Source organism: Vitis vinifera, chromosome 13 (genome assembly GCF_030704535.1).
Source record: "Vitis vinifera cultivar Pinot Noir 40024 chromosome 13, ASM3070453v1".
Lineage (NCBI taxonomy): Eukaryota > Viridiplantae > Streptophyta > Magnoliopsida > Vitales > Vitaceae > Vitis > Vitis vinifera.
In genome coordinates, this window is record NC_081817.1 from 26,157,249 (window position 1) to 26,227,871 (window position 70,623).

General features: G+C 32.9%; 8 protein-coding genes across 14 annotated transcripts in view; 4 read left to right on the plus strand and 4 right to left on the minus strand.

Moving 5' to 3' along the window:
• Positions 1-688, plus strand: part of LOC100267095 (protein EARLY RESPONSIVE TO DEHYDRATION 15) — a 3,890-nt gene extending 3,202 nt beyond the window's left edge. For 2 of the 4 annotated variants that reach the window (XM_002267997.4, XM_059741772.1), the window contains exon 3: positions 221-688. In XM_002267997.4, the coding sequence (XP_002268033.1) occupies positions 221-384 (164 nt within the window). In that variant the 3' untranslated portion in view covers positions 385-688. Of the gene's footprint in view, positions 1-211 lie in introns of all 4 variants that reach the window. The other 2 variants (XM_010647394.2, XM_010647395.2) reach the window with 1 other exon arrangement.
• Positions 689-3,791: 3,103 nt separating this feature from the next.
• Positions 3,792-5,731, plus strand: LOC100267171 (protein JINGUBANG). The gene has a single exon (XM_002268891.4). It carries the CDS (start codon positions 3,915-3,917, stop codon positions 5,166-5,168), a length of 1,254 nt encoding a protein of 417 aa, XP_002268927.2. The 5' UTR covers positions 3,792-3,914; the 3' UTR covers positions 5,169-5,731.
• A 3,141-nt stretch (positions 5,732-8,872) lies between these two features.
• Positions 8,873-15,547, minus strand: LOC100261998 (ubiquitin carboxyl-terminal hydrolase 24). Of its 2 annotated transcripts, none has more exons than XM_002268938.5 (7): positions 15,205-15,547; positions 13,558-14,244; positions 13,182-13,369; positions 12,329-12,576; positions 10,827-10,972; positions 10,118-10,297; positions 8,873-9,421 (listed from the first exon to the last, which is right to left on the minus strand). In XM_002268938.5, the coding sequence occupies exons 1-7, from the start codon at positions 15,226-15,228 to the stop codon at positions 9,233-9,235; spliced, it is 1,662 nt and encodes a 553-aa protein (XP_002268974.1). In that variant the 5' UTR covers positions 15,229-15,547; the 3' UTR covers positions 8,873-9,232. The 2 variants fall into 2 exon arrangements, with proteins under 2 accessions (XP_002268974.1, XP_010645698.1); XM_010647396.3 differs by having other exon boundaries at positions 13,558-14,247.
• Positions 15,548-27,671: 12,124 nt separating this feature from the next.
• Positions 27,672-35,792, plus strand: LOC100261913 (glycosyltransferase-like KOBITO 1). Its single transcript, XM_002268330.4, has 11 exons — positions 27,672-28,228; positions 30,421-30,570; positions 30,730-30,782; positions 31,352-31,460; positions 31,569-31,703; positions 31,900-31,944; positions 33,739-33,926; positions 34,171-34,312; positions 34,728-34,774; positions 34,959-35,046; positions 35,136-35,792. The coding sequence occupies exons 1-11, from the start codon at positions 27,905-27,907 to the stop codon at positions 35,418-35,420; spliced, it is 1,566 nt and encodes a 521-aa protein (XP_002268366.1). The 5' UTR covers positions 27,672-27,904; the 3' UTR covers positions 35,421-35,792.
• Positions 35,793-36,644: 852 nt separating this feature from the next.
• On the plus strand, positions 36,645-38,302 carry LOC100256905 (uncharacterized). The gene is made up of 2 exons (XM_002268485.4): positions 36,645-37,020; positions 37,919-38,302. The coding sequence occupies exons 1-2, from the start codon at positions 36,736-36,738 to the stop codon at positions 38,033-38,035; spliced, it is 402 nt and encodes a 133-aa protein (XP_002268521.1). The 5' UTR covers positions 36,645-36,735; the 3' UTR covers positions 38,036-38,302.
• On the minus strand, positions 38,139-53,286 carry LOC100251773 (pentatricopeptide repeat-containing protein At4g20740). The gene is made up of 6 exons (XM_059741468.1): positions 53,048-53,286; positions 45,101-46,698; positions 44,773-44,979; positions 39,478-42,580; positions 38,670-38,784; positions 38,139-38,579 (listed from the first exon to the last, which is right to left on the minus strand). The coding sequence occupies exons 4-5, from the start codon at positions 41,654-41,656 to the stop codon at positions 38,774-38,776; spliced, it is 2,190 nt and encodes a 729-aa protein (XP_059597451.1). The 5' UTR covers positions 41,657-42,580; positions 44,773-44,979; positions 45,101-46,698; positions 53,048-53,286; the 3' UTR covers positions 38,139-38,579; positions 38,670-38,773.
• Positions 53,287-56,025: 2,739 nt separating this feature from the next.
• LOC100256816 (protein IQ-DOMAIN 11) lies at positions 56,026-58,688 on the minus strand. Of its 2 annotated transcripts, none has more exons than XM_010647400.3 (6): positions 58,284-58,688; positions 57,833-58,034; positions 57,395-57,763; positions 57,097-57,306; positions 56,853-56,984; positions 56,026-56,773 (listed from the first exon to the last, which is right to left on the minus strand). In XM_010647400.3, the coding sequence occupies exons 2-6, from the start codon at positions 57,905-57,907 to the stop codon at positions 56,159-56,161; spliced, it is 1,401 nt and encodes a 466-aa protein (XP_010645702.1). In that variant the 5' UTR covers positions 57,908-58,034; positions 58,284-58,688; the 3' UTR covers positions 56,026-56,158. The 2 variants fall into 2 exon arrangements, with proteins under 2 accessions (XP_010645702.1, XP_002268819.1); XM_002268783.4 differs by having other exon boundaries at positions 57,088-57,306; positions 58,284-58,687.
• A 3,717-nt stretch (positions 58,689-62,405) lies between these two features.
• LOC100263584 (uncharacterized) lies at positions 62,406-67,882 on the minus strand. 2 transcript variants are annotated; one of them, XM_010647401.3, is made up of 9 exons: positions 67,699-67,882; positions 67,179-67,360; positions 64,659-64,716; positions 64,334-64,563; positions 64,026-64,238; positions 63,847-63,939; positions 63,616-63,738; positions 63,153-63,536; positions 62,406-62,683 (listed from the first exon to the last, which is right to left on the minus strand). In XM_010647401.3, exons 3-9 carry the CDS (start codon positions 64,687-64,689, stop codon positions 62,654-62,656), a joined length of 1,104 nt encoding a protein of 367 aa, XP_010645703.1. In that variant the 5' UTR covers positions 64,690-64,716; positions 67,179-67,360; positions 67,699-67,882; the 3' UTR covers positions 62,406-62,653. The 2 variants fall into 2 exon arrangements, with proteins under 2 accessions (XP_010645703.1, XP_002269174.2); XM_002269138.5 differs by lacking the exon at positions 67,179-67,360 and having other exon boundaries at positions 67,699-67,873.
• Between the last annotated feature and the right edge of the window lie 2,741 nt (positions 67,883-70,623).

The window sequence follows — 70,623 nt, forward strand, 5'->3', positions numbered from 1 at the left end:
CCAAAACCCCAAATACACAGGGGAGTCCTGATGCCATAGCAGCATGGGATCACTGTAGACTTATTTAGAAGGTTAGGACACATGGGAAGATTCAATTATCATGGTGCACCTTAATGCTTCTTGAATGAATAGCTCATGACATCTTCGATTGATGTGATGCGGCATTCAAGAAAACCACCATTCTCATCTCTATACTTAATTTTATTGTTAGTGCATGCAGGACTCAAACTGGAGACTGAAGCATTGATGAAGAACCTCAACTTGGGCAATTCTCCAAAGGGAAAAAGTCCCAAGACTCCGGTGGGGCCTGCAAAATACCACGAGAAGGCAGCACAGTGCATGAGCCCCAAATATGGCCCCCGACGCATTAACCAGCCTCGTTGAGAAGAGATTGTGAGAACTCGTCCATGACTGCCAGCTGCACTGACTAGAGAGAGTAGTGTAGTCTCCTATCTGAGCTGCTTCTGTATATAACAAGGATGCAGCTCTTTGTATCCCTAGTTGTTTGTGATCATGTTTATCCTTCCGGGTGGTCGAAACTTCACTAGAACTGTGTAAATCAAGAAATCAAGGTGTTTAAAGTTTGCAGGTTTGATGTTGTTTTCGAAAGTTGAGAGACTCTCTGTTATAGTAAGAACTATTTAGTATATAATAACAAAACATCATATGCAGGGGCTCTTATAGATTCTACTGAGTACCACACTTGAATGAGCTTAAGGCTTGATTTGGATGCCACCATTCTTGTCATTGCAACCCAGAATGACTAGGCTCGGTTGATCTTGGTAAGAGGTTCTTGGAAAGTTTGGAAATAAAAAATTAGAAGAACGAAGGATATATGTATATATAGCCTTACCATTGGGGCAAACAAGAAATCTTAGCCCTATGGTTCTTATCCTAAGGAGGTCATCCTCCATTAGTAGGTTTTTTCAGAGATCTCCATTTAATTCTGAAGTGGATGTGGATGGTAAGCAAACCTATATTTTTTGGTTTTAATAGCACTCTCTACAAGGGTTGCTTCTATCTATTATTATCTAAAAATAATCGAAATAATCAACTAACAAAACCAATAGATAACTCCATACCTGAGGAATTATGAAATTATATAAGATTTCTTTTAAGATCAAACAATTTCATCCAATTGAGTATGATTATATGTATGATAACATCTACTATACTAGGAATATTAATGAACCCGATTATTTCAATTGCACAAATTTTGAGGGAAAATATAAAGAAAAAGTAAACGAAGAATATTAATATACTTGATTATTGCAATGGCTCGGATTTTGAGAGAAGATAAAAGAAAACAAATAAAGAGAAAAAGTAAACAAAAAAAAGACACGAAGGTAAATAGAAAACAAAACATATTCAAACAAATTAAATAATTAAGAAATTCTAAATCTCTAATTGATAGCTACAAAACATTTGAATATTGATAATTGAAAATGTAAGGTGAAATTAATTCGTTTGATATATATCGAATCCATATTGTTTACATGATACCATATAACTGGTTCTAGTTTTTTATATTAAATCAAATATTATAGTCAGGCCTATAAATTAAAATTTTATTTTAGAATAAAAAAATAAAAGAGTATTCTTTAATTTTTTAATTCTTTAATAATAGTTGGACGCGGAAACACTCAATCCAATGTATAATCCCCAAATAAAAATAAAATAAAACCTTAAAAATTTTCAAAGCATATATACCCATTAGTCAATATAATGTATCTCATAAAATAATAGCAAAAAGTTTTGCTATTGCTATGATGATTAAGTTCCAAGAAATTGCAATTATTTGTTTTTTATTGGAAGTGCCATATTTCCATGCAACTTCCCTTCCCAAAATTGATTAAAAATTATTTTCATCCATGTGACAACTTCCCTTGGGCCCATTATGTTTTCTCTTATTATATTTCAAAAATGAAATGTTAGTGACCGACCACTTTCAAGAAAAATACTAAATAATTGAAACCTCAAAAAAAATAATTTATAAATCAAGTTAGCTTTAAGAGGATATTATTGAAGGGTTATTTGACTAATACGGTCATTCAAAACCCGATTTTCAAAATCTAACTCTTCATTTTTTTTATCTCAATTTGACAAAAAGTCCCTTATTTTTTTTCTTATAAAAATAACTCTTATTTTTAAAAAACATATAAATACTTGAAATAGTCGATGAAATTTATAGTAAAAATGGGTTATATTTTAAACAAAAATATAAAAATTATTAAATTTACAAATATAAAAATTATTTCATTCTTTCTAATCAATTAACTTATTATTAAATTATAAAAGCTAATTTCCACAACTACATAGATTGAAAATTACTTTATATCCATTTTAGACCAATTTTTTGTATTTCATTTTGGAAAGGTACGAGAATTATTCTCAATGGAGGATTAAAATAATTCATATATATAAAATTAAAATGGCATATTATTCTCAATGAAGAATATCATCAATTTATGAGAATTATTCTCAATGGAGGATTAAAATAAGTATTCTCAATTTTAACACTTGATGGGGTGTTAAAATTTTTCATGAATATATTTTTTGTTTTCTATTTTTTAAAAATATAAAATAATATTAATTAATATTTAAAACATGAAAAATTTTAGAGGTTTATTGTAAAAAGAAAATGCATGGTTTTTTCAAAATTGTTTAAATATTACCTCATTTAGATAGTAATACCTTAGATAAATTCTTTTTAATACTCACTTTTTTCCTTTTTATCCTTCTATTTTCTTGCCTCTTTTTTCTATTATCTCTTGTCATCTCTACAAATATGACAACATCAATTAATGGGGCTTTGTTTGTATTCCTACATAGGTTAAATATACACATCAACCAATAAAAAAAGAAAATATATATATATATATATATATGAAAAATATCATATTACATTCGTCTTGGACTTCCTCTTTTTTTTTTTTCCATTTGATGACTACCCTTTTGCTTTTCTTCTTTTTTTCTTTTTTTACATTTTATTTTAAATTTTGAAAGAAAACATGGAAGAAAAATGAGATGAAGAATTATTATAAAAATTAAGAGGAAAAGAAGGAAATTAGGAGGAGGAGGACGAAAAAGAATGGCTATATAGCTTTTTTATACCTTTTATAAGGTTTTTGTTTAAAGAAAATAGGTTAGTAAATTTAGTTTAAAAGTAATACAAATAGAACTACTATAATTGTGGAAAAAAATAAATAAAAATATATATATATTTAGATTATATTTGATTGTCAAGAAATGTTAACAAAAGAAAAAAAAAATTATTAAAAAAATAATTTTTTTTCTTCATCATGAAAAATACAATTAAAATTAAATAAAAAGTATACATTTTATAATTATTTAATATTTATATAATAAAAAAAATTAGTAAAACGAGTTTAAAGAAACGTACAAACTAATTTATTAATTTTAAATATATTTTTTATTTTTTTTCTCATTTTTTTCTTCCTATTTTTCTCTTTAGTTTCTTTTCGTGGTGTTTTGCTAAAATTTTATAGGAATCAAACATTGTCTTATTGTTTGAAAAAAACAAAAGAAAAAAAATTATTTTTCCATCTAGGATTGTCATGTAAGCCACGAGGGAGCAATCCCATAAGTCATCGAGTCCATGGCCAGGAAACCAGAATGAGAGAAACTGCAGAACAGCTCAAAATTTTCTATTAACAATACAAAAAGAAGCTCCATTGTGGACCCATCACCCACCTACTTTTCATAAGCAAACCACCCTTTTTCAAAGTAGCCGTTACACCTCCCCCCTCTCTCCGTCTCTCTCTCTCTCCATTTCTTTCTCTCTCTCTTTCTCAAGTCTCAACCAACGTTTAAAAAGTATACCCAGTTCACCTTTCTCACAAACAACCCGTGTCCCCCTCCTCCGCTCCTCCCTCCCTCTCTCTCTCTCTCATATGCTAATGCTCTTCTTTTACTTCCTTCCTATTCAGAACAATACCCTTTTGGTCTCTTCAATGAATTCTTCTAAAACCACACCCTCAACTCCATTGCTGTCTGCAGTAACAAGCAGCAGCAGTGATGGTGATGATGACAGTCCAGTGGAGCGGTATGGGCTAGAAGATGTTGAGTATCAGCTTTCGAGCGTGCCCGTTTGTGGGTTGCCGTCGTACAAATCATTGGCTGTACTTTCAGGCCATGTTGGATCTGTTTCCTGCTTGGCCTTATGTGGGGAGTTCATACTCAGCGCTTCACAAGGGAAAGACATTATAGTGTGGCAGCAGCCTGATCTGAGGCAATTCACCAAGTTTGGACAAGGTGAGGGGTCGGTGAAGGCGCTTGTGACTGTGGGGCACAAGGTGTTTACTGCTCATCAGGATAGTAGAATTAGAGTGTGGAAGGTGTCAAGAAGATCTGAAAATGTGTTCAGGCTTGTGGACACTCTCCCCACTACTAAGGACTATTTGGGGAAGTTTATGAAGCAAAGCAATTATGTACAAACTAGAAGGCATCACAAGCGTCTGTGGATTGAGCATGCTGATAGTATCTCCTGTTTGACAATTTGTAATGGGTTGATTTACTCAGGCTCTTGGGATAAGACTCTCAAGGTCTGGAGGATAGCAGATTTGAAGTGCTTGGAGTCCATAAAGGCTCATGATGATGCCATAAATGGGCTGGTTTCTTGTAAGGGGTTAGTCTATTCAGCATCAGCAGATGGGAAGATTAAGGCTTGGGGGAAGGAGGGAGATAACTCACATTCACTGAAGGGGATCTTGGAGGGCAACAAGGATGTTTCCTTGAATTCAGTGGTGGTTTCAGAGGATGGGAGGGTGGTTTATGGAGGGGGGTCTGATGGGTATGTGATGGAGTGGGAGGGGAGCCTTAAGCTTGATAGTTGGAAGCTGGTTTGTAAGGCTAAGGCACATGAAATGGCTGTTTTGTGTATGTGCCTAATGGAGGAGTTTTTATGCACTGGTTCAGCCGATAAAAGTATTGGTATATGGAGAAGAGATGCTGATGGAGGGCTCTGCAGGGTTGGGATTGTGAGGGGCCATGAAGGGCCAGTCAAGTGCCTGCAAGCATCACCTCATTGTGTTGGTGGTGGGTTCTTGCTCTACAGTGGAAGCCTTGACAGAAGCCTAAGAGTTTGGTGGGTTCCCAAGGACTCTGCCAAAACAGAGGAAAAGAATCATCCTACCATCCAATACTAGGAACATTTTTCAGGTTTGTGAGAGTGATGAAGCACTGATTCCTTTTTTCTGCAGTGCTTCAAAAATCAGTGTCAGGTCCTGTCTATAGTCATAGAGAAGTTCACAAAGATTTGAGTATGGAAGAGAAGAGGCAAAAATTTGAAGCCTCCCTTCAATGTCTTCAAGTTTGGTTTCTGGGTTTGAGTTCTTACAGTGTAGTAGCTTCTAGGACTTGAAAAATGATAAGGGTTTGTGTGAGATCATAGGCATAATAGAAGGAACATGATAGAGTGGTGTGTCTTTTTCACTTCAATACATTTTTTTCTTCTTTTTTTTTTTTTTTTTTGGTTCATTTTTGTGAATTGTAACTAGATTTTTGAAGGGATTCAATTCAATGGAAATAATCAAATAATTCTTGTTACAGCTCTATCTTGTAATTCAGTAAATGTTCATCAATTTTTCTATTCAGAATCCTATGTTTGCTTGAGACAAACTGCAGCCAAACCATATGAGATCCATAGGACAAATATCCATACAACATGGCATTGCTATCCCCCCACCACCCACCAACTGCAGGTGACAAGACAAAGATGATGAAATTAAGGGAAATGTCACCTACTGCAAGAAAAATACATGAACAGACCAAGAACAAACGGTTGGCTTGATGTTCAATTAAGGAATCTTTCCATAAAATATATGGCGGGTTTTCGGTGTTTTCTTCGTTGATCAATGTATTCTTCTCCTTTCATTGCTAGGTAGTTGTGGAATATTTCTTTTACTCATTTGTAAGGAAGCCAAAAGTCCATGCCAAGCAACGGTAACAGGCCCTTTATTAATGTCTCTATCTAGAGTTTTTGAGTCATAGCATCTACTGCACGCTGGTCACATAAAGAAATGATGATCCAAACATCAAAATCATTCTCTACTTTATCCCTTTCTTGGTATCCATTTGTCGGTTGATCCTATTTAGCTGCATGGAGATGATTGAAGATACTTCTATTCTTCTCTGGTCATCTCTGTTTTATTCTATCCTATGGCTCTTTGCAGCACAAAAATTATACTACGCTACAGCTTTGTGGGGCAAAACTTTCAGGATATAGACTAATTCATACCATGTTGAGGCACAAGAATACTGAATTTTCCATGGAAACAAACTGAGAAAGCTCATGGAAAGGATTGGTGTTTGATGGTGGGTCACATAGGAGCTCTAGGTACTAGATTAATTAGGGGCGGCAGATGGATGAGAATCTTCAGATTTCTTCATTATTTGGGTAGCTAGCTATTAACCAAACCACACAATCACTGAGTAGAAATAAAGAAAAAACAAGAGATTTTAATGTGGCTCACAATCAACGTAATCCCTATGTCCATGAACGCACCAACACTCGCAAATCCACTAATCGAAAGAAAAAAAAAAAAGACTCACAATGATGAAGATTCTCCCTCTCTTCTCAATTATGGTGGTACTCTAATTTTTTTTGTTTGAACACAAAACCCTAAATTATAAGAGGGTAAAAAAATACAATAAGGATAAATTCATCAATCAAAAAAATTAAGAAAAAAAGGCAGGGGGACCGCCGCCTTAAATCCTGGCAAGTTGACGACATCCTCTATATAGCACAACAAAACTAATTCAGGTTTCACGATCCAAAATTAATAACTTGGATACTTTGCACAGAACTAGAACCAGGGAATCAAAAAAAAAAAAAAAAAAACACCAACTCATCCTAAAGCAACAGTTTGGCCTGCTGAACTGGTATGCAGGGAACCAACAACTTTCCCATTTTAAAAACACTTCTTTATCTTTCTTTCCGGCCAAACATCAACCCCAGAAGGACGTAAAGAATGGTTCTTTAATTCACATTAAAGGAAACCAGCTACCAACTCAAAGCAACAGCATATAATAGATGCTTATTACCCAAACCACTATTCAAAAATAGTTTATAATCTTGTCTCTTTTGTGTTAAGAAAAACATGTATCTTCTTCTCTATTATGTTACTCCTTACAAAAATGATATCACCCACCCTCTAAATTGGACCACTCTCAGCCTTTTCACCTTGAAAACACCTTAAAAAAAGGGGAGGAAGCAGGCATATCAAGCAAGAAAAACAAAGCTTTAAAGGGATGCAGCCAGCCCACACCCTCTTTCGGAGTAGTTTGCTTTGAACTTTGAGGGACCACAAAAAAGATTGAAGCAACCAGGCTGATTCCTTCGGGAAAAGAATTATTTTTCTAAACCTTGATGATTGAAGTGGGCAGTGAACAAACTGCTTTCTTTAAGAATTTTCAGGGGCAGTTTCCTTGGGATTAATTCATATATATTTAACTCGTGTAAAACGCCTGGATAGTGGGAAACAGAGACGGAAAAAGAGAGGGGGATTAAGAGAAATGAGTGAGGAATGAGATGGGTTTATAAACTGTAGTTTCGAAAAAGGTAAAGGCGTTTATGGCGTGGATTGTCAAGATTGGTTTAAGGGGCGTTTATGGCCTGGAAAAATACTTAATTATGGAAGAGGTGGGAAGAGATGCAGATAAAGAAAGACACCAGACCTACCCTTTTGACCTCTAATAATTTTTTTGCATGAGAAGACAGCTTTAGTTGATAAAATACTTAGAATCAATGTTGCTCCATGATGATATCAAGGGATCTTTGTAGAAAATGGTGTTCCCAACGAAGAGTACATTGAATACTTCCACTGTTGTTTGGTACGCTAGATTAACAATGGGAAAGGAAGTAAACTACATTATTCAGTGAAAAAAAATATATAAAATATCTAATAATTCCGCTTTCACATAGATATTGTACATCCAATAATTCCTTATAACTTTAAAAGGTATTTCTACACACTCAAAAGAAGTTCATCACATGTATAATGCAATAAATTTTTTCTCATATCCGATATAAGATACCATAATCATCCATCGTGCAGACATGATATCCTTATTACATCTTATGAGATTTGTAGTGTTAAGATTGAAGTCATTCTACGTCGGAAGAAGACAAAAAAGAGGGAGTTTTCTTGTGCTATAAAAGGAAACCTTCATTCATATACCATTCATCTCATAAAAAAAAAATCATTATTTTGTAAGTTTTTATGTTCTCTCCTCCTAATTAAGAAATGTTGTAATTTTGTCTTCATAGTGGATTTTTTTTTTTATCTTACCCTTAGAAGTTTCCCTTATAAGAAGGTTTATCATGTAAATACTTTTACCCATTGTTTTATCTATTTTATTTTATCTATTACTTTATTTTCTTTTTATTATTTTATTTTCAAATTATCATTTCATAACATGTGGAAGTCTCACACTAAGGTCGGGAATCAAAAAAAGGAAAAATTTCCTAACACCATATATAAATAATTTTAAAATACTTTCAAAACTAATTCCAATCTCTTTTATATATACCTATTTTTTAAATTTATATAATAATACTATGTTTGTTCTACATGAATAATTTTATTTTTGGTAAATACTTGTTATAAAAATAGTTTAAAAACATTTGGAAAATTAGCAAATCCGAAGGGGAAAGAAAAGTTATGGCGTCTTCAAACCTATGTTTGAATGTGAGGTATGAATGCCAATATAAACTCTTACAACAAAATATAAATTATAAATTACCATCCATCCCAGTGTGTCAAGGTTTTAGAGGGAAAAAGCACTCTCACCAGGCCTTCTTTGGATGAAACAAGAATGCAACAGTAATCCTTTAAAGAACAAAAGGGAATGACATAACATGAAACAACATCTTAATTAGGTTATAAAGAATAACAAGAACTTCAATACATTTTCACATCCTCATCCAAAAATTTTCATAACAGCTGCTTCCTTGGTAGAAAGCTAGAAGAATAACTAAAGTCTACAACCACACCTATCTTAGCACCCTCGCTGGAAAAATATTAAAGCATTTTCACAGGTTTCACCATATGAGGGCTTCAACCGACCCATGGACTCACGAGTGTCCTGGACCTGGACTAGCTGATAAGTGATAATCAAGTCAAATCATTTCCATAATTTACTTGGCAGTGACAAACTTCTCTTTTTGTACAGGGGGGTTATTGAGGGCAAAACTCATTAGTTATATTCTCTATACTTGCTTGTAGAAGAGGACATAAGGGTGCTCATGCAACACCTTGCTTGTGCTAACGACATTGACAGCTGAATCATCAAACCTTAGCCAGTGCCCACTATGGTGACGAGCATCAGTGGTATAATGCCCCTTCGAAGGATCTCTCCCATGGTGAGTAATTGTGGCAACGAGTTCATACTTTCGGCCCTGCAAGAGAAAAGAAAAAGTGTTAAGACACCAGTTTACATCCATGTATTTTCCAAGCTTGGGGGTCAGCTGAAATAGAGCTCCAATATTCCCAGATTTTGTGGATACAACAAAAATAAAGCAATCCCTATGATTTTTAGGTTCACAAGAATAAGTAAAGCTTCATACTCCTATTTCATCATCATATCAGTAAAGCCAGTTTTTCTTTTTCATATATAAATGTCTTTCATGCCAAATATCATCAGCATTCAACGTTTGCCCTTCCCATTGTGAAGAAATACGTAATTTCTCAAAAAAATTATATTATGGTGTTGTTAACCATAAAGATAACAGGATAACACCCTCAAAATGGCAATGCCCATTAATAGCAGCTGCTGTTTTTGAGGCTTTCTGTTCCTCTATTATGTAAGAAAATCCCATTGTATGCAACACATTAGTAATCAATGACAATCTGCCTATGCTGGTTATCATAAAGATGAATGTAATGAATTAACACTTTTCTGGTAGCCAGAGCCAAATAATTCATAGGATGTTGCTGATAAAGTGTGAAAAACATCTTGAAGAAGTAAATACATTAATTTTAGGAAATGACAATGTAGAAGGCAAAAACAGATTGTGATATTTATCATTAGAGACAAGTTCACAACTGATTATCAAGAAATAGTAACTGGAGTCGAGGATGTATGGAAAAATGACCTCAGTAGTTGGAGAGACAAGCAATTCACGGCCCAAGACCAATTCAAGAGGAAAGGTCACAGGCTTATGCAACTTGGTACTGCCTTGGTTTTCATCATAATAAAATCGCATCAGGTGCAATATCATTATCTCGGAAAGTTTCTGAATCTTTACAGATTTGCTGGCAGTCACAAGCCCAGCCTGAAAAAACATCAGCAAACATTAATATTTTAATCAGCAGGAAGTAAGAAGCAATTCATCCTTAGTCCACAGAAAGAGATTACATCAATAGTGGTCATAACACCAAGGCAGTTGTTGATGTTGCATACCATATTTTTTTATTTGTTTCCAATTGGAAAAATATTTATCAGGAACTAAAGCTGGAGAACCCCATTCCCACCCCAACCCTCCCATACAAGAAGAATTTTGTTAGCCTTACAGAGAGAGACTTTTTTTTATAGGTATTTTCCCCCCTTTTTTGTCTTCATTGGGAGTTAAACTTGCAACCTTCCACACACCTATGCCAACCCTTTACCACTTGAGCTAGGCCTCAAGGCACACATGCCTGCACACACACACACACACTTGGGTTTCACCAAACTACTTGCCCATCAAGAGAACCGAGGAAACTAGCATGTAAGATATTCTCTCTACAAAGATAATTGATGTTTCATATGATCATGGCAGATAAAAAGAATATATCAGAAATATAAAAATAAAAAATAATTACCTTGCCAGTTCCTGATGTTCGGTAACCCTCAAGAGTCTCCGGCGCAGAAAACAAGCGAAGTGCATCCTCAATAGTATAGATAGCCTCAGGAAGAATATCGAGGTGGAGCAGGAGAAATGGCTGAACAGTTGCAGAAGCTTTGTTTCCTGCTCCCCATATCAACACAAAACTAGATATCATTAAACTGGAGAAATCCACAATCAAGACAAAGGATGCTCAAGCACATAAACTCATCCACAAAAAAAACTAATACATTTAGCTGGGTTCAGAATGCCTTTTAAAGTTTCAAAAATATTTTCAAACTTAGATATTTTAAGATACTACTAGTTAGCTGGTCATTAAAGCTGAGATTTTAGCCGGTTTAAAAGGTCTGATGGAGGTGACATCCTAAAGGGCATCAATTCTATGAAAGGAATAAGGCAATTGCTAAATCTTATGTTTCAGGATGCAAGAGAGAACCTTGGAGATTGGATGGTTGGGTTCATAAATCATTGATCTTTCAAGATGTTTGGATTGTTTTTTTCCTTTTTTTCCCCTCTTTTTAAAATTTTTATGGACATGCTTGGATTGCCCTTTCCCTCATATGACAAGAGAGGCCAACCAGGTTGCAGACCATATGGCTGAACTTCAAGCTCTGTCCCAGGAATTATATTGTTGGGTATTGCCCCAAGTTTGTTGTTGTTGGTTTCTTTTTTTTCTTTTTTTTTATTTCACCAACCATGTGTGTACCGTTGTGGGCGTTTTTTGAGGTTTCTTACTCCTTTACAGTCTATGTATTAAGCTTGGCTTGAAGGATAGCCCATCGTTCCAGCACTTTTTCAACATCAATGAAGTTTATACTTATAGGGGGGAGGAAAGGAAAAGGGTTCCCAAGGGGTCCAACAATACTTCATAGGACACACTAGGTGTGGAGTAGAATTCTTGCAGCAAATTATCTAGAAGCATGAGAGAGCAGGATTATCTGATCAAAACTAAATTAATTAATTAAAAGTAGAATTCTTGCAGCAATACATTTCTTTTTCTTTTTCTTTTCTCAAATCAAATTCTATATCCACATGACATTTCCTTGGTGCAAGCTCCAAGTAAACAGATTGTTAGTTATGCCCTCAAGAAGCATTATCAAGCTTAGAGCAACATAACTAGCAAACCAAATTCCAGATTCTGTTTGCAGGTGAACTTGTTAGAATCATGGCCACTTCCTAATATGGCAACATATATTCTAAGCAGATGTTCCAGATAATTTACACAAAAAGACATTATGAAATAACATTAACATTGATATAATTAAATTAATAAAAAAAAATGATCATGAAAACAGAACAACTCAACATGATCTCCATGAAAACCCATTTTTCTTGTATATACTGTTGAGAGAAGCAAACAAGTTGAAACCCAAGATGCATCAAGCATCCAAGGGTTACAACACATACAACACTCACAGCCAGAAAGAAAAAGGACAAAACCCCTCCAGTGCAACAAAGTTGGATCAATTATTGGCTTACCTCTTGCCTTCACAACACTTCTCAATTGTCCTCCAAAAATTTTACTTAGTTCTGAAGGAACAAAACTCTGTGTTCTTGTCACTGCAGATTTGTTCTTTGGGCCAACTGTCTCCCATTCATCATCTTCTGCAGAAGAAACTAGTGATGATTTCCCCCCATTTAAATTTGAAAAGAACCCTTCAAGTTTAAGTAATTCATCGTGCATTTGATCCATGACAAAGCTTAAAAACTCCTGAGCATCTTCCTGCCTGAAAAGGTTGAGAATGTTTACAATGCAAATTCCAATACAACCACAATCATTTTTTAGATGTTTTGAATGATAATAAGGATATTTTGTTGCCTAATAAACAAAAACTTCTCAAAAATTTTACTTTATGATGACCTATCCAGGTCAACAGTGTTTACTCCTTCCATGGACTCATATTAGTTACCACCAACTAGAGTAAAGGACAAAGGAAAAAGAGAGCAACCATTTCTTAAGTATGTACTAGGAGCATAACTTACCTTTTCTTTCTTGGGTGCAGTAAAATTTATCCAAAAGAAGGCAAAATCAGAGTACACAAGAAGTCTAACAATAGGTAGAACATGTTACTAATCCATACCTCAAAGTGAGAGAACTTGGAAAAGAAACAAAATAAAATGGCAGTAATGGACTTGAAGAATGATGAATAGATAAAAGGTTCTCAAGATAAGAATAAAATTCATATTTATACAAGGAACAATTTTATTCACTGTCTTCAACCACATAAAATTAAAAAGTGCATGAAAAAACAAAAGGCATAAGCTGAAGTACTCACAAAGGCCAGGGTCTAAACATTAAGTAGAAAAGGGAAAAGTGTGTTTGAACACAAACCTTGGCCTGCCTGATATCTTATTTGGCACATCTGGGGTAAAATTTTTAAGAACACCTTCGAACATAGCAGGGCTGAAAGGCCTTCCAGTCTCAACGCCATTCAAATCCTTCTTCTTTAAACTCAAATCAGTGGGCATGTCAAATTCAGAGACAAACTCTGCAAATGCAGTTAATGTCGGATAGCCAACCTATAAACCAAAGTTCAAAATGGGCAAATTATTAATGAGTACCTTCAAATAAATATTATCAAGGAAAAACCAACAAAACCTTCAAATAAGAATTGGTCTCTGCTATAATTTATTAATACCATAAGTATCAATACAACGACATAAACATACACAAGGAAGCAATATATGAATGTATCAAAAGAACAAACCTTGGGGATGTCGCGAATCCTTAGTTCCTGCAATAGCTGAATAAAAGGAGTACATGATAAAAGTGCCTGTAAAGTTGCATTGAGAAAGCATAAGTTTCCCGAGTTAATTAAACCCCGAGGCAGTAAGTTTTTAACAGCTGGAGCAGGTCCATTAGGTGCCTTCAAGATCTCCTTTTTGAGAGGCACAAATGTTGATGAATCATCAATAGTCCCATTCAGATCTCTTTCCTTTGAGCATTCTTCCTCAACAACATGCGATTCCAGACTCTGAAATTGATTCAGATGTTCTTTATTCTGGGATAGACACAAAGAATCTAAGTTGAACCTATCTGGGTTCAGTTCATTCACAACACCATTACCGAGTGGAGAGCTGTGTGTAAAATCGTGAACTCCACCATTTTCTTTAGGAGTTCCAGCGGCTTCTGAAGAGAGTTTATTTACTCCATCTACACTTTTGGTTTCGTCATCCTTCTTAAGCAAATTTGAGGAACAGAAATCTATTGGCCCTTTTGAAGAATCAGCCTGTCTGCACAATTCATTGCCAACACTAGCCAAAGCTCTACCAGTCACAAAATCAACTGAACCAAATTGCAACTCTTTCTTTGCTGCAGGCTTTTCAGCATTCCCAGATGGCAGCCTTAGCAATGACCTGGTTTCATCTTCAGTAAATGAACCAAACAGTAGTAACTGCTACAAAGAAAAAGGCAACAAGATTCAATAGTGCATTTATGAAGAGGCGGAGAAGATACATAAGGCCTTGATCATCATAAGAAAAAAGTGTAAAGCAAAAGTTTGAAACAAAGTAATTCTAATACTATTACTGCAACGACAGGGACAAATCAATGGAACAGGGGTTCTTAATGCAGATTCGGTTTATACAATGATCTGTCGGTTTATACGATTTTTCATCCCTTGATATTAGATTCAATTAAATTCCTGTGCACACAAATTATTTGGCAGGATTAACAAATAGATACAAACTGGTTCTTGTCTGCAATGGTATATTTACATAGTGAAAGCCCTTGGAATGTAACAAAAGAACAATGTTTTAGGCACACCCACAACTTACACCTTTTAAGGGATTGGCAATGAGCATCAGATCCCAAACTCCACCACCCAGCACCAAAAGTTAAACGAACTTATCAAACTAGTCTATTATCCTCTAGATATTGAAATTCAGTTTGTATCCAGTATGCATGAATGCTATAATTACAGGTTAATTATAGCATTAGATGACCCTCTGAATGTAAACAAACAATCCCATTAAAGGCATTAACCCACAATCACTAGACCCATCAGCTTCTAATCGAATCTTCCTGCCATTAAACTTCACAATAGCAATCACACAAATAGTCAAAACCATCAAGAACTAAAAACGCCCATAAGTTTTTAACTCATCCATGAATGAATCCAAAATTAAAAACTGCAAACTCCCTATTACTTCTTCAATCAAAGTTCAAAGTACGATGATAATTCCAACCACCAATCAACCAAATCTCTCTCATATAATCAAAATCCTCAAAATTCATATCCCAATCGTGCCTCCAATTAAACCCCATAATACGAGTCACCCAACACCCAATGAATAACAGAGAACCCAAAAAAGTTACTAATTTTTCAAAACATAATTAAAACTGCAGCACCCACCTTAGAATCACTCATTTTGTGCATGAGAATCGAATATTCAAACGCGAAACCCTCGATCCGAATGTAGATATATGGGGATATAATCGTATAGATGAGTCAAAAACTAGGGTTTGTGGCCTAGTTGGATATAGAACATGAGAGAGCGAGAGGTCGATTGAAGACATGAAAAGATGAGAAACGGCGCAGAAAGAGTGAATATAATGAGACTGAAGATGAAGAATTGAGGGAAAATTGGGAGAAAACAGTGGAGTAGAGGAATTTGTGAGCGGATAGGAGCATAGACTGTAGAGAGAGCAACTGAGTTTGAGTTGGGTTAGGTTAGGGTTAGGGATCTTTCCATCTTTCTATATATATTATCATATTTAATAAGTTTTTTTTTTAGAAATTAAATTAGAAGTCAAAATAAATAAATATTTTTAAAAAAATTAAAAATTTAAAAATAAAAAAAAAATCAGCAAAAAACTTCAGATGAAAGAATTATTTTTTATTAAGTGGTGTTTATTTAATTAAAAATAAAAGAAATTTTTGTGATTTTAAATTTATGATCAGAGGTGGTTCGATGATTTTTAAAGACCCAAACAGATCGTGAGCCGGGCTGAGCTGGGCCATGCCAACAAGGACACGAGGCCCATTTAGGCTGGGTCGAGGCAACCTATCATCTATCTTTTTTTCTTTTTTTTATAAATAAGTACAAAAATTTATGGATGTCACCATTATATATATTAAATATTTCCAATATTTATTAAAAATATTTAATATAACCATTGATTATAACCCTACAAATTAAACCAAGGTTGGTAAACATCCATGATTTTGTAATTCTCTTTTTTTTTTTAATTTTTTCCTATTTTTGTTTTTTATTTTAATATATTACTAACACGACTATAATATATCAAACCTTGCCAATTCAAACAATTTTCCTTTGAAGTTTTATATTAAAAGTATATTGATGAGAGTTGGGGGTATGACAATGTTGCTCTAAGCCCGATAGATGGGTCATTTAAATAATAGTGGTAGAATGTTATAAAAAGCTTAATCCATTTTTATTGGACATTAATTGATTTTTAAATGAGATGATCAAAGTTTAATCCAAAATTGTTATTAGAGTCAAATCATGGGTTTACTCAATGGAAACATCATGTTAAGGCGAGAGATTGCCGGGAGTGTAATAATAACTATCAAAGAGTTAAGAAATCAACAACCAGTAGATAAAGGTAATTATGAATATATATAGTTCAATATATTCAAGAATCATGTAAAATTTCCTTATAAATTACAAATCAAATGATGTTATATTAATTATTAAGTAAAACACGTAAGCTTAAAAAAAGTATGGAGATCAATCTTCAACAAATCAGCTCAAGTAATAAATTCATAGATTTATTGACAAAAGCTCTATTTATTATAGCATTTAAAAAGCTCATACGTAATAGTGGAACGTGAGGATTTAAGGAACTTCAAACCATAAATATGCTTACACATGGGGGAGCAAATTAATAAGAATTTAATGCATTGTACTTTTCTTCTTTCTTTTTTTTTCTTTTGTCCAAATCATTGGGTTTTATAGATAAAGTTTTTATCAAGATAGTTGTAACCAATATTTCGGTTCACAGTTCATTGATCGGATCACGGTCAAACAGGTAACATCATAAATAATAATTTATATATTATATAAGATTTTAAATAATTATAAGAAATTAAAATTATATATAATTAAAAATTTTAATAATATTTTATTTTTATATTTGACATATCAAATTAAACGATGAAGAGAAATATAAATATATTAATATTTTAAATTTTATTAAATAGAACATTTATAATATTTAAATATAAAGATATACTTAAAATATAAAAAAATTATAATATTTAATTTTATTTGCATGTCTTTTGTATTTTATTATTTTAAAATTATTATATTAATTAATTTATATATTTTTTTAATTACATTATATAATTATTATAAAAATAAATGTGAAAGTGTTTTATACTTTTATATAATAAAAATTTGAAAAAAAAATATTAATTTTGTTATATATTTTTATTTGCAAATATAATAGAATGAAGAAGTTTATTGTTTAATAGTTAAGCTTCAATTTTTACACCTAATGGTCCTAAGCTTGCAAAAAAAAAATTCTTCTCACTTACTGATCCCACATCGAAAATGGATAAAAAAATATATAGGGATTGTGAGATATAAAAGACATACAAGAATCATTAACTTGTAAGACTAAAAGCTTATTGGGTTTTACGACAAATGGATCAGATAGGTTCCTCGTAGAGTGATCCAATTCCTTTAGGAAATGTTGTCGTTTTGATGCAAAATGCATTAAAATGTTTTTTTGGCTTAAAAAAAAATTGTTTAACAAGCCAATTCATTTGGTCCGATCGACAGTTTGTCCTATCAAACCGCCAGTTCAACCGGTCCGACCGTAGATTCAACTAGTTCGACCACTTGGTCGACTCAATTAGCCGGATCAAACCGGAATCATGATCAATCGGTCAGACTGACTGATCCAATCTAATTTTTAAAACCATGGTTGCAACAACCTAAAAGTATTGAAAGAATATTATTTATTTTTTTTATCAAGTTTTTTCTTAGAGTTTTTCCTAATAAACTTTTAATAAGGGATATTCTAAAATGATTAACATGTTGGCATCTTGGATCTAAGCAACAAAAGCAAAACCATTTTTTCAAAAATATTGATTTTTAGGGTCAAAGTACCAACCTTTAGGTATGGATGTTCTCAAACCTTAAATTCTAAGTGTTGAAAGCAACCTTGAAGTTGTCGGAGGTCTCGTAAACCCATAATATTTCGTTCAATGACTTAACATTGTTCTTGACACACTTCAAATGGGAAGGAAAGAAGGGTAAAGATTATGACTTTCTCTCTCTCTTTAGATAATGGAAGATGATAGAAGTGATGGAAACCTTAACCCTTATGAAGTATTTATAAGGTTCTAACTGGGTTTAAGTGACTTGAGCCCACATGGACTTGGGTCACTTAATTTATCTCAAATTGGGTCATAATTGATTAATTAACCTAATAGAGTCTCCTAATTAATCAGTTAGTTCAATCTAGAGACCTTGTTTACTTATCCTTATACAATTTTATGTAATTACCAAAACACTTTTATGCACAAAAGTGAACCTAAAATTAATCTGATCCTCATAACCTATGCAAAAAGGTATACAAGCTCAAAAATGAGACCATTGAGATTCATAGGAGTACTAGCTCATTCAAAATCCAATTTTGAAGTTGATTTAACATCCCACTACAAATAATAAACTAAACTTTAGTATCATATATAAAAAACAACGAAACACTGTATGTTTAGGTTCATTGTGTGCAGTCTTCCCATGAACCAGTGTTCGCAGCCTAACAAGATGAAAACTATCAATCTTTCAAGACTATCTCTACTATCATTGACTTATAGATCTTTTTTTATTGTGTATTCAACTGATATGTCTTAAGTTTCAAAAAGTTTATGTCAAGTTCTACTTAAGGAATTATTATGATCATAATTTCCATGAACACACTTCCTTAGGATCACTCAAAAAGACATATTGTTTCAATCTCATGATATAATATGGTATCCCTATTGAGAGTACCTATTGCTACCAACTTCCATCAATAATGACTCAATCTATAAGTAATATATAATCAATTTACAATCTCACTCATAGCCATGGTTCAAAATCGTGGTATCGGTCATTGACTCGGAGGGTCATGAGGCATATCAGTCTCGGTGTCTCAGTTCGATATTAGACGATACGCAAAATAAGATAATTAGAAATTTCAAAAATTATAAAAATATTATATAAATTAAAAAAATAGATATAATTGAATAAGCTGAAAATTTTAATAAAACAAATTTGTTTTTCACATTTAGCTCAAAATTATTCGTGATAATATTAAAAATTGAGGATTTAATTCTCACCTTACCATATAAACACTTTAATTTATCATTGAACCTCATCCATACCTTTCATATCATTTTACTTTAGCAAATCGGGAACCAATTCTCCTAATATGTTACTATTAAATCATATCTCATAAATTCATATAAAAGGCATTTTTTACTTTACTAATTTGAGTTTCTCTCACCCTCGCACACCACCATTGCTATCAAGAGTCAAGACCCACAACACCACCTGCAATTGCAAATTTGCAACTGTGCAAGACCCTACACGGGAGGGGGAGCAATCTGACTGTAAGGGGGTTGTCTTGTTGATGTCGCCAGTGAAAGATTCAGTCCACTTGATGAGTCACCACTGTTGACACCAAAGCTCCACCCTCCGGTAATGCTCAATTTTGAGGAAAATCAGGTAAGTAAATCCTAAATCATGCCCTCATCCTTCGATGGTTTCTCTGCTTATTTCCGAACTGGTCACGGGTTGGGTTTTTTCTTCTTCATCTTCTTTGATATTCTCATTGATGGTTTAAAATTTCAGAATAGGTGTTTGCTTTTGAAAGGACAATCTGATTTTATTTTTTTTCTATAACCTAATCGAGTTAACTCGGAAACTCAGACGAGTCAGCTGAGTCTTACCGATTCCTAATTGAGTTTGTGCATAATACTATATCTAGTATCGATCTCATCGCGGCAAGTGTCGAGGCGGATACGACTTGGCCAAGTTGTATCGGACTCAGCTGATACTTTGAACCCTTCTCATAGGTCAAAGTAAGTCATTACTAACTTTAGCAAAAACTCAATATTCTTTCAAGTTGAGAGACAATACAATGAAGCAGTTTGGTGAAGTCATAACTACTCGATAACATTATATATATAAACAAAATATTATAAATAAAATTATTTGTAGGAAATATTAAAAAAAAATGAAAAATTTTCAAATTCCTAAACAAAATATTGTTTTAGAAAAACAAACTATTTTTTAAGAATTGTTTTTCAAAACATTCCATACAAAGCCTTAACTTCAATCTCACTTTTCTCCATTTACACAAATTTACATATTTAAATGCTAAAAATACCACTTTTCTAAATCAATTAATGAAAATTATGTCTTTGATCGGAAATAAATTATTTCTATACACAAAATTATTGTCAACACTAATTTAAAATAGTCTCTCAAGTTAAATAAAAAATATTATATTAGTTTATGTTTTTGTAAAATGTCTCAAAAAAATTTGAGGTTACCATCATCCACTGGAAAATTATTTCTTCATCTTATTTAAGAAAAATCCTACTAAAAGTATTTTCTTCACTATCATTCTGTCCAAAAAAATTATAGTTTGTTTTATAATTGTTTTCGAAAATAGTTTACTATTCTTTAGAACTAAAAAAAATCACAAAACATATTTGATAACTAAAAAATAAAAAATAATATGTTTTCGGATAACATTTTTTAATTGTTTTTATTTATTTATGATAATTGTTTTAAAAAATAATTATAGACATATGAAGAACGATTAAAAATAAAGTATTACATATAAAAGTTATTTTTAAAACATATTTAAAAATATAGAAAATACGTTAAAAATAGTTTAGGTTTCAAACTAATATTTATTTTACAAAATATCATAAAATGATTTAAAAAAATTATTATCAAAATCTCTTTTTTAGAACCATTTTAAAAAAATAATTACTAAACAGAACCTTAAGCCTAGTATGGTAACTGTTTTCAAAAACAATTCTAAAAAACATAATTTGAAAATAGTTTTGTAAAACTATTCTATGATGTTTTGTATAACAAAAATCTATTTTAGAACCTAAAATATTTTTTAACATGTTTTTAATATATTTTAAAAATAATTTTTATATTTAATATTTTATTTTTAATCATCCTATACTTATATATTTATTTTCTATAACGGTAATAAGAAAATAAATAAAAACAATATAAAATAACTAAAAGTTGTTATCTGAAAACACTTTATTTTATGTTCTTAAGAACAGAAAACAAAAAACAATTTTTGATTGTGAAATGCATTTCTTGTTTTTTTGTTTTGAGAACAAAAAATTATTCTAAAAAATAGTTACCAAATATGCCTTATTCTCTGGACAAAAAAAAGTTTTCAAATGGGGCTTTGTTCATATTTTAACTAAAATGAATCATTTTAAAACCTACCCAAATAAATAAAGCGAATAAATAAAATAAATAGCAGGTTTCGGAGTATTGCTAACCCTCGCCTTAGTCGTCCCCAAAATGAGTGTTCTCTCAAGTGAAGAAATAGTGGGTTTCAAAAATGGCTGTGAAATGACGATAGTGGTATGTGTTTTTTGTTTTTGTTTTTGTTGCTTTCCTTTTCCTTCTGTCATCTTTTCTTCCTCCCTTTCACTTTTCTTTCACTTCTCCACCTAACTATTCCCATTCTGTTCCTCGTACTCCATCTGCGGGTCATCATTTCCATTTTATTTATCTTATTAAAATTAAAAAATATTAAAAATTAGAAGGTCAATTGAAAATTAAATTAAATTAAATTTTAAAAATTAAATTTGATAAACAAAAACAATTAAAAGCTAAAAAAATTAACTATTAAATATTAGATTAAAAATTAAAAGCAAAGAATTGATGGCTTAAATTTGAAATTTAAAAATAAAAACTATATAAATAAATATCACATAAATAATGGAAATGATGAATACTTTCTCACTATTTCAATTATTTTAGACAAAAATATATCTTGGAATATCACGTAACTATAATACCCCTTTGAATCTTATTAGTAAATTTATAATGATTCATAAGTTCTATGACTCGAAAACATTTATATTTTGGTATGAACAACTTTCTTATTTGAGATTCTCTATGATGTGTCGTATCATTAAAAAAATTCTCATGAAATTTTTTATCATAGACTTAATATTAGTTGAAACCAATGTTAATACTATATTAGGTTTTGTCAACTTGATTCAAGGCTCCAAAACAGTAACTATTATGTTATCCAGTGGAACTAAATTTCACATCATTGATGCTCTATATTCTATCCAATTTAATATACAACTATTTAGTTTCAAAGATCTTAAATAGATATCATACTGAAACTATAAATAATGGAAATGATGAATACTTTCTCACTACTTCAATTATTTTAGACAAAAGTATATTTTGGAATATCACGTAACTATCATACCATTTGAATCTTATATGGTAACTTCATTTATATTTTGGCATGAACAACTTTGTCATTTGAGATTCTCTATGATGTATCGTATCATTAAAAAAGTTCTCTTAGGCATCCTTTAAAGAACTAGAAGATCCTATTGTTCAATTATTACAATTATGTTTACCTATTTCTAAGAAAACTACATACTAAACCATTTTTTATCAAGATTGTATTTGAATCCCTAACCTTTCAATAGCATATTCAAGGGGACATTTGCAAGTCTATTCACCCATTTATTAGCCCATTTCTTTCTTTTATAGTTTGAATTGATGCCTTAACAAGGTGGTCTCATATTTATCTTCTTTTGACTTGTAACATGTCTTTGTTAGGTTATTTGCTCAAATAATCCAACTCAAATTAAATATGTCAATTGGTATAGATGTTGAGCATCCTATTGCTCATACGAATATTCAGTGCCAATTACTTAAATCTCTTAATTATCAAGTATATGTAGTTGAATGCCCAATCACTCCTCTTGTGTTACATAGTTACCTCTTTCTACTTAGGGACATGTTATTCTCTATGCTATAACTTTAATTTGCATCTAATGACCCACAACTAATCTTGAGTTTTCATGTTTACAGCTTGCGCATTCGAGAAAGATATTGGTCAAAATAATGCTATTATTGATTTTTTTTTTCTTTCAAGTGGCTATTAATATCATAGAAAATGATAACGGGTCAAAAACCACAAACTATTGACAATTACTCAAAATAGAAATGATTAACCAAAATGGAAAGAAACAATTCAAATAATGTTAAATACATTAGTAGAACAAAAAGTATTTAGACCTATAATCCAAATATCTATAAACATAAAGTCTATTAGTTATAAATGAGTCTTTGTATGAAAATGTAATGAAAATTATAACATCAAAAGATATAAAATATGATTTGCTAATCAAGGTTGTTCACAAAGAACTAGTATAAACTACACAAAAATATGTTCCCCTATTATAAACAAAATCACATTTCAATATTTGATAATTCCAGTAGTCTCGAAAATATTGGATACGTTTCTCATGGATGTTGTTGAAGTTGATTTATATATATCCATACACTACAACATATATATGAAAATCCCTAAATGATTCAAAATTCCTACAACAACCAATTCAAAACCTTGTAAGATATACTCAATCAAAGAACAATGATCATTCTATGAATTAAAGCAATCCAACCGCAAGGGGTATAATGGTCAAAGCAAGATGTATCCATTAAAAAAAAATGATATATGAATAATTCAATTTGCATGTGTTTTTATCAAACAATCAAAAACTGACTTTTTATAATTGTAGTGCGCAAATAATTTGAACCTTGAGAACTTACAAAAACAACTGCTTATTTAAAGAATGAATTTGAAATAAAATATTTTGAAAAATAAAATATTTCTTAGCTTGTAAATCAAGCATTTTTTGAATGAATTATTACTCCATCAATCGACATATATAAAGAAAGTTATGAAACACTTTCATATGAATAAATCACATTCATTTAACTCCTTTATGATTATTGTTCACTTGTAGTAAGCAAGTTTTGTTCTAAGAAGAAAATGAAGAATTATTACTTTGTCCAAAATTTCCATATTTCAATGCAATTAATATGTTGATATATCTTGAAAATTATAAACGAATAAACACAAAATTTTATGTTAATTTGCTACCATTCTACTTCAACTTAAAGACATTAGAAGAAAATCAAACATATACTACGACATTTTCATGGAACAATTAACATGAGTTTATTTTATTTAAAAGAATCAAAATTGTGATTGCTTGAATATATGTGCAGAATTATTCACAAAGGCCCTATCTATTGCAACATGGGAGAAACTCATATATAATATCATAATGTAATGATTCAAAGACTTCTAAACTAAATTACTAAAAAGAGTATAATCATGTGTGCATGAGGGGGTTACAAATAAAGATGTAACTTCACTACACAATAATTCAAAGTTTTGTCCTTACCATTTTTATTAACAAAGTTTTTAATGAGGTAGTCTTAAACGGTCCAAAAATATCGAAAGAATATGATACTATTTTCCTAAACTAATGTTTTTCCCATATGGCCCTTTTTAGTAATTGATCATCATGGTGCATTAAAATTGTAATTGGAGTTAGTAGAAGATAACAAAATCATCTATGTGGAAATTTAAATTATTTGCAAAGTGATTTAATATAATTTATTACCCTTATGACTTATTTTTCTTCTCAAAAAAATATTTAAAGAAGATTTTTAAAATCATTTTTAAAAAGTTTTTTTTTTTTTTGCCCTCTTTTTCAAAATCACTATCAATTTATTTATTTATTTTACTTAAAAAATCAAATATAAAAAAGAAAAGAAATTAAAGTGAATTTTTGAGAGACATAAAATCAAATTCAATTATTAAATTGGTCTACTTTTCATTTACCTTATTGAAAAGCACTAAAACACATACAAGGACTAAACAATTCAAATTGACAACTTGTTACCTAATGATGAATCTTTGCAAAATATTTTTGTTGTTATTTGAACAAACCCTAAAAGAGTGGACAGATATATGTAGTGACAAATCCAATGGTCCTTGCTATTAGTAATATTTGATTAGGAAATCTTGGAGGAGATAACAAAGCCGCTTTAATTAAAAAAAAAGTGCTTTGGACTTGGTAAAAGCTAAGAAAAGCAGTTGTACATTTAATACGTCCAAGAACGCAAGCAATCTTTTGATATTGCATCTATAAAATTAAACATATAGCATGTGCCATGTGATATTTTCGTTTTAATTATTCCAACCAATCATTTGAGGAACCAAAGCTTAAGATTCTTCTCCATTTTTTTTAACTACTTTGAGGGAAAATGAAAAATGAACATTTTTTTTTTCAAATTTATTTCTCCTATTTACTTTATTATAAAATTTTAAATGTTATTTTTATTTTATTTTCTTTAAGGTTATGATTGGTTTTTGGAAAGTACGAGGGAAAGAAAATAGATTAAAAAAGTGAAAGAAAAAAAAAAGTGAAGGAAAATAAAAAAATAAAATCAAAATTAATAAATTATTATTATATATTTCTTTGAATTTATTCTACTTATTTTCCTCCATGATATAAAGATTATATAATTTTAAAATGTATAAATTTTTAATTAATTTTAATTATATTTAATTTTCTTTCATATTTTTTTATAGTGAAATCAAATATGAGAAAATAATTTTTTTAACATTTTTTTTCTTTCTTCAATACTTTCCGGAATCAAACATAACATAAGGTTATGTTTGGTTTTCAAAAAGTTTGAAGGAAAATGTGACGGAAATAAAATAAAGAAAAATAAAAATAAATTTAAACTCAAATAAACTATTTTTTTATAATAATCTATTCATTTACTAATTTTAATTATATTTTACTTTATTTAATATTTTTATGGTAAAACAAAATATGAAAAAAAAATCATTTTTCTTAATATATATATATATTTTCTTAATACTTTTCAGACATATTGTAACATTTTTCAAATTGGATTTCTTTCTAAATTTTTGTGTCTATATTTCTCATTATCCAAATAGAGTCAAAGGTTGCATAGTTTTTTTTTTTTTTTTTCATTAAAAAAATAATAGTTTTAAAAAAATTGAGGCTCAAATTTCAAAAAATTTAAAATTAAGATAAACATATATAGAAATTTTTATTTTTAGTTTTTAAAATTAGAGAGTGGATTCAAATGGATAGAAATGATTTGCATATTTTATCTTTTTATCAAAAATTAAAATAAACAAAACACTAAAATTTAATGGTTGCTCTCTTGGAAATGAAACTTAATTAATGATATCTAATGTCAAGAATATTTCTTCAAATAATTTCTTGGAATAATTGAGCTAGACGAATGAGATCCTCAAATGAGATTTTTATCCACCTTAAAATAGGTAAAATTCAATACTTTGATATTATAGATGAAAAGAGCTTTTTAAGAAAGCGTTTTTAAAAATGGAAATAATGAAATCCCACATCATATTTGGATTATTTTCTTTTTTTTCAAAATATCCAATTCTTAAATGTAAAAAAAAAAAAATCATTAATATTTTCTAAAAATAATTATTTTTATAAAATATTGAAAAAAATAATAATAATTTAAAAACATGGTCTCATTGTTATATTTATGTATTTAACTTTTTATCCACCTTAAAATAGGCAAAAAAAAAAAATCAAAACTTTAATATTGAAAATGGAAAGAGTTTTTTAAGATTTTTTTTTTATAAATGGAAATAATTAACATAGAGGATCTCACATCTTATTAAGATGATTTTCTTTTATCAAAATATCCCATCCTTAAATGTAAAAATAAAAATAAAATTCATGGGATATTTTTCAAAATAAATTTAAAAAAAAAACATGTTACATGTTATTCCATATATATATATATATTGGATGTTGTCACCTTGACTTTTTATCTCTGTAAATAATTCAAAATAAATGGTGTTGTTTATTTTTTATTAAATAAAAAAAATCAAAATATTTAATTTTTTTATTCAACTAAAAATAATATATTAATATAAAATTAAAAATAGAAGTATACCCTTCAAGTCAATCTATCTATATGGTTGCTCACATGGCTCGAAGAGTACTTGATCAAATTCTTGAATGTTCCTATCAAGAAACAATTACGAGACTTGAACATGAGTCTCCTCAAACATGTTATCCCATTTTTAAATTAATTTAATGGGTTTGAACGAAGAACGTTTATTCATTATTAAAACTACCGTCAACGATGATACTACATGAAAAAAATTGAAACCTCGAGCTCAAGGACATTTGAGGACATAGTTATCCGATAAAAATATCTAATTCTTATATAATTATTGTATTAAAAGATAAAATTTTATATGAAAAACATGTGGTAGAAAACTCCAACATGTTTTTTATGGATATGTAAAAAGAAATTCATAAATATTATGTGTCATAATATGTATAGTTGTGGAGGAGTACGCCATATTGGACCTATCGATAACAAGTCCAATTTAGTTATATCGATTAATATCATGTTACTTTTAATTGAATGAAAAAAATTAAAATATTAGTTTAATTGAAAAGAGAAATATTTTGGTTTTTTTTTTTAACTCTGGCCAGAAAAACAAAGACAAATTATTACAAAATTATTTTAAATAAAAAAGGGTTGATGAATTTTTTTTTTTAAAAAAAGAAATTATCATTATTTTAGAAAAAAAAATATGAGCTAGATTTTTATCATTAATTGTGAAGTAAATGCCAATAAAAAGTTGTACCCATAGCACTGACACACCTGTCACCACCAGTTACACCCTTGAATTAAAAAATTAAAATACTGCCCCAAATTCTTATTTGGACACACATTTATTTGTCCAAAACGCTGTCTATAATTTATTTATTTATTTATTTTTGTTGTTTTAGTAATTTTAAATTTCTATTTTTGTTTCACTTCCAAACCTGAGCGCCTCTTCAGTTTCTGTGTGTATAAAGTCTTCTTCTCATTTCTCTCTCTTTCTCAATCTCTGTGTGTGTCTCTCTGTTTTTCACTTTCTCCGTTTCTCTCTCCCGGTGTTTCTCCGTTTCCGTAAGGCTCGCAATGGCTGGTCTCCACGCCTCTCTCAGAGGCTCTTCATCCTCTTCGTCTCAGTCGTTCTCCTCCAAGCTTCTGCTTCTTCTCACTCTTCTGCCTCTGACTCTCGCCGCTTTTGCTTTCGTGCTTCAGTGGCGAGGTGGGGTCACCGATCCGGCCACGAGATGGTCGCCGGAGGCCCACAAGTTTCCGGGCATGGACAGCTCGCCACCGACCACCATCGGCCACTCCTCGGCCTCCGATTGCGTCCTTCTGAGCCGTGGATCGTCTCCCTCGTTCCCATACTACCGTGACTGGAAGTTCGATGTCGGGTCCGATCTGAGACCTAAGGTTCGGTTCTGGACTGGAATTTTTGTTTTTGGTGGTAATTGTTTTTGGGGTTTTCTAATTTTGGTTGATTTTTGGTGGGTGTTGCTGGATTTGGTGATTTAAGGTGTTTCAGAAGTTGAATTAGTAATTATACTCTGTTTTACTTTTGGGAAAACTGAGGAAAATGAAAGAAATTGAGGTTTATGTAGTGTTTTTTTTTATATGTATAAATTTTCTGGGAATATGTTCTACTGATTTTGGTGGGTATGCCTAGCGGCGATTTTAGATATTTCCGTGTGTTGAATTATTTCCATCTTGATGAACTTATTGTTGTTTGATTCCCATTTTGATGTGATTCTGTTTCTGCTTTTTCCATTTTTATTTTTATTTTTGTATGGTTATTGCTTGATTCGGCGATTTTAGTCATTTCAGAAGTTCAACTAATAATATTCTCTTAGGTTGCTGAGAAATTTTTTTCTTTTGGGCATTGCTTGATTTGATGTTTGGATGTTGCCTGATTTGGTGACTCAATTTCAAGCTATTGATTCTGATTTGTTCTTGGAATCATGATGCACTTTTCTGGGTTATTTATTTGGTAATTTAGGATAGAATTCATTTTTCTAATCAATATATATATTGATAAATAAGAGAATATATTAGAAGTGTCAAAAGAACTATCGTACAAAAAACAAAATTTTTAATCAATAATTTCATACCTATGTTTGCTTAAAAATAATCCTTACATCCTCTTTTTTGGTTTGTTGGAGGGTGGGGCTGTGTTTTGTGGTTGGGCTGGGTTCATTGCATGCTAAGCCTCTTCAACATAATTTGTACTTGGAAACCAAACATGTCAAGGAATGAAATAATTGATCTGGTAGTGACCTAAAAAGGTGCTAAAGTGTAATAGTGGGTTACATCGATGGGTAATGTGGCAATGGAGATTTTACTGAAGAACAGATAAATTAGGAGATGATGGACATGGGGGGATTATCTATTCAAACACAGAGAAACTTTTAGTTCTATCTTTAATTTTAAGTTCAATATCATTGCTCATCCTATAATGAATCCATGATGATACTGCCTAATGCACCTCACTCCACTAAGTTTTGCATTAAAAATTGGAGAAAAGCACAGTCAATAAAATTGAGTCTAACACTTGAGCCCAGTAAATGAAATAAGTTCATACCTGTTGGTCTTTTCTTCGTGTTGCATTGTTTTGCTTTTTTGTGGGGAACTTTGCCACACCCTTGGTGCTATTTCCAAGAATCAAATATGTCAACACTATGAACAATTGATTCTAGGGAACGGCCAAAACATTGAGTATATTGAACTTACTCAAATGAACAAGCCTTGAATCTCCGTTACATTGGATCATTGCTGAGTCTCTTTCAGCTTTTTCTAGGGCCATATCATCTCTTACATCATAACCCACCTTCTCTTTGTCATACCTCTACCTCTCTTTGCATTCCTCCTCGCTGGTCCATTAGCTAATTTTTCTGGTGAAGGACTAAGCCATCTTAGTCCTTATATGATTGTTCATCACCCTGTCCTCATTGGCAGGTCGTCTATATCTCATGAATGATTTCAGTTCTCACCCCATTTTTTCATTTAATAACATTCACACTTGGCCAAAGTTATTGGCGCTGTTTTTTTCTTCTTTGCGTTCTTTACAATGAAGCTTGGCTGGATTTGATGGTATGGAGTTTGGGTTTGATCTTCTATGTTACAGTAGTGACACTTGGATTTGTAAAAAAATTGGAGAAAATTATACAGAAACATCAACAAGTATAATATGAGCAGTTCACTTGGTTTACCATCATGGGCTACTTTTGCAGTTCATCTAGAAAGAAATTACTAGTTAATGGCGAAATTATTAATAAAAGAAGTCTACCATTGTACTGCCTAGTAAACAATCACACTGATGATGACACTATCTGAGTCCTGCCTAATCTGCATTAGTGTTTAGATTTATCCCAAAACTTGGAGAGAAGCTCTGCTTGGAAAATTTAAGTTGGATGCTGCTCTAAATTTCTGTTCTCTACTTTTAAATAGTAATGTGAAAAACATGATTTACCTTTTAGATCATAAAACAAAAGTATTTGGAAGAAGGATTTTCATTGTTTAGGCAAGGAGCCCTGCGTTAATTAGATTTATACAGCTTATACTCAATAATGATCATATAACCTTGTGCAAGTTCATTTCTTAATATGCAGATATGTATTACGACTAGTACATCAGCTGGTTTAGAACAGATTCTACCATGGATGTTTTATCACAAGGTTATTGGGGTTTCGACCTTTTTTCTTTTTGTGGAAGGAAAGGCTGCATCTCCTAATGTATCCAAAGTCCTGGAATCTATTCCTGTGAGTTGGCATCCTTTGTTCTCACTGTTTTTGTTTGTCAGAGAGAAATTTCTTTTCTTATTCTATTTTTATTTTTATTTTTATTTTAAATTGTGATATTCCACTAGATGCTTAATGGTCTGAATTCCCACGAGCTTGAGTTTTATGTTCCTTTTTCAGGGAGTAAAAGTAATATTTAGAACAAAAGAGCTAGAGGAGCAACAGGCTAAAAGGTTGGTTAATCTTACCACTATAATGGGTGGAAAATACGTGCTTAATTTTGAACTTAGAATGAATTCTTTCTTTTCCCCTGCCCAATTGTTTCTCTGGCTCTTAGTTTTACTGGCAGTTTTGGGGCCAGTTGGACAAAAGAGATAAATGTAGTAAAATACTCTTCTTCATATGAAAGTTCCCTGCACTTTGTTGTGATTATCTTTTTCTGCTTACTTTTGTGGAATATGTTTCATTAACTTTGTTTTCTAGACATTTCATAATTCATACAATTGACTTATTTGCATAGTTGATTGATAAAACCTTTTTTTTTTTTTTTCAACATGTTATCTTCTTGAACTGTAAAAATTTTGCAGAGATTTTTGTTTACTTAATTTTTGTTTGGCTTACCTTTCTTCTATGTTCATTAATTTGTTTTCCAGATGTTCCAAACATTTGACTTGTTGCACGTTAGATTGTCATTCTGACTATTTTTTTAAGCATATTATCATTTTGAACTGCAAAAATTTTACAGAGCCTTCTGTTTACTTATTAATCGTGATTTTTGTATTTTGTGCTGTGGAATTTTCAGCCGTATCTGGAATGAGACATGGTTATCAAGTTTCTTTTACAAACCATGCAATTATGAGCTATTTGTGAAGCAGTCTCTTAATATGGAGATGGCTATTGTCATGGCAAGGGTATGAAAGAATCTATTCTTATACCATCCCTTCATTATTCTTAGTTAACAATTAATAAGCTTTGATCATGTTTTGACCAAAGACTTCTCTCCTGTTTTAAAATATTAGAATGCAGGCATGGACTGGATTCTTCATCTTGACACGGATGAGTTAATGCATCCGGCTGGTGCTACTGAGTATTCTTTGAGGCAGTTGCTGCATGATGTGCCTGGAAATGTGGATATGGTTATATTTCCTAATTATGTGAGTAACACAATTTAGCTTTGCCAGATTTTCCTCCATTTGTATATAGTGATGATATTATTTGATAAATTATAAAAAATGGTTAATCACCTCAATGTATTATCCTTTGATTCCTTTCTGTACCATTTCATTGTTTCTCACCACTTATGGTAGTGATCTATATTGAAAATGATGGCTATTTTTTCTTGTTCTTCAGGAGAGCAGTATTGAACGGGATGATATCAAAGAACCTTTCAGTGAGGTAGGGTATCCATCACTGTTCATCCCCTATACTTGTGTGTCTTAGTTCTCTTTCAATTGATTCAATTGTCAAAATTAAATCTTCCACAAATTTGATGATGATGATGATTCTTTTAAGACCTTAAATATCATATATCTCATATCAATATGGGTTTGTTTAAGGCATTAGACTTGGTATTTTTTACTATAATTACTTTGATAGAGAAGACTGGATGAATATTTTCATGTTAGCCATCAATGCAGCAAAATAGTAAATTTGTGATATTGCAACATCTCACACTGTTTAAGCAGGAATAATTGTCTTGGTTACTTGAGGTTCATACACATGTTTTTATGACCTGTATATTTCTTTGATGAGATAACTGTATGCCTGACTTAATGGATCAATTAGCTGCACTTCCCTAGTCTGGTTGGGTTTAAAACTGTGAGATAGTTTGTCCCTTGGTCTTGTTTACATTAGGATACAATTACATTACGATCACTCCATATAGAATTTTTTTAACTCTTTTCTATCTAGTATATTGACACTGAGGTCTCAAACTTCAGTCTTGTATCACTAGTTCCTTGGGTGGGCTACATTTGTAGTGGAGTCAGTGGGCAAAGCTTTTCTCTACAAGTTTCCCAGCATAAGAAATTCAGTGTGCATCATAAATATTTGGTTAAAGGTGGTAATATTTAAGTTTTTTGCGTTTTTATTTTAACTTATCCAACCTATAATCACGATAGTCTTATCCCATCATATAATCATATTATCCCAAAATATTAAAATAAATTTACATGTACTGCAAAAATACCCCCAATTAGATTTAGTTTTCCCCAATTAGTTGCTGTCAGAATGCCAAGAATTTGAAAATGTGTCATATTTCAATATCCCACTGTAGCCAAGCAAAATCCATGTGTCAAAACATGGAGCCAAATTTAGATGCACCTGAGTTTTTCACTTGTATAGTTCCAACTAAATGTTCAAGTTCTAACTCAACTTGCAAAACCTCCTTCTGAAACTTCTGTGCAACTTTGAATTCTCAAACTCTATTTGGTCATTTCCATCCATTTTTAATACATAGAAAAGCCTGCTCGTGAATAGCTTCATTCCAGGTGACTGAAAAAAATAAAGTTAAAAGTTTAGATTGAGAAGGTTTGTAATGTCTTCCTTCCTTCTTATCTTTGCTTAGTTTCATTTTATTGTGAGGTTAGAGATGAACATTGTCTTTTATTTAAATATTGGGAAAACAATGCCATATGAAATACCAACATGCATTTACTCATGTAAATTATTTATTGAAATTTGTGTTATGTTCTGTTCAAAAAAGAAATGCACCCACCAGTATGTTTTTTTTTGGTTTTATAACTCAAAGCTGATAATAGCAAAATTGACATGTCTCACTTCAGTGTATAATTTTTCTAGGTTTTGAAAATGTAAAGGTTTTGTCTAAATCTTATTCCAGTAAACGTGTTAACTTTTCTGTTTATGAAAAAAAAATTGTATTAGCTTATGTGGCTTCAGAGTTTTATCCTTTATTAAAATTTAGGAATGAGAAAAGTGCTAGGAGTTTAAATTGTCATTTAGGAAAATGCCAAAATTTTGTTATTTAGAAACATGCCAAATTTTTGTCATTGGATTTGCTTTTCTTGGAGAATTCGTAAATCTTATTCAACATATGTCTTGTTCTTGGCTCATTTAGGAAAATGCCAAATTTTTGTTATTTAGAAACGTGCCAAATTTTTTTCATTGGATTTGCTTTTCTTGGAGAATTTGTAAATGTTATTCAACATATGTTTTGTTCCTGTCTCATAGGTGTCAATGTTCAAGAAGAACTATGACCATCTTCCAAAGGATACATATTTTGGCATGTACAAAGAATCAACTCGCGGTAATCCAAACTACTTTTTGACTTATGGAAATGGCAAATCAGTTGCTCGGATTCAAGATCATCTTCGTCCCAATGGTGCACATAGATGGCACAATTATATGAAAACCCCAAAGTAGGTTACTTTTTCTAGTTTAAACATTTGATTGTATGGATATACATGTTATCTGTTACAAATCTTTTCCTTTTCCCCTTCTATTTGAAGGATTATAGACAATTTTTTTCCCATGCTCAGTTTGATCCTTCTTCTCCTGTTATCTATGTTATTATTCTTATTTTGAAAACTCTAGTCAAAAGTTGTGTCATATATTAAGTGGCTTCTTGTGAGCAATAACCATGTTTCCTTTAATCCTTGGTAGTGAAATCAAATTGGAAGAGGCTGCTGTTCTACATTACACATACACTAAATTTTCAGACTTGACTTCTAGACGTGATCGTTGTGGCTGCAAGCCTACAAAGGAGGATGTCAAAAGATGCTTCATGTTGGAGTTTGACAGAGCCGTGAGTTTAATACCTTTTTTTGTTCTCACTCTCTTCTTTCTGCCACTACTACTAGATTGGCCGCAAGGATGGACTTAGGGAAACCATAATCAGCAATCTGGGCTATAAAATAAGTGAGAGTTGAATAAGATTGTTGATATGCATAAAGAGAAGTATCGTAATCACTAGTGCTTTCTGAAATGAACTGTCAAAGTGTTTTAAATGGAGAAGGTAAAGTTCAAAAAAGGACTTGCATCGAGTGGTGAGGAAAATTTTCAAGACTAGCAGATAAATGATTCTAAAAGCTAGTCTGTTTAGTTGTTAACAACAATTATGGTTTCCAGTGGTTGATTTACGTTTTCTTTTCTTTTTTTTCGGGTCCCATTTTACGTCTGATGGATCTTTTATTGTATTTATGTAACATTATGCTTTGCAGGCATTCATAATTGCTTCAACTGCAACTGAGGAGGAAATGCTAAACTGGTGAGTATTAAAATTATAAAAAATAATTCAACTTTTCTCCATTCTAGTTGCTGTTTATATTTGATTTTCTTTTTTGAATCCGTTGAATCTAACTGATATGGGTGAGTGGGGGCAGCTCTTCTTTGAAGATTATTGGCATCTCAAAAATTTAAATTCAAATATTTGGTTTGTTCCTCTCCTTTAGGTATCGTGAGCACATCGTCTGGACTGACAAAGCACTAAACATGAAACTTTTGAGGAAGGGGATTCTAACTCGCATATATGCTCCCATGGTAAGTATGATTGTAGTTACCCTTAAACTAAATCGTATCTTCTTTCCTAGAATTTTTTTTATTTATTTCTTCACCCATATTTTTTTCAGGCCATCATTCAAGGTTTGAGGGAGTCTGGTGTTTTCAGCTCTGTTATTGCATCTGCCCCAACAACTCTGTCAAAGGACAAGTTCTTATCTACCATTGGAAGTACCAACTCATCTAGAGCTGTTGCCTCTGAATCCCTCCCATCCCGAAAGTTTGGTAGAAGCAAAGAATCTCAGGCAACAGCCCGGAAGGCATTGGAAATCGCAGATGCTGCATCTCATAAAGCTGCAGTTCCACCATTGTCGCCCCCAGGCATGGATGATGAGCACCTCGTGAGCGAAGCATGATGGATTTCCTGGCATGAATGCTTCTTATTCTTCTCCTTTCTGCTTGGATGTTGATTCCAAGAGATTTTTGATTTTCTTATTTACTATTGAGGCTAAGAATCAGGAGAGAAGCAAGAGGTCGTTGGGATTCATTCATGTTTGGTTTCATGGGGTTTCAAGGTTTCCCGATCACTACCCAAGCGCTGATGTAAATTTTTTAGAGAGAAAAAGAGAGAGAGTTTTGGTACACAGACCCTTTCTAGGCTGGTAACTGAAAATCTTGGTCTCTGATTGTTGTGTATAGAAATCAAGGAGGTATTGAGTCTGTTGACAGTGACAGAGGATCATCTTTATTTCTTAATTCAATACAACTTCTATTGACATTCTGGAAAACCAGGCTCTCAATATCATACCTGGGAATCATCAATAATTAGTATTCAACAACAATTCTGCATTTCTTGGAAGTGTTGGAAATTGGATTCCTTTTGGCATTTTCCAGGGAAATTGGGCATATGTACCAGGCTGACTTTTATCCAAGTTTCAGCTTGAAGATGGTATGTTTCTTCATATGATCTTTATAGCCGGACCCACATTTTCTTTTCCTGGTGTCATTTTCTACTGAAACAAACACTCTTTTAACTTGGAAAATGTCAATAGCTCAGTTAATGCATCCAGAAAGGTGGTCTGATGCAGTTAGCAAAGAAAGTTAGTACTTTATTTTTTAGTCTAAAAGTCATTGGGCCCATCATGGATGACCAACAAAGCATGACTGTCATTCTCATAATTGATGCCTTCCCCATATTTGTTCACTTCTGGAAAGGGTTGTTTGGCTAAAAGCACCACATAACATCTAAATCTAAAAAATAATCCTTTCTTTTTTCAATTAAATATATTTCTCTTTTCATAGAAATATTCTTCATCAAATTTTTTTAAACTTTGTTCAAATTGAAAGTTAAAGGGAAAATATAATGGAATTACGAAATAAAATGAAGGTATAAAAAAATAAGATAAAATATAAATAAATAGAATCAAGGTACAAAGAGATCAAACTAAGATAAAAATTAATGAGATATCATAAAAACGAATGAACCTGTTATAAAATAATAAGACTTGAGTTACATATATAACATCACTTGATCGTGTTTTTTATTTGACATAAAAGAAAAACTTATTATTTGATAGATAAGTTAAAAAAAAAAAAAAGAGGTGGTTTAGGAAGGAGGCCTAATTTTTTTTCTGCATATAGGAGACTAAATTAAATTTTCAATTAAGAAAAGGCTTTATATAAGAGATGTACTAGTGTCAACCGTCACTAGGCCAACCGAAGGAAAAAAGAATGGCTACTGTCATCATCATCAACAAGCCACCATTAGCAACTTTTCTCCCACTCTCCAAGGCTACTATCACAAGAGCTTCCTTACACCTCCCAATTTCTCCAGCGGTTCGCTTCTCCGGTGAATTGTGTCGCCGGAAAACCAGAGGCTTGTCAGTGGTGACACGTGCCGGCCCCAGCACGAGCAGCTACGTGTTTGCATTCGTGTTCCCGCTGTCTCTTCTCGCTGTCACCATCTTCACTTCTTTGAGGGTTGATGATAAGCTTGAAAGAGAGTTTCTCGAGGAGGTACGTGGTTGAAAAACATCTTGGCTTTCGAAATTTTGTGGTTTATTGCTTTGTTTGAAGTAGGGATTTGTGTGGGGTTGTGTTGATTTGAAGCTTGGGTGTTTTTTGGGTTGCTTGGTTAGATGGGAATTGGAATTTACCTTGCTTGAGCCTTGAGGGTGGTTTGCTGGAGTCTGTTGATGTATAGTGGAAGCATAACAACTGTTTGATGAAAATACTGAATGGGTTTGAGCCCAAACTTGTTTGCTTCAAAACTCATTGTTTGGTGACCCATTTGTCTAAAATTCACAAAAAGGTTTGTTTTGGGTGACCTTCGGGAGTAGATGGAGCTGAATGCTGAAATTGGGTTAATTCAGCCAGTCCCATGTAGTTAGGAGCATGGATTTGTTGGGTTGAGTTGAGTTAATTGGGTACTTTTTTTTTGTTTTTTTTCCAATTTTGGTTGCTAGTAATTCCTAACTTAAATTAATATATTGTTGGATATTTGGTTGCTTTAGATAATTGAATATGAATATCAGGTTCTGATAAATTTACAAATAAATTTCGCAAATTATTCACTGTGATACTTGTGAACAATTCATGAAAATTGTAAGATTTTTGCCACAAAACTCAACAAAGCCTCACCCTAGCTAGTTGGGCTAACAACCAGATCCTTCACTAGCTAATTCTATTTTATGTGCTACTAGGTTTTTCAACCTATTTCCTTTCCTTGCAACCTTAACAAGTCCTGTTGTGTACTCGAATCGTATGTAGCTTTTCACATGTTTGACAAAAACCATGGTCTAATTTGGGACTTCAAGAAAATTTGGTAAATGTACTAGGGTACTAGTAATGATGAATTTAAAATGGGTTTAAAAGTATTCCTTTTCTCATGAGTTATCATTGGTTGATTAACCAGCTTGCAGTTAATGAAGCCATGAGGGAAGCAGATGAAGAGGAAGGTGATGTTGCCATTCCTGTAGAGAAGGAACCAGCAGTTCCACGTACTCGCAACCGGCCAAAACGCGAAGCTTAGACCTCATCTGTGCAGCTTGGTGTTGTATCATGTATGATTTTGACTTGGAGATCAGATGAATCATAGAAAAACCAATCTGGGGGAAACAGTTATAACTCACTAGTGGCTTCAATCAGCTCTTTATTCCAATTGAATTATTGTATCAAGAACAATGTATATTTATTGGAACTAATATTTCAGACATACTTGTATGATAAATCATATCATATTGGGTTTGTTGAACATTTGTGAAATTAGTAATGAATAATACAGCATTATTATTCCTCACGAGCAAGATATGCACTTCAGATTGATCTGCACCTTACACATTGAGCTCTGATGCAGGTTGAGATTGTTCTGAACTGTCCTTCGGCACCCACTCCAACTGAGCTTGATGTCTATAAGATTGTGGAAGCTGGGTTTAGACTCGAAATACATTAATTATCACCTCACTGAAGAAGGCTTATCAATTTGGTCTTCTATGACTACTGGACAGCCAATTGCTCTACTGTACAGGGGACAGCCCCAAAAATGGTTCAAATTTGTCCTTTGTTTTGCTTAAAGCCTGCCAGAAGAAATTCCCCTGTCAAACTTCTGACTGCAAATTTTATCACACCAATTTACATTTGATTCCTGGTAGTGAACAATAAATTACCTGAGGCTAGAAAGGCCGAGACTACTACAATAATCATCCTGCATTCTCCATAAGTCTTGCTTCAGCTGCTGTAGCTTTCATCAAGCACTGGAAGAAGATATCATTCAAGATGAGCCTGCATCACCAGCAACAGACAAGTTACAGATGGTGAACAAATTTCAATTTATCAACACGGTCTAGGCCTGAAATGATTTTATTTTAAGTAGTTGCTCTATGTAGCATATGCTTGAAAAACAGTACCAAGATGCAAGAAAATGTGCAAAGAGGTTGGGATAGGGATGAGGGAGGTTCCAGTTTCAAGCCCCAGCAGGGGAAAAATTTAAAAAGAAAAAATGGGAGAGAAAATGAATGAGTACAGAGCAGTTTGTTCAAGAGTGTCGAATGATAAGAGCAAAGGTATTTGTGAGGCAGCTCAGGGCCTGAGCGTCAGGCTCATGGGAACCCTAACAACCAGTTGCAGAGAGGTGCCATGAGATGCCAATAAATCAATGCTGGATCAGCAGTCCGTAGCCATTGCTCTACTTGAGCCTTATGAACCATGAGGGCTGTGTGATGTGTCCTGCAACACAAACCTGGAACAGGTGATGTTGCTCCTCCAAGGTGATTTTGGTGTCCATTCATTAGAGTTATATTCAACTAGATCAGTTCGGCCAGAGCAACTTTGACATGTACTCCCAACTCCATCTTCATGGTTCTTGTCCCTCAGAAATATCAGAATGATGGGGGACCAATCACTTTAGAGTGATAGTCTGAATTACTTCTATATTATAAACATGGTGAGAAGAAATCTAATCAATGAAATCAATACCTGGATTTGAATTTTCAATGGGCAGCAAAGTGGAACCCTTCGATCTCAACTTGGATTCCAGACCAAAAAACTTCAATCCAGACAGCACCAAGTCTGCTGTCTTCTTCTTCATGTGTTCAATAAGGATTTCATCATACACAATCACATTAGCTTCTGTTAAAAGTTTGCGCTCTCTCATATTTGAAAAAACCTTCCTAGCCTCTTCTAGTGTTCCATGCTTACACATGCCAGATATAAGAGCAGAATATGTAACTTCATCAGGAGTACAACCTTCCTGCATCATCTCATTTAGTACATCGATCACTTTCTCAGCGTTACCTGATTTACATGCATGGAGAATTGTAAGAGTGTACTTAAATTCCATGGGGCCACTAGTAACATTGGCTAAGCAATCACGAACAAGCATAATAGCTGCATCAATCTCTTCACTTTTGCAGAGACCTTTGACAAGAGAACGATAGGCTGCAACAGAAGGAAGCTGACACATCTCTATTATTTTATTATAACAAGCACACGCCTCCTGGACATCCCCAACTTCAACAAAACATATAATTGCATTACTGTAGGTGGATGAGTCGGGCTTGAAATTTGAATCTTTTATATCATCAAAGAGAGACAATGCCTTTTTCACCTCTCCAGTCCTGTGGATAGCTTCCATAAGAATATTGTAAATGGAAATACTACAATAACCTTTTGCCTTCAAGTGCTCAAACACTTCTAAAGCCAATTTTAGTCTTTCCCCTTTTTCAATCATAACTGAGAAGAATTTTGAGAGATCGTCAATGACGGGAAAACCCAATTTCTGCATCTGCCCAAGCAATGAGCAGAAGTCATCCATTCTTTTCATCTCTGCATAAGACACCAACATGGGTTTCACAGTTAAGAAGTTCGGCTCAAGACTCTCGTGAACTGTGACTTGGAAAAGCTTATAAGCCTTATCAACCTGTTTCACATTACACATCCCTTCTATTAGAGAATTATATATCGCCAAGTCAGCCCTGTATCCCGAATCCATCAAATCCTTCAACAAGTCACAGGCTGAACCGACCCTCTCATTCACAACAAAACCCTCAATCAATGACCCATATATAGCCCTATCAATCAAATACTTCTTCTGTTTCATCTCCTTGAATAACTCAAAACCTTCCCCAACCCGGTTCCCATTGCATAGTGCTGCAACCAAAGTTGTATACGCCATAACATCTGGCTCAACCTTATCCTTCCTCATTTCCTCCCAAACCCTCAAACAGCCATCCAGGTTCCCCTCTGCAACCAGAACCTTCACCATTGCTGTATAAGCAAAAACATCGGGCTTACACAAATTCCCCCTCATCCGATCCAAAAGCTCCAACACTTCATCAATCCGGCCTGCCTTACATAACCCTTTAACCAGAATCATATAAGTAACACTCTCTTCCACCAATCCATCTTCCTTAAAGTCCTCATAAACTGACATTGCTAAATCTAAATGACCCGTCTTCACAAGCCCATCCATGATCCTATTATACAAAAAAACCCGAGGTTTAATCCCGAACTTCTTCATTTTTTCATACACATAGTAAACCCTGAGACCCCTATTAGCATCAATATGCATCCTAATCAAAATTTCAAATTGCTTCTCACTAGGTGGCTTCCCCTGCATGTTCATCAACTCAGGAACTTGATCAGCAGCCCTAAACTGATTCGATCGATTCAAGCAATAAGCAAATGCATTATACGAAGCGAAGTTATGCTTATAACCCTTTTGCTTACCCGCCCAATGGAAGAACTTGGAGCAAATTACAGGGTCAGTTTGGACCTTGAGCACCTCCGCCACCAGCACCGGCGTCACACGGCGGAGCTTGTTGAGGTCCGCTACCACTGGAGGGCCCCAGTTCCGGTGCTTCCGGAACGAATCACAGATGTACCGGGCGATAGGAGACAAGTTTTTTGCAATGTCGAAGAACCGCTCACATGGGGTTTTGGAGGGTGGGATCGCTAGCGCTTTGGGAGAGTCTGGGTCCCAATTTTGGAGATTGAAATGCGTAGTAGGGTTTTGGAGGGTTGGAGGTTTAGGGTTTAGGGTTGTGCGGTTGGAGAAGAGACCGCCATGGACAGTGGGGCGGTTCTGAGAAGGTTTTCTGTGGCCGTAGAAGAAGTAAAACTTATGGGGTTTCGGGGGTTGGGGCTGAGGTGGCATTTTAGAGTTCTTCAGGCTCCCCTCTGCAAATTTCTCATTCCTGAGGAGTTCTTCTTCCTCTAGTGCTTTCACTATGCTTGCCCAGAATTAATAGCTTGGAACTTTTCAATTTGTCCCCTTGGCACGGATTTTACTATACAACTTTGATAAACCTAAACTTCAAAAAAAATAAAAAATAAAAAAAATTGTAAAATTAATTGTATTATTCACATCATTCATTTTTTGACATAATTTCTTGTTTATGTGATTGTTTGGACTATGGGGAAAAAAGGGAGGATGATCTCTTTCTTTGCTGTTAGAAGAAATTGAAGAGTTACCATTTTCTATAAGTCAGGCAGAATAAACTGCTCAAACCATTCAACTTGAAACCTGAGGATTGTTGTATAAGATGCCCATTAAAAGAAAAAGGTTACAATGATTCCATACAGAAATTCTCTTATCATACAAAGAAGCATCTACATTAATCAACTCTTCTGTAAGTCTTCCAAGATACTAAGCAAACAGAACATCGGACTGTAAACTCTTGAAAGTTCAAGATTATGGGATCACCAGAAAAATCATAGCTTCACTGTGTCTAAAGTACAGGCTCCTTCAGGCTCTACTGAATGCTTGGTTCAGTGGTTCTCTGCACTAGGTCTGGAAAACGGTATCCACATCAAGATTAGCTCCAGTCAATTTCATAAAAATAGATATAGATAGGCTGGGCACAGAGGTGTCAACTATCATATGTTAGATCACAGATGCCCAACTGGAAGAATATTTTGTTATAACTACTGAATTTGTCTCTTCAAGTCTGGAGTGAGTCGAACCTTGTCATGGTTGGGCATTATCTTCTTGGTTCCCTTGGGACTTCCAACTGTGGAACTGAGCTCACTAACATGAACAATTTATTTTCCTGGGAAGAATCATGGCTCTGGCAAGACCCTGTAAAACAGTACTTATGATTCAAATCTCCAAACAAACGAGCTGTATCACTGAAATCTGCTCAATGAAAATAATAACAGAAGAAGTAGAATTCCATAACCCACAATTTGACAAGAGGAAAATCTACAAACTGGGGAGTGACAGACAGGATATACTTCATCATAGCCTTCCATCCTTTTGCCTTGAAAATATGTAGCAATTTTCCAAATTGATGCAGAATAATGCAGAGAGAAGATATCAAAACAAAGGTCATGTGGATACAATCCAAAACTCAGACACCCATCTTTACCATAATACCTAGTAAAAAATTCTCGCTCCAAGCTCACTATATCTCCCAGGAATAAACAACTAGTACATAGTTGTTCTATTCCCCCAACGGGAAGATAAAGAAAACAATCATACACAAGAGCATGCATTGTACAAACAAACACATACAGTCTTCTTGTTCTCCTCAGCTTCAAATAAAAGGACAAATAAAGAATGTGATTTACATTAGCATGACCCATACACAATGTAACAATTCTGACATATGTTGAATACAATCTAACACGTTCCTATGACAGGGAAATTGCCCTTGGCTGGCCTTTGGCCAAAAATATTTCCATCACTGCCTTTCGCATAGACGGGCTCACTTTATAGTAAGCTATTTGGGTAATGTGGATATAACAAAAGGCTACATAGCAATACAGAAAGCCTACAAAGATTCAAATTAATGAATAGTTCCAATTGCCCACATCAACTTTGTGAATTGATGTGGAAAAAACCATACATTTATTTTATATCAAATACATCACATATAAGAGAGGTAACATAATGCCAGACCAATTTCTCAAAATCACGCAGTAGTTTAATAAACTAAACAAAGGTAGGTCCATTCCACTAGCTTTTGCTTATCCACTCCCATCTTGAGACAGATATTTTATGTAATTTGAAGGACGTAGCATGAATAACCAATGGCAAAATCAAATCCACATCTAAACTAATTATACACCTATGAAAAAATCCAACAATAAATTTACTTAAATAAGAAAAAATATCCTTAAAATAACATAATACTTAAGCTTATTACTAAAATCTAAGAATTTTAGGCATATCTATAAGTTTATTAATAATATATGATGATAAGCATAAAAGCTAAACAATTTTTGAGAGTCATGTCACACTGGCTTTATGGCCTGGGGTTAACCAGATGCCTCCCAGCAGGGGAGTTCATGGGATTAAAAAGGTATAGTTTTTAATCATACCCTAAATCAACAAGTGGGAGTTGAAGAAGGTAAGTAGGGTGGGCAAAGCAGACTCATATCTGTATGTAATCGATATTTTCAAAAATGCTACCAAAATTTGCCAGAAAAAAGACAGTTTGTTTTGAATTTTTCATTTTAGTGATATAGGAATCTTTTTCTTCCAAAAAGCAATTTCAAATTGTCAGCTCATGTTAATATTCACTCTTTTTCTTATTGTGCCCACGCCCACCCCCTCCCCCCTATACGTGTATATATATATAACCTGCTCTATTGTGCTTGTGCATAGCAGACTTGGAAAGTTTATGATTCGATTAACTTGTCCCCTTTAACAGAATAAATGCATGGTTATATTGCAAATGACAGCTAGGAAAAAAAAGAAAAAGATTTACTGTTCTAATTAACAAGAGAGATCAACTGAACCCATGCAGCATTTTGACTGTGGAACTCAGTTATTTTTTCAGGCTTCATTTGAACAAAGTCTGAACTAATTGAGCAAGCCTAGGGGGATTAGAATAACAGAAGCTTCTTTCAAAACACATATGAATTGCATAATAATCATGAAAAACTACATAACCGGATCACTTTTTTGCTGAAAACTTAAAGAAGTCTCCAATTCCAACATGTTTAGAGCTCCATCCTGCATTGCACTTCATGTTGTTCAAACATCACTATTTAGATTATTTCATAATCAAATCGCAAAACCACATCCATGCCAGTGTTCTTTCCAAAAAAAGAATTTATCTGTTCAATTAAAACCTCAAAGCATCAAAACTGTTCAAATAGTATATGGTATTTCAGTTCACAGGATGAAGGAATGTCCAACTTCATTTTTTCTTTTTTGGTACATAAAGAAAAGAAACCATGGCAATAAGATTTTACAGAAGGAGACGGCTTCTTGGAAAAAAAATGGAATAAGCCAATTTGCATAAATGACTAAATATGCCATACCTTTGCATGTTGACTTGTTCAATCACCGACACTTCTCACTAAAATCTGAGTAGCAAGAAAATCGTCCGCTAGTGCTTGTGAGGTTTAAGCAGTAATGATTTCAACAGCCAAAGGGCTCAATATCCATTCAAATTAAAGCCCTCACCCCTGGTCCCTCACCATTGGTTTTGCAACTTCTCAAAGAAAGAGAAAAGAAGTCCTAAAAACCTAGCCAGGTATACAAACACAACATATATTAAAAATGGTTCTTGACTTATGAACTATGAAGGTCCAAACATATGTGGAAATTTCTTTTCTGAATAAAACTACAAATACAAACTCAACTCACTTTTGAACAACTCTGTAGTGATTTTGACAAGTTTATTGTTCAGGTGTTGAATAAACTGCAAAGAAGAAGCAAATAAGTTGGCCCTGCCTGCAGAAAAAATCAAACAGAAAATATCATAGTTTAATGATGTCAAGACAGCCAGCTCCAGGTTGATGATGATTAATCGGCAGCAAAATTGATGGAATTCCATCATCACATAACAGAGGCATTTTATTCATTACTGTCTACTCCATTGAAAAAATTGACCCTCTTCTTTGCTCTTCCCTTCCTCCCCCAATGACCTGTTTGGTAACTATCACCTTGAACCCTTGAGCATTTGTAACTCGATGTATTTTTATGAGAACCCTCTCTCTTCCGGCAACCACCATTCCAGACTCCCCAACCTCCACTAACTTTCCTCGATTCCAATTTTTTTGGCTCATTATTATGATTCTCCCACTGTTTCCAACCCTGTGACTTGTCTCCACTATCACTTCTATCCTTTGCAGCTTCCGTACCCTGAAAGGCACAGTATTTCCAAGGACTGTGACTATCAAATACATTTTTTTGCTTATAAATACTGTTGTCCCAATGGTTCCCTCCCCAAGGATTATTCCCCAAGTCTCCCCCTTGTTTAAACCCCATAGATTCAGTGCCCTGACAGCCACGTTCCCAAGGATCATCCACAGTATCCAAATTCCTTGACTTATTCTGATAGTTCCATCCCTGGCTCCAACCTCCACATGCATTGTCCCTTTGAGCTGCATTAGCCTGGTTGCAGCTGCTGTTCCAATTATCAACACCATTATCCAAATTGCTTAACTGATTAATAGGCTTTGGCACCTCATTCCACATTCTCCAAGAATTACCCTCACAATTTCCCCATGAATCGTCCCTCACAGCACCACTAGCCCAAGTACAACTGTGCTTCCAACGGTTATCATCACCATTCAAATTCCTTGACTCATTGATATTTCCCCCCCACTGGTTCCTCACCCGTGCTTTTTCCTTCAAAACTCCCTGCACGTTCCAATATTCCCAAGGACTATCACCACCGTCAGGTTTTCTATAATGCCCTTCTGTAGCATAACCAGACACTTGGGAGTTGGTTTTATCCAAATTCCTCAACTCAGTTTTACAACCACCCCACTTGTCCCAAGCCCATGCTCTATCCTTCAGAGTTTTCGGCATATTCAACTCCCAGGGATTGTCACCACTGGCTGGATTCCTATCATACCCTTCTGCAGTGTGACCAGGCAATGGACAGTTAGTCTTTTGATTTGAATCCCCCAACTTGCAATCTTGTTCTCTCTCATCAGGAGCAAAGAACTCTTTATCCAAGTTCCGCATTAGTTCTGGATCAATGTAAGGATTCCAATCAATATTGTCAATATAGATATCTGGATCAGGCTGAGAGATGCTGCAGGGGATACCATTGATCTCTGCCCAAAAGCGTCTCTTTGCATTGTGGAAAGCCTCTTCACCAGCCAAATCATTCCAGTTAAGCACATCAACATGATAGTGTATATATTTCTTGGCATCCACAACCTTTCCCCATGGAATTCCTACAGAAGTGCAGAATCTCTTTTCCCATGAAGGCACACTGTTCTGCCACAAGCCTGAACAGGAATGAATCATTGGTTATCAGTTAAAACTCTACTCAAATCCATCATCATAGTCAAAAGCGTATTCTACAGTATAACATGAATACCAATCATAAAAAAATAAATAAATAAATAAATAACAAATTTATATTTACTAGGTTAACTTTCCTTGCAGGTAAAAGAATTGGGGAAATCATGTATCATCTTCACCACATGCCTAGCTACCTCTCAACAATATGAGATAATTATGGAGTAGCAAAAGAAGCTCACTCGAATACAGTTGAAAACCCATAAACTTCATAATTATCCATTGAAGAAATCTAACACAAATACCCCACATTCATTTCTTAAGACCATAAACAAGATGCTAAAAACAATAATTATTTTTCCAAATAAAAGGCAAGACATATTTTTGCAGAAATTATAACTAGCCTCTCTAGAAGCTTTTCCAAGCCAAAATCATCTTAAAGACATTGTTATCTAATGCTTTTTGGACCTCAACTTGTACTTTATGTCTTGTACAGAATATAAGAAACTTACTGAAAAATGGTTCAGACAATTCAGATATCTGATTCAATTCTAATTTCAGGTTGATGGTCAGCTATGGTGTATTTCACAAGCATTCCCCATTCATTGATGTGAATGCTAAAACCATCATCTTGATCAATGGATCAGAAGTCTTAAAACTTCTAGAATTGTTGGACCTGATAATGAAACCAAGTCACATAGCTGTACTTTCTCAACCTACTATGAGAAAGAACAATTCCCAACTTAGATTCCAGTCCAGTTTTTGATGGAGATAATGACATTAAATTATGCACTTATGTTAGGCGTAAACATATGAAATGATAGATTTTATTATTTATGTTAGGGTCATTATTAATTATTGAAAATGTTTTATTAGAGTTACGGTTATTATAATTATTTTCCTACTAGAGTACTTCCCCAGTTGGTGGTAGTCAATGCTTCTTTGTTCTTCGGAAAGATCGTCCTGAAACTGATGATACTTGGATTACTGATTAGGAGTTTGGTTGACTTGATCCTGATCCTTTAAAGCAATATCTGCCACAAAACTCATTGCAATCGAGTTCTTTTCAGCTGGGGGGAAATGATGGAGACAACGATGTTAAATTACACACTTTTGCTAGGCATAAACATAGGAAATAATATATTTGTTATTTATTATTTATTTTAGGGTCATTATTAATTATTGATAACGTTTTCTTAAAGTTAGGATTATTATAATTAATTTCCTACTACAGTTAGGATTGTCTATCTATATATAGGCCTAGTGATGTTAATTACTGCTGACTAATTTGATTAATATTATTCATAATTTCTTTGCAATATCTCTCTTCTACTTCTCTTCCTTCTTTTCTCTCTACTGTTCTACATCACTTTTACTTGCATAACCTGACAAAGCAGTTTTAAATCTTCTAGCAGCACATCATTGCAATAAAAACCGGAAAGTGAGATGACTTCAATCCCAATTAGATAAGACTATATTTTGCCAAAGCAATAATAAGGTAAAGAATTAAAGATATTTTGACCCCAGTATTAAGCATTAATGTAATATACAAATTAAAATATCAAATGTTTGCAAGTAGAAATTATTGCTGTAACCAGATAAGTATGTTGTCAATTTTGTAGAACAAACCGGGAAAAGTCTGGCAGAACTTTGAAGATTTTCAACAGACAGTAGAAAATTATCAGCAAAAAACATCAAGAGATCATATTCAATGTATCACACGTTAAAAGGACAAGAAAAAAGTAATAATTAAGCATCAAATTTTCTCATGACATTTTTTCTAAAGAAATATATTTTTGCTTGCCTCTACGATATCCTATTTCATGGGAACTCAAACTCATGAAGCTATTCTTAAAAGCTTCCATAGCTTTTAAGAACATGACTATGACCATTTGAGAGACATCATGTTCACGGGTAATTGCCCACTGAAAAACATGATGCCTGTGCCTGTCACAAACATTATTGGAAGAATACCAACGTCAATTCCTAAAAGAGTACTCTCTTTTGTGCTGAATTTTCGCACTACCCATGTTAACATACCTAATTTGTCCCTTTAGCTTATCCTAGTCTTTTACACTAATCATTCAACGGTGTTAACCCCAATATGCTCAAGGTCCCAGAATATTCCAGTAGAAGGAATCAGTCACTTTGAAGTGGCCAGATTTGTAAATTTGAAAAGTTTTGCACCCCTTGGAAATATTGGATAAAAAAAGAGTTTTAAATTGGTTGACATCAACCTATCAACACGCTGCAATGTCAGCAGTCAACCCATGTGTTAATATTATGAATTTCAGTAGTAATAGCATGAATTTGACAAGTTATCAACATAAATGCTATCTAAAATAGAGTGCACCACATGCTTGGAAAATCAAATCCTTCACATTTAAGAATACAAAACAGTTGTAACTTCAGGGTGTCCAATATCTCAGGAATGATAATGCTTTTAAATCTGAAATAGCTCTATTATATTAGATCTTTCCCCTTAACATTCCATCTGTTCCAGCAGAAATATATACAGGAAAAATTTCCAGGCACAAATATTTCTCTCTTTGAGGCTCATTTATCTACACGAGGATTTGGTGGTGCTCTTGGTTCGATGGGGGTTGGGGCAGTTGAATTTTCCCACAAAACATTTCCCTTGTTTTCTTGCATCCTACCCTTGCTATCTTTTTTGGTTTAGGCTTTTTATTGATCTTTAGGGAAAAGAGATCCAGTTCCTGCTATATCTTTTGCAATTGCTCCTCGGTCTGGGGTTTACCTTCCGTCTTTGACCACTATCGTACTTTTTTAAGAGTACTTCTCAAGGTTGCCTAAGTCTTTCATGTCTTTTATGGTTTACCAGAGAATATGATTTTGTAGAAACCCAAAGGGACTGCTTCTGGAGAGGATATGAAGAGGAGTATAGGTGTCATTTAGTTGGTGGGACTCCATCAGCAAACCGGTTGCAACTTAGGAGGGCAGTTCATCAGGGCTTCACTAGGCAAATGGTTGTAGATTCAATATGATATCGAGGGAGGTCAGGAGCTCAGGCATCATATCACAGGCTTGTAGAAGAATATAATGAAGATCTGGCAGGGTCTGGAAGTGCATCTATTTCCTAGGAAGGGGAAATAGTTGAGCAGATTTAGAAAGATGGGATAGCTTCTGAGGTGTGGCAATTTTGGGAAGTGTGTTTACTTCCTTGGAAGGGATAGTGCAAGAGCTAGAGGATGTTTGGCAAATCAATTTAATCAACTCAATCAACTTAATATGATTTAATAACTTAATTTAAGTCGTTACATAGGTTAAGCATGTTTGGTAAAATAACTTAATATCACAACTTCAAGTTAAAGTTAACTTTTAAATATTAAGTCAAAATAGTTAACTTATTCTTAGTCTCAAATCTTTGGTCCTATTAACCCACATCTAATAAGAGTATATTTTACAACTATGATTCCACATCTATGACTCATTTTTTATAATAAATATTTTGTGATTAATTTATGTATTAACAAGGCTTTAAGTATTCATGTTTAACAAACAAATTTATCACTTAAGATTAATAAAAAGAAATATTAATTAAAATCAATAAGGATAAATATTTGTTAAAACAAATGAGGGCAAATATGTTAATTTGATTATTCAGAATACATTTTAATTAAAATTTACCAAACAACTTTAATACTTAAAGTAAAAATTAAGCGATAAGTTTTAAGTCAACAATTTAACAATAATTTAATTTAATGTTAACATAAGTCATTAAGTAATAAGCATTAAGTTTTAACAAATATCCTCTTAGACTTTGGTTGGAAAATTTGTGAGGAGATTAACCTTTACAGCTACTACTGCTGCTGCTACAAGCCTTTACCATCATTAGTCCTATTACTACTACCACTATTGCTAGCCTTTACTACCATGAGAATTTATTACTACTACTGCTTGCCACAACCATTTCCTTCTTTTGTTTTGGGGGTGATGGGGAAAGATAGAAGGGTTCTAACTTCTAACAATCCCAATGTTTACCCGACCTCTTCAAGATTCATAGCTAGAGTTAGTTAATGCCTTCTTCAGGTTAACTTGAACTAGGGTGTTGGAGGTGGAGCCTACTACAATTATTATCATTGTGTCCTTCTTTTGTTGTGGAGGAGATTGGGGAAGATGGAAAGGAAGCGATATTTAGTCATTCTCTTCAAGACCAGGAGCAAATGTGAGTAGATGCCTTCTGGACTAGGGCGTTGGGGGAAGAGCAGCATGGTAATAGATGGGGAAGGCTGCTTCTCTGAGAAGGCATTATGTGGAGCTTTGTAGGATGAATACCTTGGAACGAGACAGAGCAGCTAGGTTCCCAGTATACTGTCCTTCTTGGCCTAGACTGCCATGCAAGTCTAGGCTATCAATTGCCTTGTGCATATAAAAAAGATTCTTCTCAAAGGTTGCCAGTGCAAAAGAAATGATAAATCACTGAACCATTTGTTACTTCAGTGCAGTGTTGCTATAGAGTTATGATCTGTCATTTTCTTTTTCTTCTGGTAGGGTGTTATCCAGGCAATGCCAAAGATTGTCAAGGATCTTCCTAAAGTTGACAGGGAGATCTGTTAGAAAGAGGAGTTTGGTGAGCATCTACTTTGTGTTTGCTGTGGATGCTCTGTATTCTGGAACAAAAGGAATACAAAGACTTTGGAGGGGTACTGGTAGCCAGTGTTACAGGTCAAGCATTCTACTCTACTTTGTTGATTTGGCTCTCAGGTCATGTTTCAAAGTGAAGAGGGTCCATTTGATTTTCTTAGGCAAGCCAAATTGTATTCTAGCAGTCTTCATTCACCAGGGTCATGCTATACACAAATCTTCAAGTTGTAAGACACCTTCTATGATGGTAGGGGAACATTGCAAGAAACATAAAAATGCTATCATATTAAGCGAAAAAAAATTGAGGTGGTAGATGATTTAAACCAGTTACCATGTTCAGCTTCCTTTGATAGCTATGTCTGAGACCATCAGGTCTATAGGGTTTTATGAAACATACACTCTTCCAGTGTCATGCATGGACTGAGTTAGAAGATAACAAATCTAAACTTACCAAACTGAAGCAACTTAACTAATATAATACAACATTACAATAACACAGCTATCTGATGATAATTTTCACATAAATTGATCCATGATAATTATTCCAAAGATATTAGTAACTATAGAAATTAAGTAAAATCTGGAAAATCTAATCAGGCACCCAGATTGTTTGTGCCCATCTTCCCTAATGAAATGTCAAGAATATCCATCATCACTTCACTAGTGTTGTAAATACTTATGGCCACTTCATGAGAAACCATACATGTCGCAAAGTGGGAAAGACTGGCACCTATTAATGTTTCAAGCCAGGTTTCCATGCATGTTCTTCCCCTAATTGAATTTTTTTTTTTCCTTGAGTTCACATCACTTGAAATTTTTGGATAACTGTACCAAACTAAATCTCCCAAAAATAACCATTTACAGCCCTCTCTTCAACTAATAGTCATGAAACACTTGCTTAAAAAAGAATGAGTTTGATACTCTCAACCTCTAATATTCTCTGTGTTTCTTCGAAATTCCCAACACACACATGTAGAACGTGTGGGCACCTCTGGTTTCCATAACATTACCGTTGTTACTGTTATTTATAACAAATACTTATTAAATCATACAGCTATTAACTAACACATGCACAACAACCTATAGTTCCTGCCTATCAAAAAAAAAAAAACAACAACAACAACATATAGTTCCTACACATTTAGCAACCTATATAAAACCTGTTTGAGTACACTGCATAATCAGCAATGCAGAAATCAAATTTCTGTTTTCACTCATTTCCTCTATCAGATTCTTTTTCGAATTCCTTTTGTTTTTTTCACACGGCAGCATTAACCCACATCAATGAACAAACAAAATTATGCCCTGTTTGGTTGCTGAGAATTCACAACAAAAAGAACTAAACCAAAATCCCCCACGCAAGGATCCTAATCAAACTGTTTGGCATAGTTGAAACCACAAGCAAAGAAAACATTGATTCGAAATTCCATTTCTTCCATTTTTCTTTTATTTCTTTTCCCACATTTTCCCAGCAATCAAACTGAGCATCATACCACAAAATACTGAAATATACATACACTTACAAAAAGCCCCATTCATCGGAGACCGCTGAAAGCAATCAACATTAAATAAACATCCCCAAAACACATGCACATTCAATTTCAACGAAAAATAGCCGTTTCTAATCAAACCCATAAAAGAATTTCAATCTTTGAACAATTTAACACGAAACCATTAAGATTAAACTCAAATCCAAAATTAAATTGTGAAATTCCAAATAGAAATTTATACCAGGATGGGGAGGAGGCCTTGGAGCAGGTCCAGTGTGGTGTGACCTTGGAGATTCATAATTATAATTTCTTCTCTGGTTTCTTTTCCAATTTCCCATTTTCACCCAAAACACAACCACACGAGAAAGCTCAAATCCTCAAATCCCTCTTCTTATCAGAGTCTTGAGAGAGAAAACGAGGCATTCAGAATCAAATCTGGAGCAAGAACCTCACACGGGAAGCAGAGAAAACTTCAAAACAGATGGATGATAAGTATTTATAGGCCCAGCTTTCTAAGAAATTACTATTTTGCCAATCTTCCTTATGTAACTATTTCATTTTTCTTTTTTTCAAAAATTAAATTTTAATCCCCTTTTTTACCAGCCAGCTTAGAAATAGTGATTTTGTTTTTAAAAAATTTATGAAGGGTCTATTTGGTAACTGTTTTTTAAAATAATTCTAAGAAATAATTTTTAAAAATTATTTTATAATGTTTTATAAAATAAAAGTTTGTTTGAAAACTTAAAATATTTTAACTTATTTTAATATTTTAAAATGTGTTTTAAAAAAATTTACTTTTAATATTTTATTTTTAATCATTCAACATATTTATATAATTATTTTTTATAACAATTTTAAAAAATAAATAAAATAATATAAAACAACCAAAAGATGTTTTTTGAAAACATCACCTTTTTTTATTCTTAAGAATAGAAAATATAAAACATGTTTTTAATTATCAATCATGTTTTTCTAATTTTTTATTATATTCTAGAAAATAATTACCAAACAACCACTTAAAAATAATCACTTAAAAAAATTCGTCTAAAAATCCTCTTAAATGATAAAAATTTACAATAAAATAGTCACATTTTTTAGCCTCTTTTTATTACTTCATTATTTCAAATATGGGTATTTATTTTTACCATTAACCTTAATTTTCCATTGTTGAAGGGATTTGAGTGGTATTACCTAAATTGTAGAGGCCATTTTTTGGATTTTAATTGAAGCACTGATCAAAAGAAAAGTGATATAAATTCAGGGATAAAAATATAAATTTATGATATGTTTTCGTTTTTTAGTAAGCAAGAATCTAACATTATATTTGTCATTTATACAATAAAATAAATGTGCTTAAAGGTCAGATTTTATTTACCTTTTAGGGATTTTGGTAATCCACCTGCACTTCCCTATTTGAATAGGGGGTTGGTATTTTTTTTATTGTTAATAAAATCACAAATCATTATTGAAAAAATTAAAATTTTATTTATTAACATTAACCAAAAATGTAAAGTCGATTTGATAGAATTTAATAATTTAAGTTCACTTTAAGTTAAATTATTCTTAAATTATTGACTTAAAACTTATTACTTAATTCTTAATTTAATTTAAGTATTAAGTTTATTTAATAAAATTAATATTTATTTTTATAAATTATAATTAGGGTAAAAGAAATCAAATGACAATAGAGGTCATAGAGTAATAAAAGAAATTGTGGAGGCAACTAGAATAAATAATGGTAAAAAAGTAAACTGAAGACGTGAACTTAAAAAAAGGTTAACTTAAAGTTATTTTTAATTTTAAGTTTTTATCAAATATATTTAATTTATTTAATGACTTAAATTAAGTTATTAAGCCACTTTAAATTATTAAATTGGTTTATTAAACACCCGTTAAATCTAAAAAAATGTTAATTCCAACTTCATAAATTATTTGCTAATTTAAAAATACTTAAATTTTAAATAATTTTTTTTATATTTTCTTTCATATTTTTCTTGCACACCAACTCATGCATAGACCAAACTATGGGTGAACATGGGTTGGGTTTGGCTCACTGGACTCAGCGGTCTGGACTTGGAGTTTGGGAGGGCTTGGCCATGTTTCTTGGGATGTAAGCCTATGGGCTGAGGCTAGACTTCTGTGGTTGCCAACCCAACATGTGATAGAGAACTAAATTTACTTATTTTTACCAGTTTCATTGGTCATCAAGGTATTAGGGGTATATTTGGTTGCGTTTTTGTTTCTGAATTTTTATTTTTATAATTAAAATTTTGAAAATGCTTTCAAAAATCATATTTTTTTAACATGTTTTGACTTTTTGTTGTTAAAATTTGATTACAAAAATTGAAAAAAAAATAAAGATTTCAATTTTTTTTTATAATTTTAAAATGAGAAATTAGCAATTATATTAACCTACATCTCTTTTTTCATCAAAACCAGCAAGACTGATATCTCGAAGGTATTTGGTAAATCAACTTAATAACTTAAAGTAACTTAATAATTTAAAGTAACTTAATAACTTAATTTAAGTTATTAAATAAATTAAACATATTTATTAAAATAACTTAATATCATAACTTAAAATTAAAAATAATTAGTATTAAATCAAAATAATTAATATATTCTTATTTAAATCTAAAATTATTTTTTTTATTAAATTGAGATTTATATAAATTAAATCATTTAATCATTAAGTAGCTTTAGGTAATTAAGTTGATTTATCAAACATCCCCTTCATCTATAAACATTAAAGATGATTGTCATAAAAAAAAAAAAACTTTTTTCCTTGTTTTTATATAATTACCAAATATGTTTTTATTTTTACAAGTATATTATATAATAAATATAAATAAAAAGGTTAAAAAAATATTATATCCTAGCATCCTTATTTTGTTAATAGACCAAATACTAGTATGTTATATCATATATTTTTTGGAAAATAATATTTTCTATAATTTTCTTTTCTTCCCTTTGATTTGTCTCCTGTTCTTCGGTCCATGTGGTAGACAAGAAAACAGGTGAAACAAAACAATGCTCTGATGTCACAATTGTTTGAAGAATCAGATAAGTCTTGTTGCAGAGAAAGAAAAAGGAAAATGGGAGTACTACAATTTTTTCTGTTCCATATGAAGCTTTCTCAGAAGCCAAACAGAAAACTGGAAAATAAGGATTTTCAAGAACACATTTCAGGTTCTACCAAGCATGAACAGGGGAAAATGATGATGGGAAAAACATATCTTGTCAATTTTTATTTTTTTTTCCATTCAAATTTATTGTATCAATAGAATTATGCAATCCAAACAAACACACCCAATAGAATTTCTTGCTGCAGACAACCGGGGAATTAAATAATCTAGAGGCGTCGATCCCAGTTCAGCAATGAGCATTCAGAATCAAAGCTGAGTTCCTTAGTGGATCTGCTTGATTTTATAGGGCCAGGACCTCTTAAGCTTGGAGACCTCTGCTGAGGCATGCCTGGTTTACTGATCCTACTACAATTTGTTGCTTCACTGCTGATGGAAGATATGAGGGAGAGCCTATTCTTGTGTGGTGAATTGCTATCAGAGAAAGTGTCTAAGCTCCCTGGCCTTAGCTTTGGTGAGCTCACTGATCTTACCTTGGCTTTGGCAGATTCAGTGGCAGCCATGTAGGTTGGGATAGGAGGGCTTGAGAATGAGTTTTCGTCTCCGATGGACCGCTCTTTTCTGTGATGAAATGATCTCCTTGGGACTAATACTGGTGAACCCAGTCCTTCAATGTGGTACTGTCTCTGATTGTTTCTGGGTGTATGTTGTTTTCCTGGAAATTCCTCTCTGCTTCTTGCATTTGAAGACCAAACTGTGTCCAGACTTGGGAGTTCTTCCCTTTTGGCCACTTGGGTGTCCACCCATTTCTCCAACCAGTACCTCCATCTTCCATTCAGCTTGTTCTGCTCCGATTCTGCTGGTTTATGGATACTTTTCCTCTCCTATGAACACAGACCCAGTAAGAGAATCTACACCTGAAAAAAGGACTAGTCTGAATACCTTAATGGAAGGAACTCTTACCCTTTGGCCAAATGTGTATTCCTTTATCCGCTCTCTCTTCATCACAGCCTCTTTCTTGCTCAAGAACAAGGCATTTCCCTCTTCCTTTGACAAAAGGCTATCATCCCACCTTCTCTGGCTGTTTGAGTCCATCTGACAGACATAAAGACTTGCGAGATTTAACCGAAAAAGATGGTGCCTGTTGAATTTTAGTTCATGATTTTCATCACAAGGGACTAATCTTTTTCAGGCCTACCTTAATTACCTTGTCTTTCAGATCCTGCAGCTGTTTGATGTCATCACAATTCACACATTCTTCTGCCTTCTGACATCTCCTTGCACAGACTTGTGACTGGATATTCACAATGGACTGCAAGCACTTCAGAGTAGTAATGGCTTGCCGTCTAACTGCTCTGCCTCGTACAATTGCCTGCAGCCTCACTAGCCCCTTCAATGCTCTCAAAGCTTTCCTTGCCTGCAAGACCCTCCAGCATAAGTCCATGGATTTCATTCTTGGTAAGAATGGAAGATTTTATCTGTAGTAATGGAAGAGTTGAACTCACAAGATAACCTCGAAAGGCGGTTTGAATTTTAATGGCAGCTAGAACTTGGTCTTCGCTCTCATGATGGAGATCAGGCAGAGGAGTGGCAATGATTGGGATTTCAACAGGCGGGGTTTCTTCGGTTTTCTTGTCACATTCTTCTGTGGCTTGTGGGGTGGTAGTGAGCCTAACAACCTCAGCAGCAGCGCGGGCAGCTGCAACAGCAGCTTCAGCAGCAGCAGCAGTGGCAATGGCCACTGTTAAGGCATGCTTGCTCTGTTCCTCCTCTGCTTCACTCAGGACTCTTTCCTTTACTGGTGATGGTGGAGCTTCTATAGAGGCCAATCTTTTGATTTTCAGCCTCCCAAACAGCCATCTCCTTCTCTTTTCCTGAGAAAAATTGAGGCCTTGAGTAGTAGAACCAGGCAATGAAACCAAACAAACAAGCAGCATATCTACCTTTTCGGTTTTTGGGTGTGTCTCTGGAATAAAGAACCTCTTCACTATATGGAACCAGCTCCTCCTCTTCGCCATTGAAGAACCATCACTTCACTTGAAAGTGAGAGAATCTCACTATCATAGTGATGCTACCAAAGTTTGCGATCCCATGAACGCCCTGCAACTATGCTGAGAAGATGGTCTTGCTGATTCTAATCTCTTCCTTTTTATGGAAAAAAAAAACACAGAAAACCATGAAATTGATAAGGTAAGAGAGTGGCCATTAAGCAGATTTATAGAGCTGCACTGACTAAAAGGTTTAAAAATGTAAAAATCAAATCAGAAAACCAGATACAGAGAAGACAAAATGAAGCCATATTTTAGAACAGATCTCAAAGCTATATTCTCAAGAATATTAACAATGGCCAAGTCTGGATATATGCTGATACCAAGACCTAAAAGAATTTCTTACCCCTCTCATGGAATCTGAACACTTTGCAATCAAAGCACATCAGAATCATCAAAAGGCTTACTCCAAAAATTCCCATACACCACTTTATCAAATCTGGTTATGGCCTTGAATTGATATAAAGCCATACCACAGTACCAAGCACTGAAAAAAGCAAAACTCAAGGGAATTCATCAGAACTGGAGGAAGTCAGGCAGATTTTTTTCTCAAAGAAGTGAGATTCAGAAACACCCAGAAGTTTGTTAAATTTGATTAACTGGTAAAATCCAATTCCTGTGTCCAATCATTCATATTTTTCGCCTTTTCCATGATCAATATCATCTGTTCAGTATGTGGGGTCCGAAGGCAAGAAATGTAATGGAAAAGGCAGAGCCATTTTGCATTCATGGAGGGAGCCTTTTGATGAATTATAGGAAAGGCTTTTTGAGCTCCCCTGGGGCCTCTCCCTTTGTCCAAGCTTTTGTTTTCGTATGGTGTCAGTAACATGTTCAAATGTTTGTTGGGGGAAAAATTTCTGAACTGCCCCTTCACTTGAAGGAATGTAGCATGCTGCTGCAGCCCATCATGGACAATGGTGAACCATAAGCAGCATCATTGCATGCTAGATGGGGTCGATGTGAACAAACCCCAGACCTTGTTGGTTGGTCTGTAGAGGATTCATCATTTCTTGTGGTAGTGAATGGTTGCATGGGAGATCTGCCTTTTACATTCATTGCATTTTCATCTTGTGTGCCTTTGCCCATAAGGTATATTATGCCTTTCATCTACCAAAGGATGTACATGCTGTTTCTAAACAAACAACACATCCAAGGACTGGTCCACAGAGAGAGAGAGAGAGAGAGAGAGAGAGGGAGAGGTAGAGAGTTTGTTGTGGTAAGAAATTGTTGTGTGGTAGATTTGCCTTTTACATTTACTACAATACATCTTGTTTGTCTTTGCTCATGAGGCGTATTGTGGTTTTATCTTCCAAAAGACGTATATGGTGTTTCTAAACAAACAACACAGGAGGGGGAGAGAGAGAGGGAGAAGGAGAGGGAGAGAGTTTGTTGTGGTAAGGAATTGTTGTATGGTAGATTTTCCTTTTACATTTACTACACCACATCTTGTTTGTGCCCATGAGTCATGAGGCATATTGTGCTTTTATCTTCCAAAAGACGTATATACTGTTTCTAAACAAACAACACAGGAGAGAGAGAGAGAGAGAGAGAGAGAGAGAGAGAGAGAGAGAGAGGGTGTATTATTGAGGGAAGTGGGGAAGCATGAATGTGCAAGACATGAGAGAATGTGGGGAAGAAGACAAAGCAGCCTTAGGTTGTAAGAGGGAAGGGTCCAGCTGTGCAGAAGGGCCCAAGAGGAAGGAGTTGTCATAATAAATACTAATCTTTTGGAAAATGTTGAAGCTAAACCTCACTTTCCCTCCTTGAAGTCCAAAATATTCTCTTTCTCTCTCTTTCTCCTCCATGTCATCATGATGATTCTCAAAAAGCTAGATGTAGATGTAGCATATGCTAAGAAAACATAATCTCTCTTTCTCACACATTCAATCCTTAATTCATTCATTAATGACATGATTTTCATGAACGAAGTCATTAAGGAGACCAAACTCTCTCTCTCTCTCTCTCTTATTAATGACATGATTTTCATGAAGAGACAGCCTTCATTAAGGAAACCAAAGACTCTCTCTCTCCCCCCATGGCTCTCTTCCTATCTCCCTCCCCCTCCCTTTAATCATACATAGATAATAATTTTCAAACTCTCTCTCTCTCTCTTCATGATGATACATAGTTTTGATAATTTTCAAAACTATCAAATGACAAATTCCCACTACCAACCTTTTGTCTAAATCTCAACATAACACTAAGCCTTGTTCCACCCCAAGCTTACATCCACATGAGGTAATCATAATTAACTTGGAGTTTTCATGAGTTATTCCACATGAGTATGATGATTTTTCACTTCAAGTGGCTTGTTGAAATTAAGAAAGTTCCATTCATGATGAATTTAATTACTTCATTTTCTAGAAAAAAAATAATAATAATTATCTTGAATAATAGAAAACCTTATACAAGAGAAAAGAAAAAGCTTAAAATTGACATTCTTTTCCCACTCATTTTCTAACTTTAAGACTTTTCCCTTAAAAAGAAAACTAAGATTCCATATATGGGTACATTTGCATGCCAAAAAAGTGAAAATATTTTTTTAGAAGCATTTTTATTTTTAAAACAATAAATATTTTTTATTTTGTACTGCCCATAATTATTATGAAATTGTTATAATATTATAAAATTACTTATTGATCATAAAATAAAATAATAAAACCATTGCAAATAAATAAAATAAAGACACATTTTTCAACATAATTTTCAATCATACTTTTTTTTATTTAATTGCCTAAATTTTAATATTTATATATATTAAATTTATAATTATATATTGAAACTAGCACATACAATGTGGGAGTGGCCTCCAACTTTTTAAGCCTAGAAGAAAACCATATATTTGAATTTCTTTTTTCTCAAAATTAAAAAATAATAATAATAAAATAAATAAATAAAGGGGAAAGAAAATAGATGAAAGATCCCATGGCCATGGGCCCTAGGAAGCACAAGTCTCTATGGAGACCACAAAGTCATGAATAAAGATTAATCCCCATAGCCTTATATTGTGGATGCCATGCAACCTTTTGGGTCCTTTTGGGTCTTGTTGCACTCATATATACAATTCTCTCCACGGTGTTTTTCTCTTAGTATAATTGAATGATAGAAGATTATGATTTCCTTTTCTTTCTTTCTTTTTTCTTTTTTTAATATTTGTCTTTAAATTAAAAAACCTCTTAATAGCTCTATAATTGGCTATTTTTCATGGATGATTTATGTGTCAAATCTACATCATGGTTTTAAATTTCATTTGGCATCTTACACTCACTTTTTTGGGTCATAATTTGATATTAAAGTTGGGTTATCACTTAGTACTGAATTATTTGGTTGTTTGACTACTTTTAATTAGTTTTGCTAGTGTCTATAACGGGTTTTCCCTTTTCTTTATAATTATATTCGATTCCCAAAAAATATGAAAAAAAAAATGAAAAAAAATAAAAAATAAATTTAAAGTTAATAAATTATTTTTAAATGCTTCTTTAAACTCATATCATTTATTTTCATCTATTATATAAAGTAAATAATTTAAAATACATAAATTTTTATTTAATTTTAATTATTTTTTATTTTCTTTTGTATTTTTCATAATGAAACCAAATATAAGAAAACTATTTTTCTTAACATTTTTTTTATTTCCTTAATACTTTCCGAGAACCAAACATAAGGTATATGAATTTAACAAGTTTTGAAGACGCTCCCTTTTGATATTCTTTTTTCTCTCTTTTTTTTTTTAAAAAAAAAATGAGTCATTTTTTAGCAAAATTAAGGAGGGAGGTCATTCTTGCAATTTGATTATTATTTTGGCCTATTTTGAAACTAATAAATAATTTTCATATATTATTTCAAACTCAATTCACTTTTTTTTTTCTTTTTTATATAAAAATTAAATAATTTTAAAATATATAAATTTCTAATTAATTTAATTATATTTAATTTTTTTTCAATATTTTTTAATAATAAAACCAACTATGAAAAAAATCATTTTTCTTTAACTTTTTTTTCTTTCCTTAATACTTTTAGGGAATTAAATATACCCAATAGTTTAAGTCCTAGTTTACAAATTTTAAAAATAATTTTTATTGAATTTAAAATTAAAATAAAATTTTTAAAATGTATAAATTCATACTCAAACTGATAAAGCACATCTAACGCCCCTTTGGTCCTCCACAAGTTTGAAATAAAATATGACCAAAAAAAGAAAAAAACAATGAAGAGTCAATAAATTATTTTTATATACTGTTTTAAATTTATTTTAACTCTTTTATATAAAAATTAAATAATTTAAAAATACATAAATAATTAATTTTAATTATATTTTGATTCTCTTTTATATATTTTGTAAAACCAATGATGAGAAAATCAATTTTCAGAATTTCTTTTTCTTTTCCTGTTACTTTTCAAAACCAAACATAACAGCAAAAATCTCAACTTACTTGCTAGTAACACTTCGAGAAAAACCTACTGAATCGATCAAGAAACTAGAACAAAATATAGAAAGTCAAAAGAAACCACAGTGATTCTTTGGAAACTGGATTCAAAAGAATCCGGACTGAACTTAAAAGAGTTCCCAAAGGTAAGCAGCATATATACATCCAAAAGAGAAAGGTATGTCTCAGAAGAGAAACTTCCATACCAAACCAATTAAGAGATTTAATCACTTTTCTTGTTTTCTCAGAGATCCTAACCAAAAGCTCTGGTTCCCTGAGTTGGGCTCCCTCAATTTGAACCATTGGACTTGTCCTGGCTCTGCAACAGCAAAGAAAAACACACAACATTACCCAATTAGTCAATGAGTCGATTTGGCAAAAAATGTGACCCTTTTTGCCTCTTGTCGTTTAGATGCAAGTTTTAGTCCTAACATTGCACAACCATCTTCTTTAAAGAATCAAAACCTATAATAGAATCCAATGATTTTAGTAAAAACCTAAGCAAAATGAATGTTGGCTGCTCTATGTGCAAAGGGTTTCCAATTAATCCATCCTCAAAGGAAAAGAAAAACTCAAGTATCCTTAAAAAGAATGAAAAAGGAGACTAAAAGGTGATATCTAGTATGTATATCTGTGGAACAAGCACATCAATAGCTTGATTTGATCAGTGCTTCGTTTTTTGTTTTTTTGTGGTGGGGGGTTAGTTCCTCTTCAGGAATCCTTCCCAAAGTAAGAAAATTATAATATGCATATCTCATAGTGCAAAGAAATTAAAAGGTGATATTTACCGGCTGAATAAACGATTCAAATTGTGATCGCAACCATTGCACTGTTGAATCCATAGTTTCAAGTTTTTCAATCGTCCTTTCTAGTTTACTCTGTGTACTCCTCAGCTCCACCTCCAATTCTTCTCTTTTTCTTCTTTCTTCATTTAATTCCTCCTCAGCCTTTTCTCTTCTATCTTTTTCTTCTTGCAGCTGTGATTTCATAATTCTCAATTGTTCTTTTGAATTGATTGGTTTAGAGACATTGAGATCAGTCGATTCAGTGACAAAATGTCCGAGTCCCCTAACCCGACCTGGATGCTCTTCAGTCCCTAGTGCCATGGTGAGAATATCAAAATTTCCTTCACCAACCAAAGAACCCTCTTCAACTTGCTTCTTCAACTCGTCCTAGGAAAATGCATTTAAGGGCATTGAAAATGTGCAACTATTATAAACTCAACGTAATAACTGCATATAGATAACTTACAATTTTTTCTGCCTTTTCCTTAACAGCCTCATTTACATACTCTCCTTTGTTATTTTGTCTAGCCATCTTCCATAACAAACTCCTATCTACTTCCTCAATGGAAGAAATATGCCCATTCTTTTTCTGCATCCATCAAATGGATGAAAAATGAATGACAGGTTAGTGCATTTTATTCCTAGTGTTGTATAACATACAAAAACATTAGTAACCTGAAAAGTTGAGTAACCTTACCATTTCGTCAGCAAGACCAACATAACCCTTTCTGCTTAATCGGTGAACAAGTTTATGCTTAGACCGTCTCTCAATTTGAGAGTTGCTAAAATTCTAGCAATTAGAAAATGAAATGCGTTAGCCTAATATTACTAAAAGTAAGACAAAAAATGCATTTTGTTAAATAAGTTTTTAAATACTTGAAATTGTTCAGTCAATCTTGACTGGACGAATAAATCCCAATCTTCTTGATCAATAAAGCTATATTTTGGAGGGGGGTGCTTTAATAGCTCAGGCTGGTCTTTGAATGGAATTATATAAGTCCTTGTAAGGTAGCTCTTGAATGTCCTCCATTTCATGCCAACCGAACCCATAAGTTTCTTTTTGCTCTTACTCTCAATCACAAATTTCACCTGAAATTTAAGCAATCACAATACAGGTTAAGGGTCAAACTTAATTTTTCTTTATGCATGAGTAGTTGTCAAAAAAAGAAAATACATTATCTTACCTCCAAAAAGCTCCATAACTTTTCCTTCAAAGCATTTGGCACCTTTCGCCAATGTTCATAACTCAGAGGAACCATGGTGCGTGCCAAAACACCCATGTAGCTAAAAAGTTGTGTTGACATAGGCCCTACTGGTTGTCCTTTTTCATTATATTTTACAACCCTCCGAAGTGGATTACTATTTTTAGTGAGATGAGGTAGGGTTGTTAAACCTCTGACTTTCTTCTTCTTACCTAATTGCACATGAACACCCAATCATTCAAAGTGTATTATAGGAAACTAATACTTATAAACTTTAAAATCTAAAACCCAGAAATGTAAAAGTTACCTGTTTCAACTTCCATTGGCGGTGACTCCATGAATAATCTATTTGGGCTTTCTTTTTTCTTTTATTTTTTTTTTTAAAAGGCAAAAAAATATCTATTAATAATCACCAAACAAAACAAGGTATTCAAGCATTTATGCTAATTTAGAAAAATAAAAAATCCACAGAAGAGATCGATGAACAATTAGAAGCTCTTTGAAGCATCTAAGCATGCCAATATCAATGATAATCATGTAGATTGATGAATAAAATTCATTCCAAACAATAGTAATAATAATAAATATAGCATGTACTATGTAGAAAGTTGTGGTTGAAATGTGGAAACCTGCAATTGTTCTGAATTCACTGGCCTAAAGCGTTCAGCACAATATCACCAAATTGACAACATGCAATGATTGATACATTGATTTGGGGCCCAAAATATTCACAACAAGTAACTGGTGTTCAGCCTATGCATCATATACTATGCAAAAGTATGAACAAACTTCATAACCTCCAAAAGCACAAAAAGAGAATAAAAGTTCAACTGTTGCATTTCCGATTTCGTGGTTCACACCATGGGCCATATAGATCATATGGTGGCATTATGCTAATTTCTTTCTTTCTTTCTTTCTTTTCTCCCATTTTTCACTTCTTTAAATGAGAATGTTCATATGTACTCATAGTAATCCTCAAACAGAATCAGAAAATTTAAAGAAAAAATTTTATTTTATTTTATTTTTAAAAAAAGGAACTGAAGGATAATAGGAAGCAGCTATATATGAGGATTCTATAGCCAATATCATGTTCTGTGTTATGTTTGTTAAACCATAGTGATGGGAAAACTAATGTTGTTTTGAGACATACAAAAAGCAGAGAAACAAAATTACAACACAACCTCCAAAAGATGTATAGAAAAGATTCCAAAAATTTCTCTTGGATCGAAGTACAAAAACTATTAAATAAATAACAATCCAAAAACATTTGATTTTTTTATTTCTGACCCCCTTGGTTACAAAGCCTCCTATTTATTTCCAATAACCAGAATAACTAAGAAAATTTCAAGCCCAATTCTAGGCCTACCTCAATACAGTCAAATCATATTCAAAGTAATTGAACAAAAATTGTGCTAATTGTGAATTTCACATCTTCTCTGCCAAAGTTGTCTTCAAATCAAAGATATAAGAAAATATATATAATCATATCTCCACTTTGATTTCATCCATTTTGACACCAAATAAAGATCAAGTAAACAACCAAAAAAATGACCTAATTGTGAATTTTCGCATCTTATCATCAAAAGTTGTTTTCAAAGCTAAGATATTAGTAAATACATCCACATATTTATATCGGCACTTTGATCTCATCCATCTTAAAGCCAAATAAATATTTAAGTAAAGAAACTCCCAAAAAAAATTGGCATACCAAGTTTTCTTCCTTTCTTCCTATCTTGTTCGAAGAGATGAAACAACCCAAGTACTCAATGAACTTTTCTAAGTAAAATCCAATGGTTTGAGAACTAAAGAATAAGGCATTCCTTTGCTTATGTAAAGACAATTACACCCTAAATGATCATTTCAGAGAAATGGACAGTATGATAGGCTTAATATAATATTTATACAAAAAGATATTATAAACTAGATTCACAAACCTTTTGTTTCACTATAATTATACTAAAAATCTTTCAAACAAAGAAACTAGTACACCTCAACTCATCCACTTTCATTATTTTCTTATATTCAAGTGGCTCCTGATGGAAACCATAATTACAACTTATAATATTTTACTCTACCACTGGTCCATAAATCTAGAAATCATTTTTTATAACAATATCTTGTAAGTACCAGCACCGTATATCATTCCAACACTATCAAAAGGTCCAACACCAATGTTTTAATACTGCATTCCACACGTAGGCAAGAAAAATATTTTTTTTCCCCAATGGAAGCAATCTTATTAATTCTTGGACCAGTTTCTGTCATGGGAACTGACTTACATCATTGCATATCAATCATCATTGAAATAAATGAACTCCTAAAATTCAGAAGTTCTCTTTCAAAGAGATGAAACAACTAAGTAACAAAAAACATTTTCTAGATTGAATAAACTTTTTAGGAACTAAGGAATAAGAATTCCTTTGTTTATGTAGAAAAATAGTGACTTGTAATCGTGTCAAATATGGAAAGCAAAATAGGCTTAATACTATTTTTGTCACTAAGATATTATATACAACATGAAAAACTTCTTGTTTCAACAATATGTAAATGTTTCAAAATTAGCCTATACCCATATTGGCACCAAGGGATAGATATTTGTACTTCATCCAGTTGCTGACAATTTCACTTCAGTTTTACCAAAAATCATTCTTAGAAAAGAAAGAACACATATCACCCCATCCACTTCCTTTATTTTTTAAATTCTAAAACAACACCAAAATATCAATATGAAGACAAGGAGATTTATGCATATTTTCACCAATAACATTCATGGGATCATAAGAAAACATCTCAAAGCATTCCAGAATTGAATAGAAATGTGGAATACCTTTGACTATTTATTCATTACACCAATCAAATAAGAACACTATCTGGGTTGAATTTCGAAATAGAAAAAAAGCGTATGAGCTTGATCCGCGTGGAAAATCTACGAAATCCAAAATCAAATTTACTTAGAAGAAAATTCTTCTCCTTTCGTTTCCCCTTTCTCTCACTCCTGGATCAAGATCCCTGCTTACAATTCGACATTGCAACGATAAGATACTCAAGCAATTTGCATAAAAAAAACACACACACAAAACGGGAATTCACTATCCTTCCTGTTTGGCTCCCGAGAAAGTGAAGCAGAGAAAATCCAAAACCTAGATTTTTCACTCATTTTTGTTCTCCACAAAAACAAGACAACCAAACTCAACTAATGCACAACCACTTCTGTAAGTAAAGCTGAGTTTCTCTTTTTTCCTCTACTAATTGAACACGAGAACGAGTAAAGGTTAAAATCAATTTCCCTGAACTTTCTCTGCTACCAAACAGGTGGGCAAATGCCACTGCAGAAAGAAATGATTTACCTGGAGTAATCTAATTGATGGAGAAAAAGACAGATAGAGCAGCCTCCCGCCGACGGAGATAGTCGGCAACAGCGTTGCCGGCGTGAGGACTGGACAAAGATGATGAAAGAGAGAAAGTACAGAGAAAACGTGAGGAAAGATACGATGTTCCTCCACCGTTAAGGAAAAAAATTAAGGAAGCGTCAGTTTATATTTTCAAAAGGGTTATTTGATTAAAACGGTAATTCACCTCCTTATTTTTTAAAAAAATAATTATTTCTATTAAAATTTATGTATAAATGCTTAAAATTATAAAAAATATTTATGTCAAAAATAAGTTACTTTTCAAGTAAAATCATGAGAATAGTTAGATTCACAAATTTGAGAATCATATCATGCCTTTTAATCAATTAATTTTTTTTCAAAAATGAAAATAAGACAAACATTATTGGAAACATATTTTATGGATACGGTTTTAACAAAACATCTATCATTTTAAAAAACATCAAAGTACTTATTTTATATATATTTTTTCAATATTTGAACATTTTAATAATTAAAAAGAAAATAGAAAAAGGGTGAGTTTTCTAATTATGTACATTATTCTGAAAATGAATTTATTTTTTTTATAGAAAATTATTTTTATTTGGGTTATTATAGAAGTCTTCAATTTTTTTTTTAATTTATTAAAAAACCTAACTTACTTTTAATAAACCTTTTCAAACATACCTGTAATAATTTGATAATTTGATTGAATGAATAGCAATATCGAAGAGTAAGTCCTTATCGAAAAAGGTTTTAAAATAAAAAAAAAAACAAAATTGTTGATAAACAAAGAATAAGACTTACAGTCCCAATAATAATAACCTTTGAAAAAACCCAAATAAAAAAAATAAAGAAATAAAAAAAAGCCCAATATCAAACATATTATTTTTAATTTATGAAAGCTTATATATTTTGGTTTGGTTGTTAAGATTTTTATAATTCACTTCTTAATTGGTCAAATTCTTAATTGAATGTTTGAATATATATTTAAAGAGTATTTTGAAGTTTCAATTGAAGATAAGAGATAGTAAGAAAATACACATCCACAGTAGTGTATTTTGAGGTTTGAGATGCTAAAATAAAACAAATGACCATGGTGGCATATGAGCCTAAATCACTCCAAACAGCATGCCCAATGCCTTGACAAGTGTTGGTTGACACCTTATCTTAGAAATACAAAGAAGAGGAAGAGGGTGGAGAGATTATATTATCAAAGCTTTCACAGCCATTGAAGTTGTAGGAATCACCCACAAAATTTCACCTTCATGCTTGGATCAATGCCCTTGAGCCTCAAAACAATGGTTAGAATATTGCTCCTATTTTTCTCTCCTTTTTCCTTTCCACTCTACCTAAATTTGGTCTTCAACCTCATCAAAAAGCAGCCTTATTGCCTCAAATTGGCTTAAAACTAGCAACAAGTTTTACTAAAAGTTAATTTGGGTCAAATTTGTGTCTTATAAGTTTACTAAAAAACTACCCTATTTTTAAACAAGTTATACAAGTTGACACGAATTTCACTCAAACTCAATTATACTTCATTCAAACTCGCAAAAAGCTTGTTGAATTCAAGTCTTGTTAGTGAATTGTATCAAACTTTGTCATCCCTACCTTTAACCACAATGTCTCCTTCATTACTTTATTAGCAATTATATTCAACTCCTGCGGTGCATGGAGCAACATATTTTTGTAACTTAAACTATTGTAACTCAACTTTCCCTACAAAAGTGATCAAATAACTTATGATGTTACATCAAGATAATAAAATCCATTAAACTCAATTTAATTAATTTCTCAAGTCTTTGACATACTATTCATTGCATGTTAGTTTCACTCGAAACAGTGTTCATAATTTAACGAGGTATAAGCTATCATCAACCTTTCAAGATTACTTTTATTGTTCTTGAGTTTTATATCCTCTTATTACATGATCAACTAGTATACTCTAATTCATAAAGAATATATGTCAAATTCTACTAAAAGAATTACTGTGACATTATAAATTTCATAATTACAAGTCCTTAAGATTATCTAAAAAAACATATTATTTCAACCAATAAAATATCATGATGTCTATCATAAGAATAGATATTGTCACATGCCTTAATCAATGGTGACTTAATTTATAAGGAATATGTGATTGATCACCTTAAAGTTTTATCCGTAGGTCAAAGTCATTGAAAACCTCAATATTAATACAAAATTCTCTCAAAGTTGAGAGCTTGTATAACATAATAACTTAGTGAATCATGATTACCCAATAGTTAATGTCATGATTTACCATAAGTTTTGTCCAATTTACAACCATACATACTAGTGCAATCACTAATAAAAACTCATTTTGATGATCAAGATAAGTCATTCTTCTAATTATGAGGTAGTATACTACAATTTCAGATTGATTGTCCAAGTTTATGAATTGGTTGTAAATAATTCATAACTTACAAGAAACTTATGACTTGAATCTTTCATACAACTTCTTATACACCAAAATCATATACAATGCAAGTAATGTAAACCCGAGTGTTCAAATAAATATTAATGCAAATAATGACAGAATAGTGGAACTAGAAATCATAATATTACAAATATGTTTATGAAATTTCACTTAGTTAAATCATGTCATATTTTTAAAGGCTTTGATTTTTTTAATTGGATCTTGGGCTTTTAGGATTTGATCTTGGGTTTTAGTTGTTTCATTCGATTTTCAGCATTTATAATTTTATTTGGGCTTTAACAATTCATTTGATCGAGGCTTCAATTTTTTGATATGGGCTATGGGCTATGATTATTTTCGGCTTTGGGTTTTTGTGATTTGGGCTAGTTTTGATCATTTAATTTGTTGTTTTGGGCTTTGGTTTGGATTGATATTTGATTAGGCTTTGGGTATTGGATTTGTTGTTT

Coding starts and splice junctions, on each gene's coding strand:
- LOC100263584 (XM_010647401.3), bottom strand. CDS start 64,689: ATGGAGTCACCGCCAATGGAAGTTGAAACAG. Junction 64,239..64,333: donor AGTTATGGAGCTTTTTGGAG/GTAAGATAATGT, acceptor CTTAAATTTCAG/GTGAAATTTGTGATTGAGAG. Junction 62,684..63,152: donor TTGAATCGTTTATTCAGCCG/GTAAATATCACC, acceptor TTGCTGTTGCAG/AGCCAGGACAAGTCCAATGG.
- LOC100261998 (XM_010647396.3), bottom strand. CDS start 15,228: ATGCACAAAATGAGTGATTCTAAG. Junction 14,248..15,204: donor ACAAAATGAGTGATTCTAAG/GTGGGTGCTGCA, acceptor TTTTCTTTGTAG/CAGTTACTACTGTTTGGTTC. Junction 9,422..10,117: donor TTGTCTCTCCAACTACTGAG/GTCATTTTTCCA, acceptor TTTCTCTTGCAG/GGCCGAAAGTATGAACTCGT.
- LOC100256905 (XM_002268485.4), top strand. CDS start 36,736: ATGGCTACTGTCATCATCATCAACAAGCCACCATTAGCAACTTTTCTC. Junction 37,021..37,918: donor AAAGAGAGTTTCTCGAGGAG/GTACGTGGTTGA, acceptor TTGATTAACCAG/CTTGCAGTTAATGAAGCCAT.
- LOC100256816 (XM_002268783.4), bottom strand. CDS start 57,907: ATGGCGAAGAGGAGGAGCTGGTTCCATATAGTGAAGAGGTTCTTTATT. Junction 57,764..57,832: donor CACACCCAAAAACCGAAAAG/GTAGATATGCTG, acceptor AATTTTTCTCAG/GAAAAGAGAAGGAGATGGCT. Junction 56,774..56,852: donor AATACACATTTGGCCAAAGG/GTAAGAGTTCCT, acceptor CTGTGTTCATAG/GAGAGGAAAAGTATCCATAA.
- LOC100251773 (XM_059741468.1), bottom strand. CDS start 41,656: ATGCCACCTCAGCCCCAACCCCCGAAACCCCATAAGTTTTACTTCTTC.
- LOC100267171 (XM_002268891.4), top strand. CDS start 3,915: ATGCTAATGCTCTTCTTTTACTTCCTTCCTATTCAGAACAATACCCTT.
- LOC100261913 (XM_002268330.4), top strand. CDS start 27,905: ATGGCTGGTCTCCACGCCTCTCTCAGAGGCTCTTCATCCTCTTCGTCT. Junction 30,783..31,351: donor GAGGAGCAACAGGCTAAAAG/GTTGGTTAATCT, acceptor TGGAATTTTCAG/CCGTATCTGGAATGAGACAT. Junction 31,461..31,568: donor TGGCTATTGTCATGGCAAGG/GTATGAAAGAAT, acceptor TTAAAATATTAG/AATGCAGGCATGGACTGGAT.